The 70569-nt window shown below is 49.8% G+C and overlaps 2 protein-coding genes and 1 long non-coding RNA gene across 10 annotated transcripts in view; 1 reads left to right on the top strand and 2 right to left on the bottom strand.

Annotated features, from left to right (window-relative positions):
- LOC115082402 (potassium voltage-gated channel subfamily V member 2-like) overlaps positions 1-3758 on the top strand; it is an 8717-nt gene extending 4959 nt beyond the window's left edge. The window contains exon 2 of the mRNA XM_029586621.1: positions 3450-3758. Coding sequence (XP_029442481.1) covers positions 3450-3758 — 309 coding nt within the window. The remainder of the gene's footprint in view (positions 1-3449) is intronic.
- A 34019-nt stretch (positions 3759-37777) lies between these two features.
- Positions 37778-39326, bottom strand: LOC115082403. Its single transcript, XR_003854161.1, has 3 exons — positions 39247-39326; positions 38920-39058; positions 37778-37940 (listed from the first exon to the last, which is right to left on the bottom strand). It is a non-coding gene; the product is annotated as an uncharacterized LOC115082403 (long non-coding RNA).
- A 7136-nt stretch (positions 39327-46462) lies between these two features.
- On the bottom strand, positions 46463-69355 carry LOC115082405 (immunoglobulin kappa light chain-like). 8 transcript variants are annotated; one of them, XM_029586625.1, is made up of 5 exons: positions 69252-69355; positions 68854-69157; positions 65944-65965; positions 50899-50932; positions 46463-47022 (listed from the first exon to the last, which is right to left on the bottom strand). In XM_029586625.1, exons 1-5 carry the CDS (start codon positions 69298-69300, stop codon positions 46697-46699), a joined length of 735 nt encoding a protein of 244 aa, XP_029442485.1. In that variant the 5' UTR covers positions 69301-69355; the 3' UTR covers positions 46463-46696. The 8 variants fall into 8 exon arrangements, with proteins under 8 accessions (XP_029442485.1, XP_029442489.1, XP_029442482.1 ...); XM_029586629.1 differs by lacking the exon at positions 50899-50932 and adding an exon at positions 50495-50528; XM_029586622.1 differs by lacking the exon at positions 65944-65965 and having other exon boundaries at positions 68832-69157.
- Between the last annotated feature and the right edge of the window lie 1214 nt (positions 69356-70569).

Here is a 70569-nt window from a genome sequence, read left to right as displayed (position 1 = left end):
GGGGAGACTGTATGTGCATGTTCCTGTGTGTGTGTACCTCTGCCTGGGTATGTGTCTCTGCCTGAGCCTATGTATGTGCCTGTATGTGTGTGTGTGGGAGACTGTATGTGCATGTTCCTGTGTGTGTGTGTGTGTGGGGGGGGAGACTGTATGTGCATGTTCCTGTGTGTGTGTGTGTCCTTTTAAATTTATTTACTTATTTATTTTTAAATATCTTTATTAAATGTTTGATTATTACATAAATCAAAAATAAAGAAAAAAAGCTCCAATACAACCCCATAAATCCACAGCAATCAAACAAAAGGTAAATTATCTGTAATCCTTTTCAAGTCCACATGAAGGATTAGGAATGGCTGGGAAGGCAGGGACAGGAGGCCAAGTCCTTATTAAACTCGGTGATGCCAGAGGCCTTGACCACATCCTCCGGCTTGATTGTGCATGGAGTGAAAATATACTTTCTGCGGTTTGTTTTAAGTCTGCTACTTGTTAGTTTCACAGACTGTCCCACTACTCTTTGAAAGGGTAAATAACCATTCCTTATTCACCTGTTCCACCCCGCTGGTGATTTTATAAACCTCTATCCTAGCCATTGTCAGCCCTCTCTCTTGCAAGCTGAAGAGCCCTGACCTGTCAGCCTTTCTTCATAAGGGAGCTAATCCAGCCCCTTTATCATTTCCCTTGGCCTTCTCTGTAACTTTTATTAGTTCTGCATCTTTCTTGAGATGGGGGTGGCCTAGAATTGCACGCAGCGCTCACCGCGTGGCTGCACCAATGCATCTGTACAGAGCTAGAACGGAGTCACGGGGACGCCGATTTATAAAACGTCCAGGAGAGATTCAGCGAGGAGCAGGAGGTAGAAGCGAGGAGCAGGAGGAGAAAGTGAGCCCAGGGCTGACCTGGATGTACAGGAAGTGAGAGGGCTAGGGATGGGGTGCAGGACCCCACTCTGCCCCCTCCCCGCGAGGATGGCCCTGAGTGACATGCCAGGGGTAAGGGGCAGAATCGCTGGCAGAGTGGGATTAGAACTCGCGCAATAGGGGGGGGGGGGAGGAATGCTGCTCTTGTCATGAAAAGTTGGCAGTAACCCAACCTTTTCAGCAGATTGAAGGGTGGGTGGGCCGCTGTCTCAGAGGCGAGCTCCTGTCTCTTAGCAGCGGAGGAGGTTTCCTTTCTCTTGGAGGTTGGGTGCAAGCGTTCAGGGACGGAGCTTCCCTCTCAGAGGGGTGGGGCTGGCTCGCTGCCCTTCCAGAAGACACTGGGAGCTCATGGATGGGAACTGCGACCTGCAGAATGGGAGGGGCCAGCGCTGCTGTCCCTGGAGGACTTGGCAGAGTCTCTGTCCCGTGCTCGAGGCGAGCTACGACGGAGGATATGGTAGCTAGGTCTCTGCCCCAGAGGGTTTCCAGTCCCGGGGGGGTGAGCTTATAACTGCCTGCACTGGTGTAAAGCCCGCAGGTCATTTGTGCCCGCAGACTTTATGCTAATTTTCCAAGGTGAACTTATGGGGATAACCTGACTTTGAGAATTGCCTTGGGAAGAGCATGCGCCCGCGTCTGCACCCGCTCGCTGACGTGCAGGGTTTACCTGAAAGAAAAATGTATTTGAAATTGAAAAGTCCCGAGCTCCACCCCTGCAACCTCCTTTCCAGAATGCGAGGAGGGTGAGCAGTTTTGTACTCCATGGGCTATAGCAGTGGTTTAAAACTGCTCTGTAAGGTGGGACCTGAGGCAAGGGAGGCTGAAGCGAGAGTTGCGCAGGGTCACAAGGAGCAGGAGTGGGGGTTCGGACCCCCCATCCCCTCCAGCTGCTGGCACTGCTGCCTGGGGGCGAGGGGGGGGACGGGGACAGAGCGGGGCTGGGACCCCGAGACGGAAGGGCCGCTGCCTTGCAAAGGACGGGGCAGAGCTGCCTTTTTCCTGCCGTGGGAGCGGGAGCACCGTGCTGAGCGCTGGAGACTGTGAAGCAGTCCAAGGAAAGGCAGCCAGGATGGGGTGTGGCCTGCAGCACGAGCCATAGCAGGGGAGGCTGAAGGACCGAAAGAGGTGCCCCCTGGGGACACGCTACAGACATTTACTGTAGATACAGGATGCATGGAAAACCAAGCCTTTTCCATTGTAAGTAGGGGTCAGGACACGAAGCTCCAAGGAGGCAGACTCGGGAACACTGCCAGGAAAGATTTCTTATAAATAGACCAATACACAGAGGGGTAGGGTTTTAAAAAAAATGCATGCACGCTACCCAGCGCGTGCACACGGACGTGCACACACGTTATAAAATTAGTGGCGGTGACGGGCGCTGGGGGGGAGGGCGTCGATTTTGTCCATTTTCGCAAGGCGACACTTCAGGGCCTTCCCCAGTTCCCTCCCAGTCTGTTCCAATTAAGGAGCGGACTGGGAGGGAACTTCCCTCCCCCTCCCCCTATCCTACCCACCCCCTATCCCAGGGCCCCCCCCCATTTTGTTTGCTCCTGCAAAGGAGCTGTAGTAAGTTGCGCGCACCGGCACGCGATTTCCCGGCCCAGTGACGAATGGCTCTAGCCCCGCCCCTGCCTCGCCCCTGCCTCGCCCCCTCGCTCTAGCCCCGCCCCGCCCCCTCTGCCGAGGCCTGGCTCTTGTGCGCGTAACGGGGTCACGCGTGCGGCCAGGCCCCTTTTAAAATGTGCGGGGTGCGAGTAAGGCCCGGCCACGCATTAAATCGATGTTAAAAAAAAAAAAACCAAAAATGTTTTTTTTCCCCCAGTGATGGCAGCCAAATGGCTTTCTGCAGCGTTAGAAATTGTGGTTGTACGACATTCAGCCGGGTGCGCTGTCTGAGGTATTTCCCCCCCTTAATTTAACAGTTTAACAATTTCTGATTCACATCTCTCTCTTCTTGATAACGGCCTGCAGACGGGACCTCTGGCTCTGTAGATGTCAGTATGGTAAACAGAATTAAAACAATTTTTATTTGATGATCTAAAAAAAAATGCTAACAATTGATAAAAATCAGTGGATAGGTTTTTCTGCACGGACGGGTGAGGGGTGCGTGTTTTCTTCATATCAGAACTATTTCTTCACAGAGAGAGCAGCAGATGCAGGGAGCATTTCCCAGGTACAGGTGGTTGAAAACTGTAATGAAATTCATAAGAGCTTGGGATAAGCACGTAGGGTGGAAATGAAGAGTTAACCTGCACGGCGCCGCAGTTGCTACATTAACAGAATAAAGGAATAAATAAAGCTTGCTGGGCAGACTGGATGGGGCACTGGGGTGGTTTCTGTGTTACTCCCACCCAGTGAGTGTCAGTCCGCACGTTAGCACCCGGGACTGCAGAATCTTCACTTCTAACCACTTTGGGTCCTATTCTCAAATACATTCAATGCGGTACCTCCGCACAGACAGACAGACAGACAGATACTAGCATGCGATGCCGGGGAGCGAAGCTGTAAACTCCTCCCGTCTTCTGCTTGCAGGTGAGCATCTCCACCGTGGGTTACGGCGACAACGTGCCGGAGACCGTGCTGGGGCGGGTCGTGGCCTTCCTCTGCATCTCTTTCGGCATCATCCTGAACGGCATGCCCATTTCCATCCTCTACAACAGGTTCTCTGACTTCTACGCCAAGCTGAAGGCGCAGGAGGCCCCCGCGGCCCAGCAGCCCGGGGCGGGAATCCGGCTCCGGAAGCAGCTGCGGAGGAGGCTGGGAGAATGCTGGAGCGGAAGGGCCAGGGGCGCGAGGCCTGGGAAGCCCCAGGCAGGGGCGGCCTCACCAGCAGAGCCTTAAATAGGGCTGGGCGAGGGTGGCAGCTGAGGATTGGGGTTAATTACTGCCCCGTGTCGACTAGCAACTGGAATAAAAAGGCCCGGAGAGAAAAAAAAAACGTAATTGTCGGCCCAGAGACAGAACAACTGGGGCTGAGAACGGCATGAGAGTGAATTCCTGATAGGAAGGTGCCAAGAAAGCTACAAGAACAAAAGAAGTAGTGAGCAAGCATAATATGTGATGTCTGAGAGGCACATGAAGGAAAAGTGCCAGCCATCGTAGGGGATGAGACAGGGGGAGGGAGGAAGAATGTGCGAGCCACGTTTAACAGTGGATAAAAGACAAATGCAAATCTTAAAACGATGAGTAGACTGGCGCTGCCTGGTGCGCAGTTAATTCTGTGATACCTGGCACCGTTTACTCCCTTAAGGAAAACACAGTCTTGTTTCCTTCGGTTTCTGCCATCGAGTTTTGTATGTATGGAAAGCAAACAATGCCGGCGATGATAGATCTCTGAGCTGCTTAATAAATGTTGTGTTTTGAAACTGAAAGGCTGTTTCATCCCTGGCTTTGTGCCCTTACCAGGCGGGGTAAGTTTCAAAGTTTCGACACAGCGGCCCAGAACGTGTGGGGGATGGGGACGTGGGCAGACGCCGGGAAATGCGGTGGATAAAAAGCCAGGAAGGATGCAGCTCTCCTCTCTCTGTCTAGGTTGGAGAGGAAGAGAGGACGAGGGATCAGAGTGGAGGGAGAAAGGCAGGGCCGGTGCAGCATTTGGCCCCCTTAGGCGAACCTTCGGTCATGCAGACCCCTCCCCCTTTTGGTGGCAGCTCCAGCACGGCGCTCCCTTCTCTGGCAGCTTTGGGATTTTGCTGTCCCCAAAATGCTGGCGTTCTAGGTGACCGCCTGGTTTGCTTAATGGAAGCGCCGGCCCTGGAGGAGGGAGTGGAGAGGATCAGGGTAGAGGCGGCGTTTGTGTGTGAGGGAAGGCGGGAAGTGGGTGCCTCGGCCAATAAGTGTCCAGTTAGGGCTCTGATTACCATTCTGTAATTCCTCGCCACCTCTCCTCCCTCATGTCTCCCCACACTCTTCCTCATGAGGAGTGCCCTCCTCCTCCTCCTCTATCGCCCGCGCCAGGTTCTGGGCTTTCCACCTTCCTGCTCCTTACACCTGCTCCAGGTTTCATGAGTCCATGCATGTAAAGCTGCTTTTAACCTTTCTTCCCTGGTTCTTTTGACCATAGCCTTGTTGGTGATTTCCCTCTGTTTGGAGCTGTTTGTCTTGAATAAATTGTTTAGATCTGCAGAGAAGGGACTGGGGATAATTTTGAAAGCCATTCATGTCCATAAACCTGGTTTTGCCTGCGTAAAAAGCCGGTCTAAACCCGACGAGCTCAGCCTATGTGTGAAAGTTTGCGCTTCACTCAGTTTTGCACAATTCTCTGCTGCGCACTGAGGAGAGAGTTAAAAAACCCAAGAGATAATTATGGGGCAGATCACGCTCCATGAGGCCCAGTATCCTGCGTCTTACAGTGGCCAAAAAGTAGAATTATTTCTTGTTCCTCAACTCCCAACTTACCCAGTACAAGCTACGCCCTTTTTGGAGGAGGTGTAACTGTGCGCGAGGTAACTTGTGTGCGTTCTCGCCAGCCGCCCAAGGATTTTCAAAACTGACTTACCTTAAGTTCACTTTGAAAATCCTTGGTAAAGTCTGCATGCTCAGTGTACCACTGTGTGGGCTGTTACAAAAATGATCTTCTTTACATGTAATTGTACAGCACTGCATATGTATAGAAGCACTATAGAAGCGATAAGCAGTAGTAATAGCAGGGATCTCATTTGAGACGGTGGTGGGTGGGGCATTGCCGTGGGATCTCACGTTACTGAGACGGTGGCGGTTGGGGCATTGCCGTGGGATCTCACGATACTGAGACGGTGGTGAGTGGGGCATTGCCATGGGATCTCACGTTACTGAGACGGTGGCGGTTGGGGCATTGCCATGGGATCTCACGTTACTGAGTCGGTGGCGAGTAGGGCACTGCCGTGGGATCTCATGATACTGAGACGGTGGCGAGTGAGGCATTGCCATGGGATCTCACGATACTGAGACGGTGGCAAGTGGGGCATTGCCGTGGGATCTCACGTTACTGAGACGGCGAGTGGGGCATTGCCATGGGATCTCACGTTACTGAGACGGTGGCGGTTGGGGCATTGCCATGGGATCTCACGTTACTGAGTCGGTGGCGAGTAGGGCACTGCCGTGGGATCTCACGATACTGAGCCGGTGGTGAGTGGGGCATTGCCGTGGGATCTCATGATACTGAGACGGTGGCGAGTGGGGCACTGCCGAGGGATCTCACGATACTGAGACGGTGGCGAGTGGGACACTGCCGTGGGATCTCACATTACTGAGACGGTGGCGAGTGGGGCACTGCCGTGGGATCTCACGTTACTGAGACGGTGGCGAGTGGGGCATTGCCGTGGGATCTCAGAATACTGAGACGGCGAGTGGGGCATTGCCATGGGATCTCACAATACTGAGGCGGTGGCGAGTGGGGCATTGCCGTGAGATTTCACGTTACTGAGACGGTGGTGAGTGGGGCATTGCCGTGGGATTTCACGTTACTGAGACGGTGGCGAGTGGGGCATTGCCGTGGGATCTCACGTTACTGAGACGGCGAGTGGGGCATTGCCGTGGGATCTCACGTTACTGAGACGGTGGTGCGTGGGGCATTGCCGTGGGATCTCACGTTACTGAGTCGGTGGCGAGTAGGGCACTGCCGTGGGATCTCACGATACTGAGCCGGTGGTGAGTGGGGCATTGCCGTGGGATCTCATGATACTGAGATGGTGGCGAGTGGGGCACTGCCGAGGGATCTCACGATACTGAGACGGTGGCGAGTGGGGCACTGCCGTGGGATCTCACGTTACTGAGACGGTGGCGAGTGGGGCATTGCCGTGGGATTTCACGTTACTGAGACGGTGGCGAGTGGGGCATTGCCGTGGGATTTCACGTTACTGAGACGGTGGTGAGTGGGGGATTGCCGTGGGATCTCACGTTACTGAGATGGTGGCGAGTGGGGCACTGCCATGGGATCTCACGTTACTGAGACGATCGTGAGTGCGGCACTGCCGTGGGATCTCATGTTATTGAGACGGTGGCGAGTGGGACATTGCCGTGGGATCTCACGTTACTGAGACGGTGGTGAGTGGGGTTGAGACGGTGGTGAGTGGGGCATTGCCGAGGGATCTCACGTTACTGAGACGGTGGCGAGTGGGGCACTGCCGTGGGATCTCACGTTATTGAGATGGTGGTGAGTGGGGCTGAGACGGTGGCGAGTGTGGCATTGCCGTGGGATCTCATGTTACTGAGTTGGTGGCGAGTGTGGCATTGCCGTGGGATCTCATGTTACTGAGATGATCGTGAGTGCAGCATTACCATGAGATCTTACAAGACAGATGTAGCACTGTCACTGGATCTTATATCACTGCAGTCAAAGGCACCCCAGCAAACTTTTCTTGGTTTTACGACATTAATTTGTTTTTTCAGGTTTTCCCTCATTCATTTTTAATCTCAGTTTTGCTTGATTCATTTAATTTTTTTTTTTTTTAATGTCAGGTTCCTCCTCCTTCTTTGAGGTTTCCAACACAATCAGAACTAGCCCCTGCTAAGGCACCGTAAATCTTCATTCCCAGCTGCCTGGAGCTTTTCCCCATTCTTTCTGACGGTCTGTCCTGCTTCCACTAGAGGGCACTGCAGGATAATCTCCGTGTAATCCATGCACACAGGGTGATTTCTGCATCCTCAATGTCTGGATAGTGCTGTGGATGATGGGCAGATTAGCTGAGAGTAATTAACTAGTGGGTCCCGTGGCAGGATTGTGCCTGCGTTGTACAACACATGATTAGATGGCGAGAGCAGTGACATACAGGCAGCTCGTTCAGCTTCTGCCAAAATATTCATGTACATAAGTCATAAGAGAGACTTTCAGAGAGATGGCGGACAAAATGAGGCTCCACACGTACAAACCTGCTGGGAAAAGTTAATAACCCCGAGAATGAGGCAGAAAACAGTGCAGTTTCCTCCCGCTCCTTTGAGCTTGCAGCTCAGTCGGATCCAGGGGTTGAGAGCTGGTGCCATGAGCCCAGTAGTTGCAGTTGCAGTCTCTTAACTGGGGTGCATGCACCAGGCCTCCTTCCTGAGCTCTGAAACCCTGGGCTCTGAATGCAGCCACTAGGGGTCACCGTTGCACAATGATTGATTTTTATTTCTGCATTTAGATTAACTTTATAAGCTGCCTGAATCAAAGCAAGCTCTACGTAGTGTAAAAGAATGTACAGATTCAACATACAATAGTAAAAAAAACCAAAAAACCAAACTCAAAAATAAACCACAAAATGATGACAAAGAATCTAATAAAAAAACAAACGCAGATTAGCCAAATGATCCTACTTCAGGGCAAGAATCTGAAAAGAGTCATAAATAATACAAGAGCCCTATAACTCCCTCCCCATCTCTTCAGGGGCTGTGAACACTGCCTCCCCTGCGACCCCCAACTCTTCACATGGCACCACTGTCACTGGGGGGGTGGGGAGTGCAGGCTGAAGAACCAGAGGGGTCTTGATGATCTAGCGATAGACTGGGCAAACTGCTGGACTGGTTATTTCCTCCACGTGCACAGGTTCTAAAATGTGCTCACATGCGTGTGCAGAAGCCAACGAGTCCTAAGGAAAGAGACGCGAATAACATTTTCTCACCTAACCGTTTAAGATTAGGAGCACACGTGCCCGCGGCTTAGGTGTATTTTATATTATACGAACGCACACCCCCGGGGGAAATTCGGAGCTACTGCAGAACGCAGAATTTGGGCGGATGTCCCCTCTTGCACAGAATTTTCCATTTTCTGCGCAGAATTCGGAGCAGGCCTGGTGCGTCGCAAGCGGAACCCCCATCCCGCTCGCGGTGAAGATGGCGAAGGCCCCAGCGGTTGCAAGCAAAGCTCATTCTGTTTGTGGTGAAGTTGGTGCAGGCGCTGGTGAGAGTGGGTCTATATGTAGAGGTGTTGTGTATATGAGAGAGAGAGTGCGAGGCTGCGTGTAGGTGTGCGTGTATGTGTGTGTGTGTGAGAGAGAGCCTGTATGCTTCAACATTGCTCTCTGCTTCAACGGCAGGGGGAAATGTGGAAAAGAGGATTTACATTCAGACAACATCCAACAAGGCATGGATCTGTGCAGTCTGGGTAAATAAGCATCGGGGTAACTTGCTTGATGCGGCGGTTACTACCCTTAACCATTAAGCCTTGTGTTCATCTTTGATGCAACTCCAACATTACTCTCTGCATCAATGGCAGGGGGTGGCAGGAAATTTGAATCAAACAGTTACCAACAAGGGCCCTGAACTTGGTGGTCGGTGAAACAGATAAGTATGGGAAAATAAGTGTGGGAGCTTGCTGGGCAGACTGGATGGGCCGATTGGTCTTTTTCTGCTATCATTTCTATGTTTCTATGTATGTATGTGTGTGAGAGTGCCAGAGAGACTAGGAGCCTATGTGGGGAGATTGTGAGGGAGTATGTATATCTGCAAGAGACTGGGAGCTGGTGTGTGTCAAAAAGAGATTGTGTGTATGTAAGGGAGTGAGAGTGCTTGTTTGTGAGAGAGGGAGCCTGTGTGAGGGACTGTATGAGCAAGAGAAAGAGAGAGAGCCTGTCTGAGCATTTGTGCTCGTGAGTGAGAAAGAGGGAGCCTGTATGAGGGTGAGGGTGTATGTGTGTGTGTGAGAGAGAGGGGGAGCCTTTAGGAGGAGGTGTGTATGTGCATGAGAGAGAGAGCCTGTGTGAGGGTGAGGGTGTGTGTGTGTGAGAGAGGGGGAGCCTTTATGAGGAGGTGTGTATGTGCATGAGAGAGAGAGCCTGTGTGAGAGTGTGTGTGTGTGTGTGTGTGAGAGAGGGGGAGCCTTTATGAGGAGGTGTGTATGTGCATGAGAGAGAGAGCCTGTGTGAGAGTGTGTGTGTGTGTGTGTGTGTGTGAGAGAGGGGGAGCCTTTATAAGGAGGTGTGTATGTGCATGAGAGAGAGAGCCTGTGTGAGGGTGTGTGTGTGTGTGTGTGTGTGTGTGTGTGAGAGGGGGAGCCTTTATGAGGAGGTGTGTATGTGCATGAGAGAGAGAGCCTGTGTGAGGGTGTGTGTGTGTGTGTGTGAGAGGGGGAGCCTTTATGAGGAGGTGTGTATGTGCATGAGAGAGAGAGCCTGTGTGAGAGTGTGTGTGTGTGTGTGTGTGTGTGAGAGAGGGGGAGCCTTTATAAGGAGGTGTGTATGTGCATGAGAGAGAGAGCCTGTGTGAGGGTGTGTGTGTGTGTGTGTGAGAGGGGGAGCCTTTATGAGGAGGTGTGTATGTGCATGAGAGAGAGAGCCTGTGTGAGGGTGTGTGTGTGAGGTCAGTACTGAGAGAGGGGTCAATTTCTGGGAACGGCGATAGAGTGGTAGGGGTTGAGCCTAGAGGGGGAGGGGAGAGATAGTGGAGGGCGGAGGAGTTGGGGGGCCTGAGAGGGCAAAGTAAAAGGAGACTGGCCAAGGGGAGTGGGGAGAGTGAACTTCTAGGGAAATTCTGCACAAAGTATTTTAAACGCTGCATCTTTAAGTAATACATTTTTTCTGTATTATATTTTAAATCAATTACTTAAAGACTGTCATGGATATTGTGTTATTTTGAGCAATATAAAGTATTTATTTATTTATTTATTTATTTAACATTTCTTTTATACCGATATCCGTTTGCACATCGTATCGGTTCACAGTGAACAAAAAACCATTGGGCAGTGCCCGTACATATAACAGATAACATAATATAATATGATGAACTAGGCAACATATAAATAAATTTTTGGGAGGAGCCCTTACATATAAAGCACGCAGAACTTTACATTTTTGCGTGCAGAATTCCCCCAGGAGTAGCGCCTGCACGGAGGATTTAAAATTCCAGCGTAGGTGGGTGCCCGCACGCTCGTTTGAAAGTTAGCGTCTCCGTGAATTTTCGGAGGGGTTGGGAGGACTTGGGCGTTGCTGAAGCTGCAGAGAAACGTTACGTGTGCAGGCAAAGAGGAGGTTTTTGAAGTGGGTGCACATTCGTGAATTTTATAGCCGGACTCCCCTCGCGTGCGCACGTATTTTTTTACACCTTCTAAACGTGTCGCGGGATCCGTGCCTCCGTGCGTAAACAGAGGGTCATTAGGTGCACACGCTACAATTATTTAACGTGTAAAATGTCTGCACCTACTTATACAGAACAGGTGTGGAAACCACGCAGACCCCTGCATTAAAACGCGTGCATCCTAATTTCGGGGCGGTGATGCACGGTAAGATAACGCGCGAGCGCAACGGGGCCCGCCTCCTCAAGCGCGGCCATGCCGAGTTACGCACGCTCCTGCACGTGACCCCTCCCCCTGGATGGTGTGAATCCACTCAAATTCTAAGTGGCCACAACCAGGAGGCGACCCGAGTCTTCTCACCGACAGCCCGTTCTCCCTGGACGGTCTCGTGCATCCTGGGCTGCTTGGGTGTCCAGATTGCTCAGAGTCCAGCCGTCTCCCTGCCCGCGCTTCCTAATTCCGTACCAGCGGGAAGACGGATTTGCCGACATTTTGCAAGCAGAGGCTGCCACTGTTAAGCTAGGCAACTCCTACCACAATTTATTGCAATTCTCCCCCCAAAATAAGATTGGTAGAAATCCTTTTTGCCCAAAAGTCTGCTATTGTCCTGTAAAGCCAAAGATAAAGTGATCGTGTAAGTTGAATGTAACATGAGAAACCGAAATGCCTTTTGTCTGACAAATGTCTTGGTGTTGCTGTTTGTCTCTGCTTGGTTCTGATGTGCTGGCGAACGAGGAGATCAGTTCTGGCTCCCTGAATATTGCTTTTCCTCAATACGGGGCATTCCCAGGAGTCTGTTTAAGTCATAGGAGGAAAGGTCCACATGCAGATGACATTTTCTGATCTTCACATGGAGTTTTCCAGCAAAATGCAAACCAGCGAAAGGCACACTGCAGGCGAACACGCGTTCTTTGTACCTGTGGCGAATCTCAAAGGGGAAGGAGACGAGTGCCTTTGCTCTGACCCAACTGGTGCCAATGTACGGTTTGAAAATCACCTCCAGAGTTCCTTCTAATCCTTCCGGTTATTTCTAAAAGACTCCTGTAGCATCCTGAGGCTGCAAGTCTCCTTGTTAGGCCAATAGGAAGGGCCCCAGCAATGCCAATTCTAGTCTTAAGAAAACAGAGCTGGCTCGGCAGGGCAGGATTTTAAGCCTCACTTGTTTCTGGGGTTTGCCATCCGAGCCGGGCCAGCCCTGGGTTTGCCCCTGTTGCATCCAGGCATTTGTGGTTTCCCGCCTTTGCTAGAGAAACTCGAACTACAAGTCCCCGAATGGAGTGCAGGCGAAAGCAGGACTGGATCAGCCTCTGGGGGCTAGCCTGGCTCAGGAGATGGACCTTTCCTTACCTCACTGGGGCTGATTCTAGCTGTCAGATTCTGGGCTTCCTCGCTAATCCTGATCTGTGCTTAGCTGCAGTCGTTGTATGAGCGGCAGCCCGTGCAGGGTGCGATCCTCAGCCACTACCTGACTGCTGAGCTACCAGCAAGACTGGGGAGAGCGGACTCATTTTAGGAAGTGACAACTCAGCCACCTCATTCCACAGTGCTGTGGATGTAGTTGATGGTCACGTCCTTTGAAATAAAATTATGGGTGAGGTTGCATAAAGAAACCCCGCCATTTTTGCTCATTACATGAGCTAGAATTAAGAAATTAGAAAATTTGGGAAAATAGTCAAAAGTGGCATCATGGGCTGGAACAGAAGGCTCACAGTGCATCGTGGGAAATGTAGTTTTGAAAGCCCGTCCAGCGGGCCAGTACTCCAAACTACATCTCCCATGACATTCATGCTGCTGGCAAGCAAGAGAAGCCGATGCTGGCCACATCGTGACCGGAAAGAAACATAAGAGAGTCATGGGAGGCCTCAACTCCATGACTCTAATACACAAAACTGCTGCGGCTGGGCAGGTGGGAGCTGATACCCAGTCCTCAGCGAAGAGAAAATGGGTTTTAGAGGAGGGCGGGGGGAAGGGGACAGAAACCTGGGAGGGGGAAGGCGAAAGGAAGACAGGAGCTGAGAAAGGGAACAGAAGCCGAGAACTGAGAGGGGAGAGGAGCAGGCAAGGTGGGTGTTGTGGAAGGGGCGTGAGGATGTGCGATTCTGTGTCATGCAGGGCCATGTGTGAGCGGGACAGAATGAAGAGTCTATGTGTGCCAGACAGAGAAGGCAACGCGTGTGGGCTTGAGAGAATGAGGGGAGAGAGGAGCAGAGGCTGAGTACTGAGAGGGGAGAGGGGCAGGCAAGGTGGGTGCTGTGGAAGGGGCGTGAGGATGTGCGATTCTGTGTCATGCAGGGCCATGTGTGAGCGGGACAGAATGAAGAGTCTATGTGTGCCAGACAGAGAAGGCAATGCGTGTGGGCTTGAGAGAATGAGGGGAGAGAGGAGCAGAGGCTGAGTACTGAGAGGGGAGAGGAGCAGGCAAGGTGGGTGCTGTGGAAGGGGCGTGAGGATGTGCGATTCTGTGTCATGCAGGGCCACGTGTGAGCGGGACAGAATGAAGAGTCTATGTGTGCCAGACAGAGAAGGCAATGCGTGTGGGTTTGAGAGAACGAGGGGAGAGAGGAGCAGAGGCTGAGCACTGAGAGGGGAGAGGAGGAGGCAAGGTGGGTGCTGTGGAAGGGGTGTGAGGATGTGCGATTCTGTGTCATGCAGGGCCATGTGTGAGCGGGACAGAATGAAGAGTCTATGTGTGCCAGACAGAGAAGGCAACGCGTGTGGGCTTGAGAGAATGAGGGGAGAGAGGAGCAGAGGCTGAGTACTGAGAGGGGAGAGGGGCAGGCAAGGTGGGTGCTGTGGAAGGGGCGTGAGGATGTGCGATTCTGTGTCATGCAGGGCCATGTGTGAGCGGGACAGAATGAAGAGTCTATGTGTGCCAGACAGAGAAGGCAACGCGTGTGGGCTTGAGAGAACGAGGGGAGAGAGGAGCAGAGGCTGAGTACTGAGAGGGGAGAGGGGCAGGCAAGGTGGGTGCTGTGGAAGGGGCGTGAGGATGTGCGATTCTGTGTCATGCAGGGCCATGTGTGAGCGGGACAGAATGAAGAGTCTATGTGTGCCAGACAGAGAAGGCAACGCGTGTGGGCTTGAGAGAACGAGGGGAGAGAGGAGCAGAGGCTGAACTTGCGTGCAAAGGGGAAAGATGAGGATTATGCTAGCTGCCTCTGCATGTAACAGGCTGGGCATGACAATTTCCGCTTTCTCCTTTTGTACCGTAGTCAACGGATGCCGTAGCTCGAAAGCTGCACGCAGAGCTCGCGCACTGATCCGAGGTAGCGCTGCCTGCCTTAATAAACGACTTGCTAAATTCAGCCTTCCCGTGTATCCTAGCTGAGGGCACAGGCTGGGTCTGCTCCTCGTGGCGCGTCTCCTTCTGCCGCACGATCGCTCCCATTTCTGGACATCGGCAGTGTGTGCAGGCCTTGAGCTCCCGAATTCTGCCGCCTTGCACCTCCTTCTGCCTCTCCTCGCTCACTCCGCGCGATGGCCCGAGCTCCACCGCCGTACAGGCTGTGCTTACACGAGGGGGAGAGACTTTCTTTAACCGGTCTTTTACTGAAACAGAGCATGGGATCCCTTACATTGCCACAGGGCGAGACAGACTAGCGCGTCACCGGGTGCCTCGGGCAAGCATTTCTCAGCCCTTTGTGTGCCCTTTGCTACCTTCCTCGGATTAATTGCACCGGTTGCCGTGCTGACCAGGCGGTCTTTAAATCTCATGGGTTAAGCCTCGCAGCCGGTCTGTATCATTTTAAGAAATGTGCTCTTGTTGAAAAAAAAAAAAACCAACAAAAATAAAATCTCTCTCTTCCTCTTTCCTTCTTCAGCAAACAGCATTGTGCTCAGAGAAGGAGCCAGCCAGCCATCAGATGATCATAGGGGAAAAATTGTCTCCCCTGGCTCTTTCCCTCCCCTATCCAGTCAGCCAGGACTAGGTCATTACTTCTCCCCCCCCCCCCCCACTGCCCTTCCCCCTGCCCCATGGTACAGATCTTACTACTACTACTAGAGAGGCCCAGTGTGACTGAGGTCGAGTTGGGTGCGGAGGCCCCCGTCCCCTCCTGACGCCCGGGCAGCCTGAGAGCAGGACAGACCCCCGCCTTACCCTCCTGCCAGCTCATTAACCTTCAGAGACCAGGGCCTCAGCTGGGATAAAAAAAAAAAAAAAAATCGTCCGCAGGGCGAGGGGGCGAGGGTTAGGGACAGGTCCTCGCCGGCCGTGGCGCAGGGCGCAGAGCAGCGGGCCCAGCTTCCTCCTCATCCTCCCGCCATCGCCGTAGCTCCCCCCCCCCCGCACCGGCAGAAATGCCGCTGGCGACTGGGGCTTAGGCTGGGCACTGTGAAAGGAGACCTGACCTCCTTCAGCTTGGAATCGGTCTGCAGAACTGCCTTCTCTTTTTCCTCACGCCCTGAGCAGTGAATTCTGCTTTTTTTTTTTTCCCTTAGGCATTCCCTCTTGCCTGCTTTTCCACGTCTCACGGGAGTTTCCCCACCCACAGAAAGGAAAGCAGGAGATCCCCATGAGATGCTGGAGACTTGGCCAGTGTGTGTGTGTGTGTGTGTGTGAGTGAGTGTGTGTGTGTGTGTGAGTGTGTGTGTGTGAGTGTGTGTGTGTGAGTGTGAGTGAGTGTGTGTGTGTGTGTGGAGTGTGTGTGTGTGTGTGAGTGTGTGTGTGTGAGTGTGAGTGAGTGTTTGTGTGTGTGTGTGTGTGTGTGTGTGTGAGTGTGTGTGTGTGTGTGTGTGTGTGAGTGTGTGTGTGTGTGTGTGTGTGTGCACAGAGGGAGAGGAAGCGATCGCGCGCGCGCTGTCCGCACAGGTGCTTTCCTGTTTATTCACAGTTGTCCTATTTTTACAGTGTCCTGCTTCCACAGCAGCCTTTCTGTTTCGGTTGCTGTGCTGCCTGGGCGCAGGCTTCACACTTTGCATAGTTTCCGTGCTTGCTGTGGTATTGCCAGCTGGCGGTCAGCCTGCACCTTCACGAGTTCCGCTGCGTTCGGTACAACTGACTCAGAAGGGTTAACTGTGACTGAAAGCAGGGTTGCCTGGGGGTTTCCAGCCTGTGGTTCTCTCTCATCTCTGGTCAGTACTAGTCAGGCCCCTGTGAATCAGCATCTAACCCGGCCAACCCTGCACAATTATTTCCATTTTACCTGTCCATATTTCAGTGGCCCACTCTACACTGGTCACTGTTATCTTCAGTTCATGCACAATAGGACTGTTTGCTTTACTTGTTAATAAAGTTTTTGGATGAAGAAGTGGCCTCTATCTGGAAGTAAGGACTGGGTTAAGCTACCTATTAAACCTGTGCACAGGAAATGCAAAGCACAGACAGAATAGTGTGTAAGCGAAGGGGCATGTATGGAAGAGGAAGGAGAATATATATATATAATATATATTTTTTTTTTTTGAATTCTCTGTTTTATTTTCAAAAGAAAATTACAACAAAATTTACAATACAGTTGAAAATACAGTCCTATAAGTCAGAATATAAAGATCTTTACAAAAGCAATATATTATTTAAGGGAATATTTTCCTGACTTTATTATAAGACTTATATAAGGCAATAGAAGTGTCTTCTCTTTAATTGAACGGTCTTAAGGTAACAAAACAAAACATGAAATTTATGCATTCAATCCCTTAACATTTTTCTATTCCGGACATTGCATTGCCAGAAGATCCTTTAATCCTTCCGGATCGGTAAATGAATAGTTATTACCGTTCAGTTTAATGATACATCTGCATGGATATTTCAAATTGAAATATCCACCCTTCTCCAAGATTTTTCCCCTATACTGTAGAAAATTCTTTCTCCGGATCTGAGTTACCTTTATTAAATCTGGAAATATCCAAATTTTCTCTCCATAAAAGGTACTTAACCTATTTTGAAAGAAAGATCTCATTACAAGGTCTTTATCTGTGGAAAAAGCCAGTTGCACTAGTAGTACCCCTCTAGATTTTATTACTATCTCATCTTGAGATTTTTGTAATAGATCTGACAGATCTATAGTTACTAACTACTTCCTGTTCATTATCTACATCTCGTTTCTGATTCTGATCTAATTTTTTCATTTTATTCATTTTCCCTCCTAGATAATATGCCTTTATGATGACCGGGAGGCATTTCTCAGAAATTTTTAAGATCTGTATCAAGTAAGCCCTAAACAGTTCAATAGGATTCATCTTTCTAATTATAGGGAAGTTATTAACCCTTAAATTTAGCGATCTCACGGTATTTTCTAAAATCTCCAACCTTTTATTTACATCCTCTCCGGAAACAATCTGTTGGGTTTGGATCTTTTCTGTTTGCAATACTCTTTTTTCTAGTATATTTAAATCCTTTTTCTGTTTTTCCAGCTCAGCGGTATTAGATACCAGTGAAGTGGATGTCTGCATTACCACTTCTGTTAATCTATTGAATCTAATTTTACCATACAATTCCACAATGTTTCTAACGTAATGCATGTCGGTTTTTTAAAACTTTTTCAACATCAATGACTACCTTGATACTTTCTTTCTTATCTTTATCAAATTTACCATCTTTTGGTGTACTATACTCCTTTGGGGGGCTTTGCAAAAAACTAGCTTGAGGTCTCACTATATTTTCCAAATTTAACTCAGATATACCCTTTAACTGAACGGTTCCATTCTCCACCTCTGATATATTTAATATATCTCCTTGACAACCCCCTGTCTGCGTTGGGGTTATTCCACCCTCTCTAGCAGGGGGAGATGGTCATGCCGGAGCTCCCGGGCTTAAAGATGCCTCTATGGCCAGAGGATAAGCACCCCGTTCCAGTGACTCTCCTTCAGCGGCCAGCCCACATGGGAGATTTTGGGGATCTAACCATTCCAGTACTGTTTTCTGCCCACCCTCTATATTAACCACATCACTGGAAGGCCGTACCTTAGCCTTCCTTTTAGTGTGTGGCATATCAAGGGTAAGATAACACACACTTAGAGCAGAATAGGTACTGGAAGATGCATAAATATATAAACAAAAGAAATAAACACTTCTTGGAGATAAGAGAATATCTGCAAACTTCAGTACTTAACAAACCATAGGACAAGGTCCAGCATTCCAGCGAATCCGGCGAAGCCCGGCAAAGCCCTACTTCGCGCGCCCCTTAAGCGCGCGCGGCTTTAGCTGCGCGCCGGCTTTGCTGCGCGCCGCTGCTAAGTAGGAATTTATAGGTAAGAGTCCGGGTCCCGCCTCCTCCCGGAAGCAGGAAGCGCCCCTCGTCCAGCAAACAGCAAACAGCAAAGTTGTTAAAGTTCCGTTGGGGCAAGCCTCCGCTTACCCCCGGGCAAGCTGTAATCAGGCAATAAAAGTTGCTTTCGCCTCCTGCCTCGGTGGAGCTCAGCCGCAAACTTCAATTTATAGGTAAGAGTCCGGGTCCCGCCTCCTCCCGGAAGCAGGAAGCGCCCCTCGTCCAGCAAACAGCAAACAGCAAAGTTGTTAAAGTTCCGTTGGGGCAAGCCTCCGCTTACCCCCGGGCAAGCTGTACAGGCAATAAAAGTTGCTTTCGCCTCCTACCTTGCAGGAGAATATATCTATGTAGCAGGAGAGAGGGTATGTGGTAGTAGGTATATGAGTTTGGAAGTAGATGTGTGTGAGGCAGTTGGTATGTATACAGGGCAGATGGTACATGTGTGAAGCAGTTGGTATGTGTGTGGAGCAGTAGATGAATATGAGGCAGTTGATACATGTGCAGGGCAGATGGAACAAGTGTGAAGCAGTAAGTATGTGTTGGGGCAGTAGATGTATATGAGGCAGTTGGTATGTGTACAGGGCAGATGGTACATGTGTGAAGCAGTAGGAATGTGTATGGGACAGTAGATGTGTATGAGACAGTTGGTACATGTGCAGGGAAGATGTTACAAGTGAGAAGCAATAGGTATGTGTGTGGGGCAGTAGATGTGTGTGAAGCAGTTGGTACACATGTAGGGCAGATGGTACAAGTGTGAAGCAGTAGGTATGTGTGTCAGGCAGTAGATGTGTGTGAGGCAGTTGGTACATGTTCAGGACAGATGGTACAAGTATGAAGCAGTAGGTATGTGTGTGGGGCAGTAGATGTGTGTGAGGCAGTTGGTACATGTTCAGGGCAGTTGGTACATATATGCAGCAGTAGGTATATGTGTTGGGCAGAAGATGTATATGAGGCAGTTGGTATGTGTACAGGGCGGATGGTACATGTGTGAAGCAGTAGGAATGTGTATGGGACAGTAGATGTGTATGAGACAGTTGGTACATGTGCAGGGAAGATGTTACAAGTGAGAAGCAATAGGTATGTGTGTGGGGCAGTAGATGTGTGTGAAGCAGTTGGTACACATGTAGGGCAGATGGTACAAGTGTGAAGCAGTAGGTATGTGTGTGGGGCAGTAGATGTGTGTGAGGCAGTTGGTACATGTGCAGGGCAGATGGAACAAGTGTGAAGCAGTAGGTATGTGTATGGGGCAGTAGATGTATATGAGGCAGTTGGTACATGTGCAGGGCAGATGGAACAAGTGTGAAGCAGTAGGTATGTATGAAGGGCAGTAGATGTGTGTGAGGCAGTTGGTGCATGTGCAGGGAAGATGTTACAAGTGAGAAGCAGTAGGTATGTGTGGTGGGCAATAGATGTGTGTGAGGCAGTTGGTACACATGTAGGGCAGATAGTACAAGTGTGAAGCAGTGGGTATGTGTATGAGGCAGTTGGTACATATTCAGGACAGATGGTACAAGTAATAAGTAGTAGGGTATGTGTGTGGTGCAGTAGATGTGTGTGAGGCAGTTGGTACATGTGCAGGGCAGATGGTACATGTGTGAAGCAATTGGTATGTGTGTGGGGCAGTAGATATATATGATGCAGTTGGTGTGTGTACAGGGCAGATGGAACAAGTGTGAAGCAGTAGGTATGTGTGGGCAGTAGATGTATATGAGGCAGTTGGTATGTGTACAGGGCAGATGGTACATGTGTGAAGCAGTAGGAATGTGTATGGGACAGTAGATGTGTATGAGACAGCTGGTACATGTGTAGAGCAGATGGTACAAGTGTGAAGCAGTAGGTATGTATGAAGGGCAGCAGATGTGTGTGAGGCAGTTGGTACACATATAGGGCAGATGGTACAAGTGTGAAGCAGTGGGTATGTGTGTGTGGCAGTAGATGTGTGTGAGGCAGTTGGTACATGTGCAGGGAGGATGTGACAAGCAATGTGGGGCAGTAGATGTGTGTGAAGCAGTTGGTACACATGTAGGGCAGATGGTACAAGTGTGAAGCAGTGGGTATGTGTGTGGGGCAGTAGATGTGGGTGAGGCAGTTGGTACATGTGCAGGGCAGATGGTACATGTGTGAAGCAGTAGGAATGTGTGTGGGGCAGTAGATGTGTGTGAGGCATTTGGTACATGTGCAGAGCAGATGATACAAGTGTGAAGCAGTGGGTATGTGTGTCAGGCAGTAGATGTGTGTGAGAGTGTTGGTGCCTGTGCAGGGAAGATGTTACAAGTGAGAAGCAGTAGGTATGTGTGTGGGGCAGGAGATGTGTGTGAGGCAGTTGGTATATATGTAGGGCAGATGGTACAAGTGTGAAGCAGTGGGTATGTGTGTGGGGCAGTAGATGTGTGTGAGGCATTTGGTACATGTGCAGAGCAGATGGTACATGTGTGAAGCGGTAGGTATGTATGAAGGACAGTAGATGTGTGTGAGGCAGTTGGTGCTTGTGCAGGGCAGAAGGTACAAGTGTGATGGAGTGGGTATGTGTATGAGGCAGTTGATACATGTGCAGGGCAGATGGTATAAGTGTAAAGCAGTAGGTATGTGTGTTTGGCAGTAGATGTGTATCAGGCAGTTGGTACATGTGCAGAGCAGATGGTACATGTGTGAAGCGGTAGGTATGTATGAAGGACAGTAGATGTGTGTGAGGCAGTTGGTGCTTGTGCAGGGCAGAAGGTACAAGTGTGATGGAGTGGGTATGTGTATGAGGCAGTTGATACATGTGCAGGGCAGATGGTATAAGTGTAAAGCAGTAGGTATGTGTGTGGGGCAGTAGATGTGTATGAGGCAGTTGGTATATGTGTATTAGTCATTTGTGCTGGGCAGTTGGTATGTGTGTCGGTGTGTATGGTGAGTTTGTGTGTGTATGAGGCAGTTGGTATATGTGTATGAGTGGGTTGGTACATGGGCTGGGCAGTTGGGGGGTGTGTGTGTGTATGGTCAGTTTGTGTGTGTATGAGGGAGTTGGTATAAGTGTATGAGTGGATTGGTACATGGGCTGGGCAGTTGGTGTATGTGTGTGTATGTGTATGAGGCAGTTTGTGTGTGTATGAAGCAGTTGGTATATGTGTATGAGTGGGTTGGAACATGGGCTGGACAGTTGTTGTGTGTATGTGTGTGTGTGTGTATGGTGAGTTTGTGTGTGTATGAGGCAATTGGTATATGTGTATGAGTGGGTTGGTTCATGGGCTGGGCAGTTGGTGTGTGTGTGTGTATGATTGTTCAGTTTGTGTGTGTGTGTGTGTGTATGTTCAGTTTGTGTGTGTATGAGGCAGTTGGATTATGTGTATGAGTGGATTGGTACATGGGCTGGGCACTTGGTGTGTGTGTGTATGGTCAGTTGGTGTGTGTATTTGGGGCAGTTGGTATATGTGTACGAGTGGGTTGGTACATGGGCTGGGCACTAGGTGTGTGTGTGTATGATCAGTTGGTGTGTGTATTTGGGGCAGTTGGTATATGTGTATGAGTGGGTTGGTACATGGGCTAGGCATTTGGGGGGTGTGTGTGTGTGTGTGTATGGTCAGTTTGTGTGTGTATGGGGCAGTTGGTATATGTGTATGAGTGGGTTGGTACATGGGCTGGGCACTTGGTGTGTGTGTGTGTATGGTCAGTTGGTGTATGTATTTGGGGCAGTTGGTACATGTGTATGAGTGGGTTTGTACATGGGCTGGGCACTTGGTGTGTGTGTATGGTCAGTTGGCGTGTGTATTTGAGGCATTTGGTATATATGGATGAGTGGGTTGGTACATGGGCTGGGCACTTGGTGTGTGTGTATGGTCAGTTGATGTATGCATTTGGGGCAGTCGGTACATGTGTATGAGTGGGTTTGTACATGGGCTGGGCACTTGGTGTGTGTGTGTATGGTCAGTTGGTGTGTGTATTTGAGGCAGTTGGTATATGTGTATGAGTGGGTTGGTACATGGGCTGGGCACTTGGTGTGTGTGTGTATGGTCAGTTGGTGTGTATATTTGGGGCAGTTGGTACATGTGTATGAGTGGGTTTGTACATGGCCTGGGCACTTGGTGTATGTGTGTATGGTCAGTTGGTGTGTGTATTTGGGGCAGTTGGTATATGTGTACGAGTGGGTTGGTACATGGGCTGGGCATTTGGGGGGTGTGTGTGTGTGTGTATGGTCAGTTTGTGTGTGTATGGGGCAGTTGGTATATGTGTATGAGTGGGTTGGTACATGGGCTGGGCACTTGGTGTGTGTGTATGGTCAGTTGGCGTGTGTATTTGAGGCATTTGGTATATATGGATGAGTGGGTTGGTACATGGGCTGGGCACTTGGTGTGTGTGTATGGTCAGTTGGTGTATGCATTTGGGGCAGTCGGTACATGTGTATGAGTGGGTTGGTACATGGGCTGGGCACTTGGTGTGTGTGTATGGTCAGTTGGTGTATGCATTTGGGGCAGTCGGTACATGTGTATGAGTGGGTTTGTACATGGGCTGGGCACTTGGTGTGTGTGTGTATGGTCAGTTGGTGTGTGTATTTGAGGCAGTTGGTATATGTGTACGAGTGGGTTGGTACATGGGCTGGGCACTTGGTGTGTGTGTGTATGGTCAGTTGGTGTGTGTATTTGGGGCAGTTGGTACATGTGTATGAGTGGGTTTGTACATGGCCTGGGCACTTGGTGTATGTGTGTATGGTCAGTTGGTGTGTGTATTTGAGGCAGTTGGTATATGTGTACGAGTGGGTTGGTACATGGGCTGGGCACTTGGTGTGTGTGTGTATGGTCAGTTGGTGTATGCATTTGAGGCAGTTGGTACATGTGTATGAATGGGTTGGTACATGGGCTGGGCACTTGGTGTGTGTGTGTATGGTCAGTTGGTGTGTGTATTTGGGGCAGTTGGTATATGTGTACGAGTGGGTTGGTACATGGGCTGGGCACTAGGTGTGTGTGTGTATGGTCAGTTGGTGTGTGTATTTGGGGCAGTTGGTATATGTGTATGAGTGGGTTGGTACATGGGCTGGGCACTTGGTGTGTGTGTGTATGGTCAGTTGGTGTATGTATTTGGGGCAGTTGGTACATGTGTATGAGTGGGTTTGTACATGGGCTGGCCACTTGGTGTGTGTGTGTATGGTCAGTTGGTGTGTGTATTTGAGGCAGTTGGTATATGTGTACGAGTGGGTTGGTACATGGGCTGGGCACTTGGTGTGTGTGTGTATGGTCAGTTGGTGTGTGTATTTGGGGCAGTTGGTACATGTGTATGAGTGGGTTTGTACATGGGCTGGGCACTTGGTGTATGTGTGTATGGTCAGTTGGTGTGTGTATTTGGGGCAGTTGGTACATGTGTATGAATGGGTTGGTACATGGGCTGGGCACTTGGTGTGTGTGTGTATGGTCAGTTGGTGTGTGTATTTGGGGCAGTTGGTATATGTGTACGAGTTGGTTGGTAAATGGGCTGGGCACTAGGTGTGTGTGTGTATGGTCAGTTGGTGTGTATATTTGGGGCAGTTGGTATATGTGTATGAGTGGGTTGGTAAATGGGCTGGGCACTAGGTGTGTGTGTGTATGGTCAGTTGGTGTGTATATTTGGGGCAGTTGGTACATGTGTATGAATGGGTTGGTAAATGGGCTGGGCACTAGGTGTGTGTGTGTATGGTCAGTTGGTGTGTGTATTTGAGGCAGTTGGTATATGTGTACGAGTGGGTTGGTACATGGGCTGGCCACTTGGTGTGTGTGTGTATGGTCAGTTGGTGTGTATATTTGGGGCAGTTGGTACATGTGTATGAATGGGTTGGTAAATGGGCTGGGCACTTGGTGTATGTGTGTATGGTCAGTTGGTGTGTGTATTTGAGGCAGTTGGTATATGTGTACGAGTGGGTTGGTACATGGGCTGGGCACTTGGTGTGTGTGTGTATGGTCAGTTGGTGTATGCATTTGAGGCAGTTGGTACATGTGTATGAATGGGTTGGTACATGGGCTGGGCACTTGGTGTGTGTGTGTATGGTCAGTTGGTGTGTGTATTTGGGGCAGTTGGTATATGTGTACGAGTGGGTTGGTACATGGGCTGGGCACTAGGTGTGTGTGTGTATGGTCAGTTGGTGTGTGTATTTGGGGCAGTTGGTATATGTGTATGAGTGGGTTGGTACATGGGCTGGGCACTTGGTGTGTGTGTGTATGGTCAGTTGGTGTATGTATTTGGGGCAGTTGGTACATGTGTATGAGTGGGTTTGTACATGGGCTGGCCACTTGGTGTGTGTGTGTATGGTCAGTTGGTGTGTGTATTTGAGGCAGTTGGTATATGTGTACGAGTGGGTTGGTACATGGGCTGGGCACTTGGTGTGTGTGTGTATGGTCAGTTTGGTGTGTGTATTTGGGGCAGTTGGTACATGTGTATGAGTGGGTTTGTACATGGGCTGGGCACTTGGTGTGTGTGTGTATGGTCAGTTGGTGTGTGTATTTTGGGGCAGTTGGTACATGTGTATGAATGGGTTGGTACATGGGCTGGGCACTTGGTGTGTGTGTGTATGGTCAGTTGGTGTGTGTATTTGGGGCAGTTGGTATATGTGTACGAGTTGGTTGGTAAATGGGCTGGGCACTAGGTGTGTGTGTGTATGGTCAGTTGGTGTGTATATTTGGGGCAGTTGGTATATGTGTATGAGTGGGTTGGTAAATGGGCTGGGCACTAGGTGTGTGTGTGTATGGTCAGTTGGTGTGTATATTTGGGGCAGTTGGTATATGTGTATGAGTTGGTTGGTAAATGGGCTGGGCACTAGGTGTGTGTGTGTATGGTCAGTTGGTGTGTATATTTGGGGCAGTTGGTATATGTGTACGAGTTGGTTGGTAAATGGGCTGGGCACTAGGTGTGTGTGTGTATGGTCAGTTGGTGTGTATATTTGGGGCAGTTGGTACATGTGTATGAGTGGGTTGGTAAATGGGCTGGGCACTTGGTGTGTGTGTGTATGGTCAGTTGGTGTGTGTATTTGAGGCAGTTGGTACATGTGTATGAGTGGGTTGGTACATGGGCTGGGCACTTGGTGTGTGTGTGTATGGTCAGTTGGTGTATGTATTTGGGGCAGTTGGTACATGTGTATGAGTGGGTTTGTACATGGGCTGGCCACTTGGTGTGTGTGTATGGTCAGTTGGTGTGTGTATTTGAGGCAGTTGGTATATATGGATGAGTGGGTTGGTACATGGGCTGGGCACTTGGTGTGTGTGTATGGTCAGTTGGTGTATGCATTTGGGGCTGTCGGTACATGTGTATGAGTGGGTTGGTACATGGGCTGGGCACTTGGTGTGTGTGTGTATGGTCAGTTGGTGTGTGTATTTGAGGCAGTTGGTATATGTGTATGAGTGGGTTGGTACATGGGCTGGGCACTTGGTGTGTGTGTGTATGGTCAGTTGGTGTGTGTATTTGAGGCAGTTGGTACATGTGTATGAGTGGGTTGGTACATGGGCTGGGCACTTGCTGTGTGTGTGTGTATGGTCAGTTGGTGTGTGTATTTTGGGGCAGTTGGTACATGTGTATGAGTGGGTTGGTACATGGGCTGGGCACTTGGTGTGTGTGTGTATGGTCAGTTGGTGTGTGTATTTTGGGGCAGTTGGTATATGTGTATGAGTGGGTTGGTACATGGGCTGGGCACTTGGTGTGTGTGTGTATGGTCAGTTGGTGTGTGTATTTGAGGCAGTTGGTACATGTGTATGAGTGGGTTGGTACATGGGCTGGGCACTTGGTGTGTGTGTGTATGGTCAGTTGGTGTGTGTATTTTGGGGCAGTTGGTATATGTGTATGAGTGGGTTGGTACATGGGCTGGGCACTTGGTGTGTGTGTGTGTATGGTCAGTTGGTGTGTGTATTTGAGGCAGTTGGTACATGTGTATGAGTGGGTTGGTACATGGGCTGGGCACTTGGTGTGTGTGTGTATGGTCAGTTGGTGTGTGTATTTGAGGCAGTTGGTACATGTGTATGAGTGGGTTGGTACATGGGCTGGGCACTTGGTGTGTGTGTGTATGGTCAGTTGGTGTGTGTATTTGAGGCAGTTGGTACATGTGTATGAGTGGGTTGGTACATGGGCTGGGCACTTGCTGTGTGTGTGTGTATGGTCAGTTGGTGTGTGTATTTTGGGGGCAGTTGGTACATGTGTATGAGTGGGTTGGTACATGGGCTGGGCACTTGCTGTGTGTGTGTGTATGGTCAGTTGGTGTGTGTATTTGGGGCAGTTGGTACATGTGTATGAGTGGGTTGGTACATGGGCTGGGCACTTGCTGTGTGTGTGTGTATGGTCAGTTGGTGTGTGTATTTGAGGCAGTTGGTATATGTGTATGAGTGGGTTGGTACATGGGCTGGGCACTTGCTGTGTGTGTGTGTATGGTCAGTTGGTGTGTGTATTTTGGGGCAGTTGGTACATGTGTATGAGTGGGTTGGTACATGGGCTGGGCACTTGCTGTGTGTGTGTGTATGGTCAGTTGGTGTGTGTATTTTGGGGCAGTTGGTACATGTGTATGAGTGGGTTGGTACATGGGCTGGGCACTTGCTGTGTGTGTGTGTATGGTCAGTTGGTGTGTGTATTTTGGGGCAGTTGGTACATGTGTATGAGTGGGTTGGTACATGGGCTGGGCACTTGCTGTGTGTGTGTGTATGGTCAGTTGGTGTGTGTATTTTGGGGCAGTTGGTATACATAGGAAGAAGGACTCTTCTTAGTGTAGATTATACACGTTTGCATTGCTGAGCTGTTTTTTGTGCTTGAAGAGTTTCATGAACTTTAGCCGGAGCTTTCAGTGTCAGAAATACATGTGAAAGTAGCAGCTGGGGACTGGGAGTCTATTTTAAGGCGGGGGCCTCCCCAGCTCTGGCCACAGCTGGGCGCTGCCTGAACTCTCTGCTCATATTTGCATGATCAGGGTGCACCACGGAACAAACAGACATGCAGCCGCCACCTGTGTGTGTGTGTGTGTGTGTGTGTGTGTGCGTGTGCCTGTAAGTCCAGCCTCACCTGCTGCTGTGCTGTGCACCACAATCGGGAAAACACGTGGAAAACAAGGCCGGTTCATACAGATACCCTGAAAACACAGAGTCCACGTCAGCAAGAGTGACCAATACACCAATTGTGGCTCTACCGTACCCCCGAGCCTTACTGGGGAATAGTGGGGGCACCCAATGATCTGAGAGCGTTAACTCACTTCCGTCCAGTAACTACAGGGGACATTTTATAGCAAGATTTACATTGACTTTATTATGAGAAGTAGGCCTGTAGTAGAGTCTTTCAAGGGATGACCACAGATGTCCAGCTGCACAAAACTCCTGGGGGTCACATTTAAGCAGCCATTTGTGCAGACACATTTTGGAGAGCTGGTACTGAAGATCGTACTAGCCGGCTACATTTGAAAACCCCCAACCCAGCCCTTTTTAACTCTGGTGAAATCTGTGCGGGCAGCAATTTTGTGCTGACCAATTTTAGCCAGATAGGTGGTGAGGGTGTGAAGGGGTGGGGGGGGGGGGGGGGGGGGAATATGTGTGTGGGATTTTTAACTGGATAGACTTGTGCAGTTAAAAGCTGATTTTTAACCACATAAACCTTTTGGAAGGCCAATTCCAGTGGTAATCCCGGTCACCGCCAGAGACGGTGCAGCCACCGATCCAGGATGATGCTGCCAGAAAGACGGACAACCTACCCCTACGGAAATGCCCGCACGCCTCACGCATACTACGCACTTTAAAGGCAGGACCAGGGATTTAGGAATAGGTAACCCGGACAATTGCCTAGGATGCCAAACTCTGAAGGTGCCCAAATACTAGGGATGTGCATTCGTTTCATTCGTTTCATTTTACATGCTTGTATAGGAAACAAATGAAACGAATGCACATCCCTACCAAATACCCAGGCCAGAGAGGAGCCTGCTTCTGCTTGCTTTAGGACCATGCGCTGGCACAGTTTCAAAGGGGCGCTGTCATGGCACTCTGCCCATGGCACTCTTAAATCCGGCTCCCTGTACACATGCTGAACATTTTGCATGCTTCACAGGTCAAAGTCCAGGGAAGGGCCTACCAAAATGGTACGGGGCCTGCAGCACAAAAACCCTCCATACTTGAATGAAAACGATAGTGACTGGAGGAGAGAAGGGGGAAAAAGGAAGGGATGGGGTGAGTGGGCGCGGGAGGGATGGCAGAAGCTTTGAAATGTTTTTAACAGGAGGGACGTGTTTGGAACAGAACAAGAGGGTCTCGTTGAAGCAGGGAGGCTGGGATGGCATGTGAGGAAGTCAATCTTTACTGAGAGAGTGGCGGGTGGTCGGCCAAAAGCAAAAAAAAAAAAAAGAAGCCAAACTCCAACGATCACAGGCAACGCGGAAAAGAAACAGTCGATGTAACAAGCCTTGCATAGGTACGAACCTCCCTACTTAAAATATCAGTTTCTCCAACGAGATTATTACATGTAACAAATATTTAATATATCTAAGATCTGAGGCGTAAGAAAATGTTACAACAAATAAAGGCGAAGCAACCTCCTGATTGCAAATCACCGTTCCTTCTGGGGTTTTTTTTTATATGTTTATTTGTCAAGCCAGCATCGCAATGAACATTTTGCAGGAACGAAACTCAACCTTGAGAACAAGGCAACACGTGTATTTGCCCGACTGGGTTTCCGAAATTATACAATCCCCGCACATCCACGCCACGGTCGCACCTATTACATTCCCCGCGCTGTGCGGATCCCAAAACATTTCTTTCTAATTCCAGTCTGGCACCACAGAGCACTGACACCCAGCCCCCACTGGTAGTTTCCTAACTGCTCAGTGGATTTTTTTTAAGTCTGTCTGTCTGTCCTCGCTTCCTCCCTCATTCTTTTTTGTGTTCGGTGTCCTGTCCACACCAGATTTTCGGGACCTGTCAGGAGGGCAGCTGAGGATTCTGTCAGGGGTGTATCGGGTGTTTTTTTGTCGCTGTGCAGATCCTGGCTGCTTACGCTTGGCTGCACGGACACATCCCCCCATTATTTCTGGCGAGAACTTCTCGTTTCTGTCTTGAAATACGGAGGGATATGGACTGCTGCAGTCACAGATGTAAGCTCTGAGTTGGTTCAATAAAACAAAAAAAGGTCTCGCATACAACGTGTTGCTGACCCTTATTTCTGTGCATTCAAGGGCAGAAACATCTTTACCATAGCACTTTGCTCTGATACGTTTGGATAAATTGATACTTCTGATAGAGGTGGCTAAAGTTTGTTAAATTGCTAAACTTGTCATCTTTTCACATTATTAATAACTAAAACCATGAGAGAATTCAGACACACCTGGGACAGAATCAGAGGGAGGGAGATAACCAGAGCTCAAACAGTCTGTGCTGCCACAGTAGGTAGCGATTAGTGGAAAAACTGAGTGTGCTAAAAGTCTTTATTAGCTGACAACCTCTATGACAAGGGTCCCCAGACTATGGACTGATGCTTAGATGTGACCCTTGGCTGAATTTCATGTGGCCTCCAGCAGCCATGGCAGAAGGGCTTTGATCTGGCTTGCAGTGGCAATGACAGAAGGGCTTTGATCTGGCTTGCATTGTGGCAGTGACAGAAGGGCTTTGATCTGGCTTGCAGTGGCAATGACAGAAGGGCTTTGATCTGGCTTGCAGTGGCAGTGACAGAAGGGCTTTGATCTAGCTTGCAGTGGCAGTGACAGAAGGGCTTTGATCTGGCTTGCAGTGGCAGTGACAGAAAGGCTTTGATCTGGCTTGCAGTGGCAGTGACAGAAGGGCCTTGATCTGGCTTGCAGTGGCAGTGACAGAAGGGCTTCGATCTGGCTTGCAGTGGCAGTGACAGAAGGGCTTTGATCTGGCTTGCAGTGGCAATGACAGAAAGGCTTCGATCTGGCTTGCAGTGGCAGTGACAGAAGGGCTTCGATTTGGCTTGCAGTGGCAGTGACAGAAAGGCTTTGATCTGGCTTGCAGTGGCAGTGACAGAAGGGCTTTGATCTGGCTTGCAGTGGCAGTGACAGAAAGGCTTCGATCTGGCTTGTAGTGGCAATGACAGAAGGGCTTTGATCTGGCTTGCAGTGGCAGTGACAGAAGGGCTTTGATCTGGCTTGTAGTGGCAATGACAGAAGGGCTTTGATCTGGCTTGCAGTGGCAGTGACAGAAGGGCTTTGATCTGGCTTGCAGTGGCAGTGACAGAAAGGCTTTGATCTGGCTTGCAGTGGCAATGACAGAAGGGCTTTGATCTGGCTTGCAGTGGCAGTGACAGAAAGGCTTTGATCTGGCTTGCAGTGGCAGTGGACAGAAGGGCTTTGATCTGGCTTGCAGTGGCAATGACAGAAGGGCTTTGATCTGGCTTGCAGTGGCAGTGACAGAAGGGCTTTGATCTGGCTTGCAGTGGCAGTGACAGAAGGGCTTTGATCTGGCTTGCAGTGGCAATGACAGAAGGGCTTTGATCTGGCTTGCAGTGGCAGTGACAGAAGGGCTTTGATCTGGCTTGCAGTGGCAGTGACAGAAAGGCTTTGATCTGGCTTGCAGTGGCAATGACAGAAGGGCTTTGATCTGGCTTGCAGTGGCAGTGACAGAAGGGCTTTGATCTGGCTTGCAGTGGCAGTGACAGAAGGGCTTTGATCTGGCTGTTGCGTTGGAGGTGGACCCTTGGGCTGAGATGGGGTTGATGCAACCCGCAGGCAAGGACCTACGGGTCCTCACCATCAGCAGGTGGAGTGGGCTGAAGCTAGAGGCCGCTGGAGCTTCACCTATACCAGCCCTCATTCCCCTCGGGTTGAGCCTTTGGGTGCTGGGGCCGGCAGGACAGGTGGGCCTCGAGGTTAGCTAGAGGGGGGAGGTGATTCAGCCCAGAGACAGCAGCCGGTAGATGGCGTAGTCTTATCTTGGACAGGATTCGGTACTGGAACTCAGGTGCCAAAGGAACAATGAGTAACTGGAGGCCCTCAAGCAAAGGAAGGCCTAAGCCTTGTAAGAAGGGCAACCGAAATGATAAAGGGGATGGAACAGTTCCCCTATGAGGAAAGGCTGAAGAGGTTAGGGCTGTTCAGCTTGGAGAAGAGACGGCTGAGGGGGGATATGATAGAGGTGTTTAAAATCATGAGAGGTCTTGAACGAGTAGATGTGAATCGGTTATTTACACTTTCGAATAATAGAAGGACTAGGGGGGCACTCCATGAAGTTAGCAAGTAGCACATTTAAGACTAATCGGAAAAAATTCTTTTTCACTCAACGCACAATAAATCTCTGGAATTTGTTGCCAGAGGATGTGGTTAGTGCAGTTAGTGTAGCTGGGTTCAAAAAAGGTTTGGATAAGTTCTTGGAGGAGAAGTCCATTAATGGCTATTAATCAAGTTTACTTAGGGAATAGCCACTGCTATTAATTGCATCAGTAGCATGGGATCTTCTTAGTGTCTGGGGTAATTGCCAGGTTCTTGTGGCCTGGATTGGCCACTGTTGGAAACAGGATGCTGGGCTTGATGGACCCTTGGTCTGACCCAGCATGGCAATTTCTTATGTTCTTAAGTCCACATCCAGAGGATAGGTGAGAGGAGGCATCACTAACAGGCAAGGATCAGAGCCGGTGGCAAGTGGAAGCTGTGGCAAGCAACATGGAACTCTGGACACAGGACAGTCTGTAGCGTAGTCATTCAAAGCAATGGTCAGGGCACGGAGAAGGCAGGCGTGGTCAGGCATAGCAGAGGTCCGGGGCTGGAGAGAGGCTGAGGGTTATCAGTGGGCGGGGATTAGTCTGGAAGTGGGCGGGGCCACCTGTCAAAGCAGGGTGCGTACCCCTAAACCACTGAGGTACTTTAGATTTTATTCTTGTTGAGATGGAACTTATCCCAGTCACTGACAGTTCATATTTACAAGTTTTGATCCCAAAGATTACTGTGCTGTCTGCTGCCTAAAAGTCCCAAATGTGAGCGAAAGGCATTGAGATCACTCAGAACGTGCAGCATGAACTGAGGCTATGACCACATCATACACCCACAGCAAGGAAAGAACGAGACTGGTCCTAATCCAAGCAATCTCTGAGTGCGATTATTACTTTAATGCTCATAATCTCTTCTGGATGACAAAGGAGGCAGCAAGGGTCAATCAACAATTAACTTGGACAGGTCAACTCTGCACAAGAGGACCTGGCTGCTGAATGCTAGCCTGGCACAGCTGTCACCGACGGATGTGCTTCCATCTTAGTTTGGGGAAGGCTATGGTCTCCTCGGATTACCGGAACGCGCCACTTCCTGTTGGCAGACCCTGAGCTGAGTTTCTTTCTGAGTGAGGGTGTGCCAGAGGCAGACAGGCTATAGCACTAGGCAAGGCGTTGGAGAATTCAGAAGAAGGAAAAACCTATATCACTCACATCTCCTTGTGCCTGCCCATCATGGATTCTGCCCCTGTGCCCTCCCTCCCTCCCTCTCCGCTCTCCCCTCCCTCTATATCACTCACATCTCCTTGTGCCTGCCCATCATGGATTCTGCCCCCGTGCCTTCCCTCCCTCCCTCCCTCCCTCTCCGCACTCCCCTCCCTCTATATCACTCACATCTCCTTGTGCCTGCCCATCATGGATTCTGCCCCCGTGCCTTCCCTCCCTCCCTCCCTCTCCGCACTCCCCTCCCTCTATATCACTCACATCTCCTTGTGCCTGCCCATCATGGATTCTGCCGCCCCCGTGCCCTCTCCCTCCCTCCCTCTCCGCACTCCCCTCCCTCTATATCACTCACATCTCCTTGTGCATGCCCATCATGGATTACTGCCCCCGTGCCCTCCCTCCCTCCCTCCCTCTTCGCACTTCCCTCCCTCGTATATCACTCACATCTCCTTGTGCCTGCCCATCATGGATTCTGCCCCCCGTGCCCTCCCTCCCTCCCTCCCTCTCCGCACTTCCCTCCCTCTATATCACTCACATCTCCTTGTGCATGCCCATCATGAGGATTCATGCCCCCCGTGCCCTCCCTCCCTCCCTCTCTCCCTCTATATCACTCACATCTCCTTGTGCATGCCCATCATGGATTCTGCCCCTGTGCCCTCTCTTCCCTCCCTCATCTCCGCACGTCACCCTCCCTCTATATCACTCACATCTCCTTGTGCATGCCCATCATGGATTCTGCCCCTGTGCCCTCTCTCCCTCTCTCCCTCTCCGCACTCCCCTCCCTCTCCGCACTCCCCTCCCTCTATATCACTCACATCTCCTTGTGCCTGCCCATCATGGATTCTGCCCCTGTGCCCTCTCTCCCTCCCTCCCTCCTCCGCACTCCCCTCCCTCTATATCACTCACATCTCCTTGTGCATGCCCATCATGGATTCTGCCCCGTGCCCCTCCCTCCCTCCCTCCCCTCTCTCCCTCTATATCACTCACATCTCCTTGTGCATGCCCATCATGGATTCTGCCCCTGTGCCCTCTCTCCCTCCCTCCCTCCCCTCTCCGCACTCCCCTCCCTCTATATCACTCACATCTCCTTGTGCATGCCCATCATGGATTCTGCCCTGTGCCCTCTCTCCCTCTCTCCCTCTCCGCACTCCCCTCCCTCTATATCACTCACATCTCCTTGTGCCTGCCCATCATGGATTCTGCCCCTGTGCCCTCTCTCCCTCCCTCCCTCTCCGCACTCCCCTCCCTCTATATCACTCACATCTCCTTGTGCATGCCCATCATGGATTCTGCCCCTGTGCCCTCTCTCCCTCTCTCCCTCTCCGCACTCCCCTCCCTCTATATCACTCACATCTCCTTGTGCATGCCCATCATGGATTCTGCCCCCGTGCCCCTCCCCTCCCTCCCTCCCTCTCCGCACTCCCCTCCCTCTATATCACTCACATCTCCTTGTGCATGCCCATCATGGATTCTGCCCCCGTGCCCTCCCTCCCTCCCTCCCTCTCCGCACTTCCTCCCTCCTATATCACTCACATCTCCTTGTGCCTGCCCATCATGGATTCTGCCCCCCCGTGCCCTCCCTCCCTCCCTCCCTCTCCGCACTCCCCTCCCTCTATATCACTCACATCTCCTTTTGCCTGCCCATCATGGATTCTGCCCCCGTGCCCTCCCTCCCCTCCCTCTCCGCACTCCCCCTCCTCTATATCACTCACATCTCCTTGTGCATGCCCATCATGGATTCTGCCCCCGTGCCCTCCCTCCCTCCCTCCCTCTCTGCACTCCCCTCCCTCTATATCACTCACATCTCCTTGTGCATGCCCATCATGGATTCTGCCCCCCGTGCCCTCCCTCCCTCCCTCTCCGCACTCCCCTCCCTCTATATCACTCACATCTCCTTGTGCATGCCCATCATGGATTCTGCCCCTGTGCCCTCTCTCCCTCCCTCCCTCTCCGCACTCCCCTCCCTCTATATCACTCACATCTCCTTGTGCATGCCCATCATGGATTCTGCCCCCGTGCCCTCCCTCCCTCCCTCCCTCTCTGCACTCCCCTCCCTCTATATCACTCACATCTCCTTGTGCATGCCCATCATGGATTCTGCCCCCGTGCCCTCCCTCCCTCCCTGCACTCCCCTCCCTCTATATCACTCACATCTCCTTGTGCATGCCCATCATGGATTCTGCCCCCGTGCCCTCCCTCCCTCCCTCTCTGCACTCCCCTCCCTCTATATCACTCACATCTCCTTGTGCATGCCCATCATGGATTCTGCCCCCGTGCCCTCCCTCCCTCCCTCTCCGCACTCCCCTCCCTCTATATCACTCACATCTCCTTGTGCATGCCCATCATGGATTCTGCCCCCGTGCCCTCCCTCCCTCCCTCCCTCTCTGCACTCCCCTCCCTCTATATCACTCACATCTCCTTGTGCATGCCCCATCATGGATTCTGCCCCCGTGCCCTCCCTTCCCTCCCTCCCTCTCCGCACTCCCCTCCCTCTATATCACTCACATCTCCTTGTGCATGCCCATCATGGATTCTGCCCCCGTGCCCTCCCTCCCTCCCTCTCCGCACTCCCCCTCCCTCTATATCACTCACATCTCCTTGTGCCTGCCCATCATGGATTCTGCCCCCGTGCCCTCCCTCCCTCCCTCTCCGCACTCCCCTCCCTCTATATCACTCACATCTCCTTGTGCATGCCCATCATGGATTCTGCCCCCGTGCCCCCCCCCCCCTCCCTCCCTCTCTGCACTCCCCCTCCCTCTATATCACTCACATCTCCTTGTGCATGCCCATCATGGATTCTGCCCCCGTGCCCTCCCTCCCTCCCCTCCCTCCCTCTCCGCACTCCCCTCCCTCTATATCACTCACATCTCCTTGTGCCTGCCCATCATGGATTCTGCCCCCGTGCCCTCCCTCCCTCCCTCCCTCTCCGCACTCCCCTCCCTCTATATCACTCACATCTCCTTGTGCATGCCCATCATGGATTCTGCCCCCGTGCCCTCCCTCCCTCCCTCCCTCCCTCTCCGCACTCCCCTCCCTCTATATCACTCACATCTCCTTGTGCCTGCCCAACATGGATTCTGCCCCCGTGCCCTCCCTCCCTCCCTCCCTCTCCGCACTCCCCTCCCTCTATATCACTCACATCTCCTTGTGCATGCCCATCATGGATTCTGCCCCCGTGCCCTCCCTCCCTCCCTCCCTCTCCGCACTCCCCTCCCTCTATATCACTCACATCTCCTTGTGCATGCCCATCATGGATTCTGCCCCCGTGCCCTCCCTCCCTCCCTCCCTCTTTGCACTCCCCTCCCTCTATATCACTCACATCTCCTTGTGCCTGCCCATCATGGATTCTGCCCCCGTGCCCTCCCTCCCTCCCTCCCTCTTTGCACTCCCCTCCCTCTATATCACTCACATCTCCTTGTGCCTGCCCATCATGGATTCTGCCCCCGTGCCCTCCCTCCCTCCCTCCCTCTTTGCACTCCCCTCCCTCTATATCACTCACATCTCCTTGTGCCTGCCCATCATGGATTCTGCCCCTGTGCCCTCCCTCCCTCCCTCCCTCTCCGCACTCCCCTCCTTCTATATCACTCACATCTCCTTGTGCATGCCCATCATGGATTCTGCCCCTGTGCCCTCCCTCCCTCCCTCTCTGCACTCCCCTCCCTCTATATCACTCACATCTCCTTGTGCCTGCCCATCATGGATTCTGCCCCCGTGCCCTCCCTCCCTCCCTCCCTCTCTGCACTCCCCTCCCTCTGTATCACTCACATCTCCTTGTGCATGCCCATCATGGATTCTGCCCCCCGTGCCCTCCCTCCCTCCCTCCCTCTCTGCACTCCCCTCCCTCTGTATCACTCACATCTCCTTGTGCATGCCCATCATGGATTCTGCCCCCGTGCCCTCCCTCCCTCCCTCCCTCTCTGCACTCCCCTCCCTCTATATCACTCACATCTCCTTGTGCATGCCCATCATGGATTCTGCCCCCGTGCCCTCCCTCCCTCCCTCCCTCTCTGCACTCCCCTCCCTCTATATCACTCACATCTCCTTGTGCCTGCCCATCATGGATTCTGCCCCTGTGCCCTCCCTCTCCGCACTCCCCTCCCTCTATATCACTCACATCTCCTTGTGCCTGCCCATCATGGATTCTGCCCCCGTGCCCTCCCTCCCTCTCCGCACTCCCCTCCCTCTATATCACTCACATCTCCTTGTGCCTGCCCATCATGGATTCTGCCCCCGTGCCCTCCCCTCCCTCCCTCCCTCTCCGCACTCCCCTCCCTCTATATCACTCACATCTCCTTGTGCCTGCCCATCATGGATTCTGCCCCCGTGCCCTCCCTCCCTCCCTCCCTCTCCGCACTCCCCTCCCTCTATATCACTCACATCTCCTTGTGCATGCCCATCATGGATTCTGCCCCCGTGCCCTCCCTCCCTCCCTCTCCGCACTCCCCTCCCTCTATATCACTCACATCTCCTTGTGCCTGCCCATCATGGATTCTGCCCCCTGTGCCCTCCCTCCCTCTCCGCACTCCCCTCCCTCTATATCACTCACATCTCCTTGTGCCTGCCCATCATGGATTCTGCCCCTGTGCCCTCCCTCCCTCCCTCTCCGCACTCCCCTCCCTCTCTCCCTGTGCCTCCTGAAAGTAACTTAGCAAGCCCCCTCAATATCTTCTGTTCCCCGTCCCAGGAAATGAGTACGCCTTGTGCCAGCAGGGCCTAGACAGAAAAGTCCCTGGTAGCCAGCGGCGCAGGAGGAAGTAGCTTCATTTATAGATAAAAGACTGAGCTGAACCTGAGTCACCCCTAGCAATTCTCCCTCCCTCTCCAGGTAGCCACATCAGTTGGGACATCTACAGCTAAGATATTTCAAGTCCTCGATGCCTGTGTTGCAGAATGTAATGATTGATTTCTGATTTCAGAGAAGGAAGCAAGATTGTTTAAATTACTGCTGGGAACGGCTTAGGGTCCCACTCAGCTGTTTTCCTCACGTAAGGTTCTGCGGGGGGCTGCATGCTCTGCTCATTTAAAGTGACTCCCCTGCCCTCAGTACTGACAGGCTCGTTACATTTCACCTCCTCCGATGCCACCATCCCATCCTGTCGCCACTGTCTGTGACTCCACTCCACCTGCTCCTTCCCCATCCTTAAGCCATTGAAGCGTCAGCTCCGTGGCTCCTCTGCCACGCTCGGAGCTGCCCTGGAATGGGCTCAGGGATGAGGCATTCACCTTACGGTCCGGATCACAGGCACGCACACTGAGAAAACGAGAACACTCGGCTGCAGCTCATGGGGAAACCTTGAAAAGCCATATTTATTTCTGTACTATACATGCAGAAACCAAACGCTTATGAGAACGCTCGGCACAAATGACAAATAAACAGATTATAATATAGACCCGGAGACTCGGGGTCTGTGCTCTCGGTTCAGCTCTGGTCAGCAGTCTCGCCTCTCCCACCTTGAAATCGACTATTGTATCCTTAGCCGGCGCGTGCTCAGGACAAACTCCTTTGTTCTGACTCCTGAAGTTTTGCTAAAATAATTGATAAGGAAAACCTACTGCATATGTCTCAGGATTTCTTGTGCTTTGTACACTACCTGACATCGCCATTTTGTACAGGCCTTCTCTCTCATGGGTGAAACTACTTGCTCTTGCATTTTTCTCTGAACCTAACCGAAAATCTGCATATGTGTCTCAGTCATCACTGCTGTTGAATCTCCATAAAAAAAGGGGCCTGTTAATACTGTATTTCTATAATCTACTTCTTAACAGATTAGGTTTACCAAAAGCAATCTGGGTATGTGCCAGGTGTTTTCAGCTTCAACGTTTGCAAATCTGCTTATGCTGGCTTGACGGATGCAGCCAGTCCAAGTCAAGCTTTAACTCTTGATCTGCTAGCTGGCGTTAAGTCAGTGGTGTTCTTGTACATTGAATTAAGTCGTGTCGCCATTTTGTGTGCACGTGAGCTTGAAACTCGCAGGCTTCAAGTTAAGCGAAGGGAGGGCTAGCGGGGAGGGGGGAAAGAGAGTGGGGGGATATCCAACAGCCCACAAGCCTGTAATTTCTTCAAGCAATACTGTGGGTCTGTGTTATCTTTCCTAGCAAAGGCATTCAGTGCTTTCCAACGAGCTAGGTGCTGAGCTTATAGAGATAGCTGCATTTTCTCTCTCATATGGGACCTAAATTAACTCTTTGTGCTTCTTTTACTAACTAATCCATGCCCTGCGCAAACTCTTCTCACCGTGCAGTGCTCACATCTCTTCCACCCTGAACATTGTTGCTACACTTGCTCCATCCTTCTCTGTGCTTTCATGTTATTTCTGTTTTTGATGTTTCATGTTATTTCATGTTATTTCTGTTTTTGATGTATTTATTGCACCCCTGTTTATTTGTAAACCAGCAGGATGTGATCATTTCATGAATGCCAGTATATAAAAACCTTAAATAAAATAAATAAATAAATAAATGTTTTTCCTCACTGGCCACGTTCAAATCCTGCCTATAAACTCACCTCTGTGACACTGCTTTTCCTTCTCCTCATCACCGCCAGCAGCAGTTCGTGAGTCTCATTGCAGATGGGGAGCTTCACGATGGGACTAGTTGCCTTCCCTAACTGCAGCGGTTTCGTTCTATTTTCCTCTGTTTTTCCTCTAAAAAAAAAAAAAAAAAAAAGTTCCTATTACAGATTTTACTTCAGCTTTGATGCCCCTCTAAACTCTACACACATCCAAAACACTGCTAAAGCAGGCCGTTCCTTCCTGCACAACGTTGCTGAAGCCTGTCCCTCCCTCTCTACCGGTAAGCCTGCCACCAAAATGCCGATCCACTCTCTTCTCACCTCCTGCTTAGGCTGCTGCAACGCGCTCCGTATGGGTCTCCCACTCAGAGCCATCTTTCTCCAAAACTCGGCCTTATATGCCTTCAACATCGCTAGGAGCAGGTAACTCAGAATCAACATCTGGAAATATTTCTTCACAAAGAGGGTGCTGCATGGGATAAGCACTGTGGATCCCTAAAGGCTTGAGGATGGAAATGAGGAAAAGGGGGTAACCTGTGTTAACTCTCTGCATGGGGGTAACCTGCACGGAGTGGCCGTTACTACCATAAGCGGCTCATTGGGCCGTCATTGTTATGGTCCAAGTCATTACATTGGCCACCGCATCCGCTTCCTCATGCAGTTCAGGCTTCTTGTAAGGGAAGACGACCCTTGAGCCGCGACAAGGTTGGCACTTCCCTGCTGGTTCTTGTCGGCGGGAGGCAGAACTGGTGCGGAGGGGCCCCCACAGGAGCTTCACCTATACCAGTCCTCATTCCCCGCAGGCTGAGCCCTTGGGTACCGGGGCCGGCAGGAGTTAGGCCGGAGCCTGACACGCAGTGAGTCCTGAGGAAGAGGCAGAGGCGGGGGTCAGACTGGCTGGAGTCAAGGCGGGCGGAGAACCGGCGGAGTCAGGAACAGGCCAGAGGTTAAGACAGGCAGCAGGCCGGGTGCAGACGAAGAGACAAGCTGGAGGTCTGGGCAGGCGGAGGTCACTCAGAGTCGGATTACCAGGCGGAGGTCAGGCAGGCGGAGGTCACTCAGAGTCGGATTTCCAGGCAGAGGTCAGGAAGGTGGAGGTCACTCAGAGTCGGATTACCAGGCGGAGGTCAGGCAGGCGGAGGTCACTCAGAGTCGGATTTCCAGGCAGAGGTCAGGAAGGTGGAGGTCACTCAGAGTCGGATTACCAGGCGGAGGTCAGGAAGGTGGAGGTCACTCAGAGTCGGATTACCAGGCGGAGGTCAGGAAAGTGGAGGTCACTCAGAGTCGGATTACCAGGCGGAGGTCAGGCAGGTGGAGGTCACTCAGAGTCGGATTTCCAGGCGGAGATCAGGCAGGCGGAGGTCACTCAGAGTCGGATTACCAGGCGGAGGTCAGGGCAGGCGGAGGTCACTCAGAGTCGGATTACCAGGCGGAGGTCAGGGCAGGCGGAGGTCACTCAGAGTCGGAATTACCAGGCGGAGGTCAGGGCAGGCGGAGGTCACTCAGAGTCGGATTACCAGGCGGAGGTCAGGAAAGTGGAGGTCACTCAGAGTCGGATTACCAGGCGGAGGTCAGGCAGGCGGAGGGTCACTCAGAGTCGGATTACCAGGCGGAGGTCAGGCAGGCGGAGGTCACTCAGAGTCGGATTACCAGGCGGAGGTCAGGCAGGCGGGAGGTCACTCAGAGTCGGATTACCAGGCGGAGGTCAGGAAGGCGGAGGTCACTCAGAGTCGGATTACCAGGGCGGAGGTCAGGCAGGCGGAGGTCACTCAGAGTCGGATTACCAGGCGGAGGTCAGGAAGGTGGAGGTCACTCAGAGTCGGATTACCAGGCGGAGGTCAGGCAGGTGGAGGTCACTCAGAGTCGGATTACCAGGCGGAGGTCAGGAAGGTGGAGGTCACTCAGAGTCGGATTACCAGGCGGAGGTCAGGCAGGTGGAGGTCACTCAGAGTCGGATTTCCAGGCAGAGGTCAGGAAGGTGGAGGTCACTCAGAGTCGGATTACCAGGCGGAGGTCAGGCAGGTGGAGGTCACTCAGAGTCGGATTACCAGGCGGAGGTCAGGAAAGTGGAGGTCACTCAGAGTCGGATTACCAGGCGGAGGTCAGGCAGGTGGAGGTCACTCAGAGTCGGATTACCAGGCGGAGGTCAGGGCAGGTGGAGGTCACTCAGAGTCGGATTTCCAGGCGGAGGTCAGGCAGGCGGAGGTCACTCAGAGTCGGATTTCCAGGCGGAGATCAGGGCAGGCGGAGGTCACTCAGAGTCGGATTACCAGGCGGAGGTCAGGGCAGGCGGAGGTCACTCAGAGTCGGATTACCAGGCGGAGGTCAGGGCAGGCGGAGGTCACTCAGAGTCGGATTACCAGGCGGAGGTCAGGGCAGGCGGAGGTCACTCAGAGTCGGATTACCAGGCGGAGGTCAGGGCAGGCGGAGGTCACTCAGAGTCGGATTACCAGGCGGAGGTCAGGAAGGCGGAGGTCACTCAGAGTCGGATTACCAGGCGGAGGTCACTCAGAGTCGGATTACCAGGCGGAGGTCAGGCAGGCGGAGGTCACTCAGAGTCGGATTTCCAGGCGGAGGTCAGGAAGGTGGAGGTCACTCAGAGTCGGATTACCAGGCGGAGGTCAGGGCAGGCGGAGGTCACTCAGAGTCGGATTTCCAGGCGGAGGTCAGGCAGGCGGAGGTCACTCAGAGTCGGATTACCAGGCGGAGGTCAGGGCAGGCGGAGGTCACTCAGAGTCGGATTACCAGGCGGAGGTCAGGGCAGGCGGAGGTCACTCAGAGTCGGATTACCAGGCGGAGGTCAGGAAGGCGGAGATCACTCAGAGTCGGATTACCAGGCGGAGGTCACTCAGAGTCGGATTTACCAGGCGGAGGTCAGGCAGGTGGAGGTCACTCAGAGTCGGATTACCAGGCGGAGGTCAGGAAGGTGGAGGTCACTCAGAGTCGGATTACCAGGCGGAGGTCAGGCAGGCGGAGGTCACTCAGAGTCGGATTACCAGGCGGAGGTCAGGGCAGGTGGAGGTCACTCAGAGTCGGATTACCAGGCGGAGGTCAGGGCAGGCGGAGGTCACTCAGAGTCGGATTACCAGGCGGAGGTCAAGGCAGGTGGAGGTCACTCAGAGTCGGATTACCAGGCGGAGGTCAGGGCAGGCGGAGGTCACTCAGAGTCGGATTTCCAGGCGGAGGTCAGGGCAGGCGGAGGTCACTCAGAGTCGGATTACCAGGCGGAGGTCAGGAAGGCGGAGGTCACTCAGAGTCGGATTACCAGGCGGAGGTCAGGGCAGGCGGAGGTCACTCAGAGTCGGATTACCAGGCGGAGGTCAGGCAGGTGGAGGTCACTCAGAGTCGGATTACCAGGCGGAGGTCAGGAAAGTGGAGGTCACTCAGAGTCGGATTACCAGGCGGAGGTCAGGCAGGTGGAGGTCACTCAGAGTCGGATTACCAGGCGGAGGTCAGGCAGGTGGAGGTCACTCAGAGTCGGATTACCAGGCGGAGGTCAGGCAGGCGGAGGTCACTCAGAGTCGGATTACCAGGCGGAGGTCAGGCAGGCAGAAGACAGTCCGGCAGGGCAAGGAGCAGGCAGGGACGCTGGAGCAGGAATCACACTGGAACACACTCTCACGGAGCAGGACCCGCTGATGAGGGGCGGTAGACGAGGTAAGGCCGGGTTTAAGTACCCAAGGCGTCTGATGTCATCACCGCGCGCCACGGGGACTTTTCCCGCCGCTGGGCCTTTAAATCTGGTGGCGTGGCGCACGCGCACACCTAGGGAGTGGGGCCTGGAGCAGCACGTCAGCGGCGTTGGATCGCCTCGAGAGCAGGCCGCGTCCCCGGCCTCTGCCAGGGAGAGGCAGCAGAGGTTACTGCGGGTCTCCCGGGGGTGAGGGGACCCTAACACTTCTCTTCCTCGCCTACATATGCATTCACTCTGCAGCTCCTCATCCCCCGCCTTCTCTTCCCTCTGCCTCCATCCTTCTTCATGAACTCCCTTCATCGGGCAAGTCGCCCTCATCTGTGCCCTTCTCCTCCACTGCCGTGCTTTCCGCCTTGCTATGCTTGCAGTAGGCTTCCTGAGCCCGTGCGACATCCTCCTTCTCTGCTCTCATTCAAATCCAGGTTAAAAACTTAACTTTTAGAGTCTGCTTTTAAGTCCTAAACACTTCTCTACAACAAATGCACTTCCCATGCCTCGACCAGGTTGTACGCTGCCCGGAGCAGGGGCCGTCTCGCCCACGTTATCTGTCCAGCTCTGCACGCGTCCAGCAGCACGGCCAACCCGTCGATGGGCGACAGGGAAGAGGAACGGAGGAAATGCTGGCCTAACACCCTGGCAGCGCTTCGGGAGCCGCCTTCATCGGGTCCTCGTTATCCGCTTATCGACTAGAGAGTAACTCCCGCCAGCGCTGCGCACACTGTGTAGAAGGATACGGATATTTATGGGAGAGGAGGAAGCTTCCCCCCTGTGCTCCTTCTCCCCACTTTCAATATTTAAACTCTGGCCTGCCCTTTGCAACTCTGCTGCTGCGGCATAGTGAGGCCCATTCAGCTGTGCAAGAACTGGAGACACAGAACCAGGACCATTTCGTCCGCCCAGCCTGCCCATTTATCCCTGCCGAAGCCTTTTCCCTCCCTCCTCCTGCCACTAAGGTGCCTTTATCTGCCCCGTGTGCAGTTAAATTCCCACACTGCTTTGCCTCTGATAAATCTAATTTGCTCCAGGTGTTCACCGCCCTCTCCCTCTCCCTTATCCTTCGGCTTTTCATTCTGTGGAAAATGCTTCCTTCCGGCACTTTCTTGCGTGTTTGTATCTTATCTCCCCTTTCACTTCTTCGCTCTGGAAGACGGTGCGGCTGGAGCGCCTTCTCTCCGTGCGTGACTTACAGCGCAGGCCTTGCGTCGTTTTGGTGGCCCTTCAGGAACTGCATTCACCTTCTCAATAGAATGTGCGGCCCAACATTTCTGGTTCCGTTTGTGTTTTCGTTTTGGGCTTTTTCATGTTTATTCAGCTGGCTTAATAATTTTTGTTGTTTGGTTTGCTTGCCAATCTGAAAAAAACCCCCAAAACATTAAACAAGAAAACTCTCCCTCCCTTCCCAGAAAGAAAAGACAAAAAAAAAAAAATATTTAGGCCTCCCTCAGTCCTGGCTGACTCTTCCCAGGCCGAAAAACTGCCCGAGCAGAGCATCTAGGCCCAGTGCTGAGACATAGGCCCAAGCCAAGCTGCCCGGGTCAGGAAGCTCCCAAACTGGCTCCCAGGTATCCCCTTCTGAGATCCTGCTTGTGAAAGGGCAGGGGCTATGCTGAGTCACTCCTAATTGGGTCCCTGCGCTTTAAAAATGGCACCATCTGCTTGTGATGGCAGCAAAGGGACATCACTTTTTTTTGTGTCTTCCTCTGGTGGTGCAGGCGCCATTTTGATGAAATGAATGGCCACACAACAAAATGGCGCTGGCCCTAGCAATGAAAAGTGCCAAAGTGATATTACGTCAGGGCTGTCCTCCGGTTTGACGGCTCCATTTTTAAAGTGCCAGGACCCGGGCAGGGGCAATCTGGTCTTGGCACAATGCCCTGCTTGAGCCCTGGCCTTGACGCTGGTCGTAGGCCATGGTGCTGGGCTCAGGAAGTATTACAAAATAAAAAGGTTATAGGGACATTACTATTTTCCATAATAAGTGAAACTCCCTAAGTGAATTTGTCCTGTCTGGAAAAGATTGTAAGCTCTATGGGGAAGGGACTGACTGTTATATGTATTTGTACAGTGCTGTGTATGGCTTGTAGTGCTTTAGAAATGATAAGGAGCAGCAGCTGCAGCATTAAAGAAGAAAAGAGAGGCTTAATAGGAGACGCACTATCATTACACATTTTCATTTCTAATGACTGTGGCTGGCAGAAGGAAGAAACAGAACAGACTTCATGAATTAGCAGTTATAACCTCTCCTCACACTTCCTTTCTCAGGAGAAACTTAATCCCACGCCCCCTCGCCTTACCACCACCTCCTCCCGCCCCATCCCTAATAGCACAGAACTGAAGGTGAACAACTCAGGCTCCTGTTAGAGTCGTAGACACAGAGCAAGTCAAAGACCTTCAAAAAGATGAAAACATACAAATAAAGCAGTGAAGTGTAGAAATGTTAATATGGCTTTCTCCTCATGAGACGGTGCTCTCTGGCCACATTAAGTTATGAAGGCAAGGTTTGCTCTTTGCCTTTCATTTGGTGCAATCCTGCTGTATTGAAAGGGCTGGTTGTCCAGTGTAAAAAGCAAAATAAAATAATGTCTTTGTTTCTGGAGTCGACGTTTTGTCTTCCTGACCTGGCTGTGCTAGCAGGAGCAGGGCCTTCTGGGAGCTCCCAGGCCTAACCACGCGGGGTGACGCGCTACACTCTGCGTTCCAGGCACACAGGAAGGCAGGGCCCCTCGGAAACTGGGACCGGTATTTCAACTAGAAAATGGCCTGTTTTGCTGGAGGTGAGATTTGTCTGCTGCTGAGAGAAGATGGGAGGGGGTCTCTGTAGCTGACACCCCTCAGTATTAAACACTTTGCAGCAGCATCTCATGAAGATCTTTAGACCTCGTATGCTTGCAGGGCCAATCAGAGGGACGGGGGGGGAATGGGGGGGGGGGGCAGGAAGGTCATTTGGCCTGGGTTTCAAGTTCAAAGTGGGACCTCAAATTTAGATACTTGTTAGATTTTTGGCATTTTATAAGTTTCTCGATTTGTTTTTATGTGCTTCCCTATTGGACCAAAATGTGATAGACCATCTCAGCTTACAGCTGCAAATTGAAGCAAATAAGAGAGAGATGATTTGGTAAAAGACATAATTATGTCTAGGGTCCTCAAAAGCTGGAGGTGTCCCAGTCCTCTCTTTTCCTCTGAGAACGTCTGAATGCGTACGTGGTGTATTCTGTCACTGAACCAGGAGATCGATTCACTGACCTCAGGCCTACACCCTTGCACTGAGGATAGCTTTCTGTAATGACAATGGCTTTCTGGTTTTTCCTTTATTTGAGCTTATATACCACTCATTGCATCAGAGGCTATGCTCCAAGCAGAGTACAGTGCAGAGAGCTAAGTGACAGCAGTAGCAAATGGCATTTTATAGGGAAATAAATAATTCCTAGGTAATGTGTTGACAACCCTGCCATTATTGCAAGGATTCATGAAAATCAAACCAACTGCAGCACAAAGAGCGAGAATAAATGAAAACCTGCTGAAAGTGAGCTCTTTTATTGAAGCTGAGTTAGCGGGCTTTTCAGCCCTCGTTTCATGATTTTAAGAGACCGTCTTCTTTCTCACCTATGACCTTACGCATACTTTATATGTCGCTTCTTGGGTTACCTGTGGTGAAGGATTACATTTAATGAGATCGACCTGCCTCTCATTTGAGTTTCGGATGTTTTGGGATTGCCAAGTGTGGATCTGGAAGGCGAGGCATTTCGCAGTCAGAGGGAAGAAGAGCTGAGTGAGGCTTCTGGTGTGGGAGGCAGGGGAAAGAAGAGCAGGGTTTGCACAGAGGATCTCGAGAAACCAGTGGAGTCGTGTTCATGACAGACAAATCCTTTAATGTATGGATGCAAACACTGGCACAAAGTACAAGGCATAAAGGAACACTCTGGAAAGGATTTTTGGCTGACAAGCTGTTGCATGAACTCAAGAAGAAGCAAACAAGACAAGAACAAAATAAGGATCTTGCTCAAAAGGGAAGGAGGATACAGAGAACCAAGGCAAGGCGAGGGGAGGAGGCCCCTGCTTTAGAAATAATTTTTTTTGTCACTGAGCACACTCAGACAGCCTTAGGCCTTCGGAGGTGATGGTCACCGAGCCCTCCTGTTGGATCGAGCAGGCATAGACCTTGTTGGGGCTCATGGAGCTGGCCGGCACCGTCAGGTAGCTGCTGAGGCTGAAGGAGCTGTCCGAGTCCCGGGAGGGGAGGCCGGTCTGGACGCCGGTGTCCGTGGAAGTGCCGTCCACCGTCCAGCGCACTTTGGCAAGGCTCACCGACAGCTTACTCATGTGGCAGGTGAAGGTCTTGTCGGCTGCCAGCTCCTGGGACGGCGGTGGGAAGAGGAGCACGGAGGGCTTAGGAAAGCTGTCCACTGGTTAACAAGGGAGGAAGAGAGCAGAGCGAGAAATTATTAAAGCATCTATGGCAGTTCTGTGCATACAATATCTGAAGAGAGAGCTGGAAAGAGACCGCCAGACTGGGGAAAGGCAGATGCTACAGATGTGGCACTGAAGAAAAAAGTGAGGGAATCTTTCTCAGTTAAAATGTTTTTTTAATTATGACAGGAGTGATATCAGAGTGCAATATGTGCCAAATATTAAACCTTCTGTCTTGTGTTTGCAATGGGCTTTAGAGAGGCCATGTGTCAGCTTTTAAACTAAATTAATATTTACTGCTCCAATAGCTGTATCTGACTTAGAGGCTGAATTACTAAGGCGTCCTCCAATTCTGTGTCTTAGAGAAAAATCCTTAACTTGATATGAAAAGAAGCCATATTATTTATTTATTTAGACATTTTTTTTTATATACCTTCCTTCCATATTAGATCAAAACGGCTCAGAAATTAAAACCTACACAGTATGGGCATCTAAATAACATAAAACCTGAATCAGCATAAAAAAAACCCAAAGGAAAAATACAAGAGGAACATACTAGGTCATTAAATGCAGTCGTACAAATCCTGGTTTTCACTCCCTTTCTGAGTGCCTGGGACTCTGTCTAAGGTCTTATAGATGCGGGCGCTGGTTCCATGTACAGAAGATAAGTATTTGGGGGCTTTTTCACTTGTCTGTCACTTTCTGTATTGCTAATATGGAGTTTTTAAATATCGAATGAAAGGGGCTCATTTAATACAGGTTTTCTCTGGGGGGAATCCCCTGCTGAATCAGATACTAAGTTGGATACGGATATGGCAGAGAGAAATTAATTATTCGATTCCTAAGGCTGACCTGTGAGTCTGTCTAAAGCCCACTGCGGGCACACGGCGATAGATTTAATTTTCTGCACATACTGCATTCTGATCGCACTCCTTTGATAATGTAAAACATTTCAGAACCATCTATTTCCATTGAGAAAGCTTCCCTTCCTGTTTTCTTCTGTGCCCCTTACCATGAGGGCTGCTGCTTGCATACTGCAGATATCACAGACGCACATGTATTCAGGCGCAGGGCGCAGAGATGCGGCTAGAACGGTTCTTACTGCAGATAATTAATGCAGAAATCAATTGCAAACAGCAGAGAGAGGAAGTTTGCAGAGAAAGGGGGGAGGATATGGCACGGGTAGGCACAAAGGTGGGAGAGATGGAGGGCAATTTTGTTAAGAATTCTGCCAAGAAATGCTCAGCTCTGAAAGGTTAAAATCCCCCCGGGGTTCTGCAAAGGATTCTCTGCCTTCCAGGCAGGAGAAAGTGGATTAAAGGAGTCGCAGGCAACAGTAGGGGCGGGGAGCAGGAACTGGGGATTCAATTGCAATATTCAGAGCTTCCTGAAATAGCTCCAGGCTGTGAGGGCTGCCACCCAGCTGTTCCTGGTTTGGGCCTATTCTGTTCTAGCGTCTTTGTGCAGAGAGATGCCAAGGTCGCCCGAGGGCGTTTAGGAGTGACCCGGCCCTAGGCATGCAGGGAGAATTAAAAGGGAAAACCAAATCCTTCTCCTTTTCAGTTTTTTTTAAATGAGTGCTTGTTGTGAGCAGGGCCCCTTGTTTTAAACCCTGAAAGCTAAGCCAATAAAGCTACAGCTTAGGGGCTTTAGGGGAGAGGTTACTGCTGGACAAAAGCAAGGGAAGCCCCTTTCAGCCCTGTGCTCACCCAGAGAAGGGCTCGGTCAGGACATCCCCTGCAGTTACTCGGCAGCTTGGGATATTTGGGGACCCTTAGCGCAGTTTAGCATTTAAGGTAATATTAATGGGGTCCATCTTGGTACAAGCGTCAGGCCTGTGATGCTATCAGGAGGGACATTTGCACATTGCTCACAGGTAGCTGTAATATCTACGAGAAATGGCACCAGTCAGCAATGCCCCGAACTCAGTCCCAAAGGAAATCCCAGCTACAAGAAGGACTTATTTGTAAGTCTATTACAATGAATGCATTATGAACCATCTTTAACTCCCCAGTGAAAAAGGAAAAGAGGAGCTCTGAGAGGTGCGGGCAATGTGCAAACCTCTACCCAACGCTGCTTGTAGGACCCAAGAGTGCAGCTCAGTGCTAGGCAGAGCTCCTGACCCCCTCCCCCCCCCCCAGCACTCAGTGGCAGGAGGCCCTCGAATCTGTGATGTAAGACAGGACATCTGCTCTCTCTGCTGCTCGCTCTGTCAGATATCCTAAGAAAACAGGGCCAGGAGGGCTTCGCTTCTGTGCTCACGAACCACCTGTACATTTTACTCTCTGGGGCTGGGGGTGAGGGGATGGGAGAACTGAAGATGAGAGGAGAGGAGTTAGCAAGCTTAACGCCTACAGAGAGGGGATGGGGGAGCTCTGCTCGGGCAACTCTGCTCAGGGCTGCCCTGCTCCAACACAAACCTACCTTGCCCTCACTTGTGTTTCTAAAGGGGACCTGTTTTTTTTTGTTATGGTGCAGAGGTGCAGGAGCCCTAACTGCTGTGGGGAAAACTCAGCAGGCTGTGATAGCTATTTTTGGCCAAACATAAGAGTTCAGAAGAGAGAAGAAAACCTTCCAGAGCAGGTGGGTTCCTTCTTTGGAGGGCTCCTGAAGCAGGGATTTCATGTGCTCTGCAGAGCTCCTGTCCTGCTGTAGGGGAACTCTCCTTTCTTAAAGGATCACCCTAAAGATGATCCCTTCCACCAATACTTATCTTACAGCAAAGGAAGCAGCTGTGCTGAGACAAAGTGACTTATTAGTGCCTCATCTTTGGCTAATTCTTATCTAATTGTCACAGCCTGCAGAGAATGCGGACTGATGGGGACTTTTCTAAAGCTTTCAGCATCTCTGAGGCACACAGCGGTCAGGCTGCCTGGGATTCTGCCCTGCTGGCTCTTAGTTGACCTTTTATCCCATCAGTGAGAGGATTCCTGCCTTTCACACACTCAGAAGCCGCTCTCCCTTTCTCTGGCAGCCACTGAGACTGCAGGAAAAACCTCTAAATGGCAATGGTAGGAAACATTTTAGCTTCAAACCCTCACACACAATCTGGAATATAATAATGACTATTTCAATCAAGCACAGATTAAGAAGACTGAAAGGGAGAAATCATGAAGAAAGAAGGAAACTTAAAGCAAGGCTTTGCTTCTCATTGGTAAGTCAAGAAGTTTATTGTAATGTTAAGATATGAGTTCTAATCCCCGGCTCTGTGCAGGGCGAGCAGTTTGCCCATGGAAGGTAATTTCTCCTGTGGGGCAATTGGAAAAGGATTATGGGGTGGAAGCAGCAGCTCTAGTGACAACTCGCACCCCAGGAAACCCTACGAGTTGGGGTTAATTTAACGTCACTTTACTCAAAATGTAAAACTGAAAAAAAGGACCTCTCCCCACCAATCTCTTAAAAATGTTCTTTGCTGTATGGTGAAAGGAAAAGCCAATCAATAATTACTTTCGCTAGACTCGTTCTTACCTGTGACGATCAGTTTACTGCTTTGGCTGAACACCCACACAGCCAGACATCCTGGTCAGCCCCCAGGACAAGAAACCTAAGCTGCTCAGCCAGGAGTCTGACCCTGCACCCTGCAGGGGGACCCCTCCAGTTTAAGGGGACACTCCTGGGAGTTTACATGCAATAAGAGTTTGATGGAGATGGTAAGGGAGAGCGTTGTCTCTCACCAGAGACGGCACCGGTGCTGCCATAGGTACCCGCATGGCAAAGACTCCTGGCCAATCATTATTCACCCTAAAGCACACAAGAGCCCTGACTGCTGCCAGGAAAGACATAAGAGTTGTAAAAGAGGTTAGAAGAGGAAATGTTAGATTCTCCTGCCAGGAATTAGACGCATTCTCAGAGAGAGCTCTGCTGGTTCTTACCTGTGACAATCAGTTTGCTGCTCTGGCTGAACACAAACACAGCCAGACATCTCAGCTGTCGTCCTGCACAAAAAACAAGTTTTAGGGCCCTGCCTACAGCATGAATTAAACACTCAGCACATGATCACATCCCTCTGCCCTGTCCTCTCCTTCTCAGCTTCTCATTGGCCTCCTTCTCTCTGCCCTATCTCTAACCAAACCTGGAAACCTGTGATTTCCAGTCACCCTGAGATTACTGTGGAGGAACTGAAAGGGGTTGGGGAAGGCGGGATTGCAGGTACAACTGATGCGCAAAAACTTACTCTCATGCGCAAACACACACTAACACACTCACATAGTCACACTCACTTTCACACACACACACACATGCTCATTCTCTCACACATTCTCAGATGCTCACTTACAGCTTTACTCCTCTCATTCTCCTCCATAGGCATTCTCTCACAGGCATCCTCACTCACTCACTCACTCATCTCCCTTCTCCACACACACGTGCCCACTAACTCTTGCATCCGTGCTCACTCACACTCTCACTTCTCTTCCTCTTCCACAAACACACACACTCTCGGAGAGAAGCTCACTCATTCTCTTCCCCCTCACTCACTCATCACCCTCCTCCATACACATGCGCACTAACTCTCACATCTCTGCTCACTCACACTCTCAATTCTCTTCCTCTTACACATACACACACACTCTCGGAGAGAAGCTCACTCATTATTTTCCCCTTCACTCACTCACTCATCTTCCTCCTCCACACACACATGCGCACTAACTCTCGCATCTGTGCTCACTCACACTCTCACTTCTCTTCCTCTTCCACAAACACACACACTCTCAGAGAGAAGCTCACTCATTCTCTTCCCCCTCACTCACTCACTCATCACCCTCCTCCATACACATGCGCACTAACTCTCACATCTGTGCTCACTCACACTCTCACTTCTCTTCCTCTTCCACAAACACACACACTCTCAGAGAGAAGCTCACTCATTCTCTTCCCCCTCACTCACTCACTCATCACCCTCCTCCATACACATGCGCACTAACTCTCACATCTGTGCTCACTCACACTCTCAGTTCTCTTCCTCTTACACATACACACACATTCTCAAAGAGAAGCTCGCTCATTCTTTTCCCCTTTACTCACTCACTCATCTCCCTCCTCCATACACACCTGCCCACTAACTCTTGCGTCCGTGCTCTCTCACACTCTCACATCTCTGCCTCTTACACAAACACACACTCTCACAAAGAGAGAAGCTCACTCATTCTCTTTCCCCTCACTCACTCGCTCATCTCTCTCCTCCACACACACATGCCCACTAACTCTCGCGTCCGTGCTCACTCAGACTCTCACATCTCTGCCTCTTACACAAACACACACACTCTCAGAGAGAAGCTCACTCATTCTCTTCCCCTTCCCTTGGAATCCACCAGGAATAGCAACCTCTGACGTGGGCCCTTGGATCAGCAGCCTCTTTCTTTATTGTCCATTTCTTTTTCTGGAACTCCAATGGTCCACTGGCCACATGGGCCCGACGCTGCCCTTCTTCCTCCCACCCATTCAACTCTGTATTCCTCCTTCAACTGCATAGGCCCAACCCTGCATTACTTATCTGCAGCCCATGCAGCTCAACGCCCCTCCTTCAACCGTGCATTCTCGACGCTATGCCTCTTCTTTCCACACCATGCAGCTTGATGACCCTCCTTCAACTGCGCAGTCTCGATGCTGCTGCTTCTTCCTGGGCTCCCGTGGGGGCCTTTTTCTGTCACAGCATCCAGAGTTTTATGGTCTTGGCCTGGAGATCTGGTGTTTCTTTTAGAATTCTGGAGTCTCCAGGCCAAATCTGGAGAGTTCCCAGGTATGTCTATGACAGCCATCTCTGATCCAGTCCTGGTTTTGCCCCCAATTCATGCACGAGGATGTAACCCTGCTTGTCCTTGGGAAGTCAGAATTAGAATTCCATGCATGCAAAAGGCCAAAAGCATGACTGGATCAGCTTGTTGGTCTGACCTGGGTAAGGGGGAAGCAGAGATCAAATGGGGGTCTACGGCCCTCAGGGCTGGTTATTCCATTAGAGAAACTAGACAGTCACTTATGACATCAAATCTTTTGAGATGGCATAAACCTCCACATGTCACCTACTTGTTTTTAAGGCTTAGTACCTCAAGAGAGAAGGTAATGGATGCTGGATGGGTGGTGGAGTCAAAACGGACACTGGGTGGATGGGGGAGTTGTAGAGCGAGGGTATTGGGCTTATGGCGAGAAAGAGAGTGCTGAGCAGGTGAGGGTGGGGGTGAAGAGAGAGAGAAAGGATTCTGGTCAGGTAAGGAGGTGGAGAGAGAGGATTCTGGGCACTGCATGAAGGGGACATAGAGATTTGGGTGATGCTACTGTGCTGAGCAAAACGAGGAGGATGCAGGACTTGGCAGAGGGTGAAAGCAGGGTGAGAGGTGGATGCTGTGCCAGAGCTGCCCTCACTCGGCAGGTGTGTACAGATGGAAAGTCTGTCTATTAGGGGAGGGTACCTGACACCCTTGCGCCAGCCGTGATGTAATTGCACCAGGAAATAAATTGTGCAGATTTATGTCCCATCATATTCTATTGTGCCTTCCCTCATTGAGTGGGGGCTGGGGGCAGGGAGGAATCCACTTCTGGGATTGCTGAAGCCTAATGTACACAATATGTCCAAGGGTTTTCTTCCAAACAGGAAGCTTGACTTCAGGACCCTTAGGCGATGGGGCAGTCAGTGTTCCAGCAAACAGACAGGTGGAAGGATTCCATTTATAAATCTGTTCTCAAGAGATGAGTCCATGTTCTCAAACTGCAATTCCACAAGCACACTGTTTCGGGACCTCCGGGCTTTTCTGGTGACTGGCTTTGAGTTTCTTGTATTCCTTGGATGATTCCTGGTACCCGTTCTCCAGTGTTCTGTGTCACTCTGACCTTCCTCTCCACGTGACCTCTTTGCACTTCTTTTCGACAGTAACAGATGGGTAAGCATTCCTGTCCCTCCTTCTGCCGAGTTGTCTTGTGGCTGCACTGCATGTACCAACCCAGGGTGCAAACCAACAGCTCCAAGTCTTCTTGGTGTTTGGGTACTTGCCAGGTTCTTATGGCCTGGATTGGCCACTGTTGGAAACAGGATGCTGGGCTTGATGGACCCTTGGTCTGACCCAGTATGGCAGGTTCTTATGTTCTTACTGATAAAGCCCCTAGAAGCACATAAACTCCAAGCCTTCAAAAATAGAAGAGGACTCTTTCTAGTAAGGGACAGACCTAAGGATAAAGGCTATCTTCCAATATCTGAGAAACCTTTACTGAGTCCTACCTCGTAGGATTGTAGCTCCAGTTCAGGGGTGGACAAAGTTGCCAGTTTTCTCCCTAGAGAGGTAGTCAGGGGCCTAACTCCAGAGCCCTTTTCTTTGGGCTAGTAGTCTGTCCCTTCAGGGTCAACCCTTGGACCCAACACTGAGGGGCAGTCCCTCCTGCAAAACCTTTACAGAGGAGAGGGGAAAATACTTCCTCTCCTTATCATTCTTTTACTACTTCTGTCTTGCTCCCCTTCTGGAAAGTTCTAGGGGGTTACTATATTATCGACTGGAATGATCCATTGTAGTACCTCCCATAGAGGTGTTTATGCAAATGGATCAGTCCGTCTAGTTAAACTGTCTCATCAAACCTACTATGGACACCTTGCTCTGGTAAGGATTCAATGGGTCCTTGTACCAGGTGTAGCTCCCCCTTGACCGCTTACCTCATGGGGCATTCCTAGTCTGGGACTGATCTGGCGGGAGCCCCCCCTAGGGCAGACTCCATCGATCCTCACGTTCTTGGCGCCTGGTGCCTCCATCTGGGGAAGAAGGTATTAGTGAGTGGGATTTCTGTCCTTTCACCCCAGGAAACAAACGGGAGTATGAACAAGGCTAGCAGTATGTACAAATGTATACAGGTTTATTAGACTATATAAGAATATATATTTCTGCATGACTATGTACAAATGTATACAGGTTTATTAGATTATACACGTATATACATTTCTGCATGACTATGTACATCACTAATAGGATGTCAAACAGCATACTTATCTGCTCGTGGTTAATAGTGTCAGGCCACACAACTATATACATTTCTACAAGGTAGTAAGGACACTTAATATTTGGCAATTTGAGGTTGTTGGCCCCCACAGTATACCACCATATAGAAGAGAAGGGACCTCTTGTGTTCCTGCTTACTAAAACATTATTATTATCCTCTCCTGTTTTATCCCAAGTCTCACCCATGTGAACAGATGCAACTGTGCTGGTGGGCAGTGTTGGCCTTGGGGGGAGGGGAGGGGGTGTTGCCATTGTATCTAAACTGCCTCCTTCTGTTCTGCTGAGAGATCTGACTCTTCCTCCTGGTCTGTCGCCGGGGCCCACACCCTCCTGGGGGACCCAACTCTGCCTCCCGGACTGCCACTGGGGTTCACACCCTCCTGGGGAAGCCAGTTCGGCCTTCCAGACTGCTACTGGGGTTCCCTTGCTCAAGTGGGACATCTTGCTCTCCAGATCTGCCACTGGGGTCCCCTCACTCGGGGGGGTGGGGGGGGGGGGGCTGACTCCACCTCCAGGCCTGCTGCTGTCCTTCAGTTCTCCTCCCTTGGTAGGAAGGTTTACAGCTCCACTAGGCTCATGGCTGTTTTAGTGTTCAGTGGCTCTGCCCCTCCACAGTCTCAGCTTTCAGTAACTTTATATCTACTAAGCTCATGGCCAGTCACCTTCTCTGAGCCTGACTTTTGCTTTCTCTGTTGGCTGACCCTAAATGGGTCACCTCTCAGCCAAAAGGCCAAGACAAAGGCAAGACCACAGATAAAGACCATGTGCACACTCCTCTATCCTGCCTGCCATCTCCTCTATTGTCTGGGAACTTGGTACCCTCCTGTCTGAATACCCTTTGTAGTCAGGATGAAAATCTGTTTGCTTCCTAGGACTGTTATCCAGTATATTTATCTCATAAATCCCTTTTCCAGGCATAGTTCTGTAATTTAGGAGTTTGAATTCTCTGATTTTTAGGGATATTTCATTGCAAAATTACCAAAGGTAGTCAGCCCCTACCTGAAAATCTGACTTTTCTATTCAATGGTCATTTAAGTGCCCTTACAGTAAGGATCTGATGATCTTTTCAGTTTCATTCTGTGTTTCCTGGGCTGGCGGCTCATGTTACACAGCTGCATGGTCCTCCTTTTTTTTTTTTTTTCTCTGCTGCAGTTCACTTTAATGGTAGTGCGCTCAGACCTCTGTCTCTTGTGAGGGGGGTTTCACATGTTTCTATGTAGGCGGCCATCCTAGCCATTCCCCAACCTACTTTTCTTTTCCCTTCCCCTTCCCCTATTCCCCTTCTTCATTGCCTTTCTCTGTTTCATCATCATCCTTATCACATTTTTATATATTCCTCGTCTTCCTGTACAAATCACCCAAGGCGAGTTACGTCACCAGTTGCATATTACAATAAATGTTTCTTTCCCAATGCTCCCAGTCATTCTATTTCTCTCATCTCTTTATGGTCGCCCTCACATACAGTTTTAGCCGGTTATTTTATAGCTCCAGGTCTAAAGGGAAGAGCCCGAGCCAGTCCTGGTTTTCCACCCACTGCATTCATGGACCTGTAGTTCCCACTTTTTAAAAGATGTTGGAATTAGAAGCACTGACAGGCAAACCAGGAGTGATTTAGCCACTGCCAACAGACATGGATCCATAGGATAACCCTACACATACTATCTCACTCCCCGAGAAGCAGAGAAATGTTAAGCTTGACAAGGAGAGCTATAGCCAACAGAAAAAAATCATGTGGCAATACCTCTGTCTTATATTGTGGTGTATGGTTTGTATTTGGGTTTATTTATTATATATATTTTTTTGTTTGCATTTTGTCTTTCTTGTCATTCTTTACTGTGTTGATGATGTATTTATCCATCTTATGTACATTGCTTTGGTTAAATGTGATGAGTTATGAAGGTGGCTTATAAATAGAACATATTAAAATTAAATGAAGTTATTGCTGAGACCTCATCTTGGACTATTGTGTCTATTTCGGGAGACTGCATATCCAAAGTAGCGACAATCTAGAGAAGAACTACCAAAATTGTGCATAAGCAGCCATTGAGGACCCAAATTTGCAGACTCTGCAGAAGGGGACGGATACACTAGAGGTGGTTAAATACCTCAAAGGGAAAAATAATGCACAAGCGACAAGAATTTTTCAGTAGAAAAGAAGTTCCAGAATAAGGCTGTAAAGAGGGCAGTGTCGGGAGTAACATTAGGAAATATATTGATACTGAAAGGGGAGTGATACATAGGAGGGCCTCTCAGGGAAGGTGGTCCAGGCCAAAGCAGTATTGGAAATTCAACATTGTAGGATAAGCACAGAGGGCATCTTCAGTGGTGGGGAAACAAAGGTAAAACCTGGAGATGAAATCTGTGGTACTGCAATAGGAAGAGAAAATGGGCAGAGTCTGGATGGGTCTTCAGGATCTGCCATCTTGTTCTACACATAGTAAGATGGTAAATGTCGGCAGAAAAAGACTAGACATATTACCTTAAGAGATTGGGCCCTCTCTACAGCAGGTCCACCTTTATGGAACTCCATCCCCCCCGATCTTAGACAGGAACCCTGCCTCCCAATTTTCAGGAAAAGACTTAACATTTGGCTGTTTAAACAAGCATTCCCGAACTCCAATTAATTTAATTTCTCACCATCAAAATTATAAAACACAGCCATTTCAATTTCAACTATCTGTAATTATCGTTAGCCAACGTTAACCTTTCCTTTCCTTTTATTTCTCTCTTCGCCCAGTTCAATCATCCTTGTTATTTGTAACTGCTTTTTACCGCACTATAGTTCCAGTTTGAAGCTTATTATGCACCCCTGTTTTATTGTGAACCAGCATGATGTGATTGTTTTCATGAATGCCGGTATATAAAAAACCTAAATAAATAAAATAAAAATAAATATCCTGTTGTACCTAGACAGACAAGCATTGTCTTGGGCCTCTTCGCTGTGGTAGCACGAGGACCTGATTCTTCATGACCTGAAAGGATTCCTCAAACTGTTTAAGTCAGTCTTCGATGACCCTGCTCGGTATAACACTGCAGGATCTTCTTTGGTTCACCTTAAGCAAGGTAATAAACCATTAGCTGACTTTGCTATCGAATTCAAGACACTGGTGTGAATTAGTCTGGGACCCGAAATGCATGAAGATCCTCTACTTCGAAGGACTGAACTCTCGTCTGAAGGATGAGTTCGCCGCTCATGAGATGCCTAAGACCTTGGCTGAACTAGTGAAGTTGGCAACAAGCCTTGATCGCTGACTTCGTGACAGGTTTCATGAGACCAAGACTCCCAGAAAACCCTTTCAGGGTGAAGCACGAGCTAAGTCCATACCCAGGCCTGTTCCCTCTGTTCCAGTTGTTGGCGAAGAAGAACCTATGCAATTAGGCCACAGCCATCTGACATCCAAAGAGAGAAGAACACGGAAGAAACTAGGGCTGTGCATGTATTGTGGACAAGCTGGCCATACTGTTCAAACATGCCCCATATGTCCGGGATCTGGCAGACCTAAGTCCTGCGGGAGGACTCTTCTTAGGTCTTACTGTTCCTTCTCCTCCACTCTCTCTTGCTGTATCTTTGATCTGTGGACCATTAGAGTACCAGACTCTTGCCCTAGTGGACCCAGGGGCAGGAGCAATTTCATTCTACAAACGTTTAGTGGAGCACTTTGAAGTCTCCACTCCTTCTGTCATCCATTCATGGAGAGCCCTTACCGGGTGAAGTAATCCAACTCACCGAACCAGTATGTCTATGGACCGGTGCTCTTCATTCTGAAACTATCTCCTTCTTTGTTTTAGAGAAGGCCATGCACCCTACAGTACTGGGACTACCATGGCTGCAGCAGCATATGCCTCAATTCAATTGGGCTACACTGGAACTTTCACGTTGGGGTCCAGACTGCCATGGTAAATGCCTGAAGGAGGTCGCTCATATAAGCTGCATGCCAACCACCCCAGTAATGCTGGGGTTGCCGCCTCATAATGCATCTTTCCTAGATGTCTTTTCAAAAGAAGCTGTAGATGTACTACCACCTCATAGACCCTATGACTGCGCTATTAATCTGAAGCCTAACACTGAACCACCCAAGGGATGGGTGTACCCTCTCTCCGTGACAGAGAATAAAGCCAAGTCCGAATATATTAAGGAAAACCTCCAAAAAGGCTTCATAAGACCCTCCAAGTCTCCTGCTGTGCAGGTTTCTTCTTTGTGGGGAAGAAGGCAGGAACTTTGAGTCCATGTATAGATTACAGGGGTCTCAACGAGATAACAGTGAATGATCATTACCCCCTGCCTCTGATCTCAGAGCTATTTGACAAACTACAGGGAGCCAAGATCTTCTCCAAGCTTGATCTGAAAGGAGCCTACAACTTACTTCGCATATGAGCTGGCGATGAGTGGACGATGGCCTTCAACACCCGGGATGGTCACTTTGAATATTTAGTGATGCCTTTCAGTCTGTGCAATGCCTCGGCTGTCTTTCAAAATTTAATGAACGACATTTTCCAGGATCTCCTCTATAAGTGTGTCGTATATCTAGACGACATCTTGATATTCTCTCAAGACATGACCACTCATCTGGAGGATGTTTAAAGAGTACTACAAAGGCTCCGTGAAAACCATCTCTATGCCAAGCTATCCAAATGTGAATTCCATAAGGAATCAGTGCCCTTCTTGGGCTACATCGTTTCTAACCAAGGTTTTCAGTGGATCCACAAAAGCTAGAGAGCATCAAGAAATGGGCACAACCCACCAGTCTAAAGGTTCTCAGACGTTTCTTAGGTTTCACCAACTATTACAGGACTTTCATCAAGAACCACTCCTCACTTACAGTTCCGCTTACAGCTTTGACGAAGAAAGGTGCCAATGTTGCAAAGTGGTCTGCGGAGGCAATAGCTGCTTTCTAGAAATTAAAAGATGCCTTTTCGGGTAAGCCGTGTCTCCGACATACGGATCCCATCAGCCCTTCATCGTAGAGGTCGATACCTCAGACGTTGGCGTAGGGGCCGTACTAAGTCAGGCCGGTGATTCGAGGGTTCCACAACCTTGCTCATTCTTCGCCTGCCACTTCTCCTCAGTGGAGAAAAATTATGGTATAGGAGATAAGGAGCTCCTGGCTATAAAGATGGCATTCGAATAAAAGCGCCCTTGGCTCGAAGGAGCGCAACATCAAGTTACTGTCTTTACAGACCATAAGAATCTGGAGTACGTCTGCCACGCTCAGCGCCTAAATCATAGACAAGCGAGATGGTCTCTGTTTTTCAACAGATTTAACTTTGTGCTAAAATACCGCCCTGGAGATAAGAATATCAGATCAGATGCCCTGTCTCGCTCATTCCTCTGAGGACATTCCAGAGGAACCGCAACACATCACTGACCCAGAAAGGGTTATTTTGGCAGCTACTCACTCAGTACCTGTGGGAAAAACTATCTTACCCAAGAACCTCAGAAAGAAGTTATTAGCATGGGCTCACGACTCTAAACTGGCAGGACACCCTGGCCAACACAGAACTCTGTCTAAGCTACAAAACTTTTATTGGTGGCCCACCATGAAGGAAGACACATTCGCTTAAGTTGCTTCCTGTGCAAATTGCGCCAGACAGAAGATGCCACCCGGTCGTCCTTGGGGTTTGCTCCAACCCTTGCCAGTCCCAGATGAACCATGGACACACATCGCCACAGACTTCGTGGTAGACTTACCACTTTCAGGAGGAAACAACACGATTTGGATAACTGTAGATCGGTTCTCAAAGATGGCTCATTTTGTGGCTCTCCCTGGCTTATCCACTGCCATGGAGCTCGTCAAGCTCTTCATTACGCACATCTTCTGTCTCCACGGCAGTCCTAAGCACATAGTGTCCGACCAAGGAGCCCAATTCACAGCTAAGTTCTGGAAGGCACTATGTAAGAAGTTTGAAATTTTTCTCGACTTCACCTCAGCATACCATCCACAATCTAACAGGCAAACAGAGAGAATGAACAGGACACTCAAGCAGTTCATTCGTGCCTATGTGAACAGTCACCAGAATGATTGGAGTGAACTGTTGCCATGGGTGGAATTCATCATCATTTATTTATTTAAAATCTTTTCTATACTGTCGTTCAGTATACTACCGTCACAACGGTTTACATAGAGGCACATATAGTAAATTGTACATCAATTCTCATTGTTATGATATTGAAGTGTTTGGTGGATTCTCAGGGACTACAGCGATGCTATTCTCTCACAGGGAGGAGCCCCATAGAGAACTGTAGTACTGGGCTAGACTCAGATGCCCAAACACAGAGAATAGATCTTTTATTATACAGCTAGTGAGGTCCACCAGAGGTGGCGTAGAGAGTAGATTAGTCGGCAGTAGTCTGTGATCCTTGGCGTAGGAGACCCGTCCCACAATGGTGGTGTAAGGCCCTGATGCAGACGTCCAGTAAGGCACTGTAGGAGAGATAGACTGGCAGATGTTATAGTACACTCCCTGGTAGCTGAGTAGATAGAGTTCCCAATGAGCAGTAGAGAGAGGATAGGTAATAACAGTCTGTGGTCCTCGGCAGAGGAGACCCGTTCCACAATGGTGTGTAGGGCCCAATGCAGATGAGCAGCGAGGAGCTGTAGATAGACAGACTGGGAGAAGTTGTACTCACTCTCTGTAGCTGATGGGTAGTGTTCCAGCAGGTTGAAGAATAGGTAGAAGGCACCAGGGGAGACACAAAGGCCCTCGAGGAGCGAGTACCCAGGTTAGTAGACCCCGAAGGGTGAAGGTAGCTTCCAGCAGGCAGTAGAAGTGGCAGAGCAGCTTCAGACCGGAACAAATCCAATCTGTTGCTAACTCGGCGAGAGTCAGCAAATGCGCAACCTTTTGAATACGGAAGCAATGACATCACTCGAGGGGGACACCCCCGAGGTTGCGCCAACACTGCTACAAGACTTGAAGCGTGCGTGCGTGCACACCCTAGGAGTTCTCAGGTCAACATGGCAGGACGCCATGCCAGAGCTGCTCCGGGGAAGCCGGATGGTGCGGCAAGGAGATGCCACGGATGCCATTCTCCCGAGGCTGGTGGAGTAGGCTGAAATAGAGGTGAGGAATGTCCGGCGAAGCTGTCTGACATCGGACGCAACACTCATCCAGCAACATCCACTGGATCAACACCATTCGAAGTGGTTTATGGACGACTACCACTGCCACCACTGCCACTTCCATTATCAGTGTCGTCTAGGGATGTGGATCGGGTGCCCGATTGTTCCCGCTTTTGGGTTCGTCTGGCCACAGGAACATCTCATTTTCCCGCGGATCCCCGTTTTTTTTTTGTGAAAAATCGTTTTTCGGGTTAGTGCACGCTAACTCATGTTAGCGCGCACTAACAAAAATAGCAAAAAGTAACAAAAAATAACAAAAATAAACGTTTTTTTGTTACCGCGCACTAACCCGAAAAATGATTTTTACAAAAATTCGGGGGGGAAAGTGATCGTTTCTGTTTTTACCCGATATATTAACTAATTTAGAAATATCCTACGATATTTTAATTCGTTAGAAAAACGATTCACATCCATAGTGTTGTCCCCAGCAGCTCAATCAACTGCCAAAGACATTCAACAACTTTGGACGCAGACAAAAGACATGTGTCTTAAAGTAGGAATTCGAGCTAAAAAGGGATATGATGCTCATCACTGTAAGGCTCCAGAGTTCCAGCCTGGTGACAAAGTCTGGCTATCAACTAAGCACTTGAGACTTAAACTACCCTCAGCTTGCTTCGCTCCTCGCTTCATTGGACCATTTCCTATTCTCTGACAATTAGGCAATCTCACCTATAGTCTGAAGCTACCATCCACATTGAAGATCCACAATGCATTCCACATATCACTATTGAAGCCTTTGATCCTTAGTGAGTTCTCCAACAAGTCACCAGAAGCTACACCAGTAGAAGCAGAAGAAGCATCCAATACAAAGTAGACGCTATTCTCGATGTGAGAAAGAGAGGCAGAGTATGGGAATATCTCCTATCTTGGGAGGGCTATGGACCTGAAGAAAACTCTTGGACTACATTGGCTAAATGTCCTTGCTGTATCGGAACGGAGACTACACGTCACTATATCAACATTAAAATTACCAGACTATTAAGATATTTGGTGCTTTAACCCTAAGACAGTTTTCTGATATATATAAAGAGACCAACTTCACACAGCCCCTGAGGCAGCCCCAAACGGGGCGAAACTTGGCCTGAGTCGGGCATTTATATGAATTTGTGTCTCCATTCAAATAAAGCTTACACTTGGACTATTTTGGCATCTAATCTGCATTACTGCCCAAACGGCTTTCTTAGATCGCCTACCCTCTTGCTTTATCAATCCTACATTGGCTAATATACTGGATAAAGAGATGCTACTAGACTTTCATAGATTGCATCCTCAGAAACCAAGACCTGGTAGGAAACAGCATGGACGCCCTTTCAAGGGGGGTACTGTTGTGTCCGTCGGTGATAGACGGCTTTGCCCTGTTTGCCTCACCTTATTCACAGCTCCTCCCACTTACCTAGGAAAGATGGCTACCGCTATGTCTACAAGCCGACCTCTCTGGAGTCCCTGGAATGGCTATGGTGCAGCCTCCTGCCATGATCCTCCCACGTACCTACTAGGGTGCGCTACCCACGTCTTTATTCCAACATTGGTGCAAACCTCGGGGCATTCCCCGATGCTGACGTCACACCATCAGGGTATATAACCTATTCTAATTTGCTAGCTCGTTGAGTTATCAAGGACTCAAATCCTTTCCTGTTTATGCTACTCTGCTGCTTCTGTGCTGCCGCTGGAAGCTCTCTCTCTGCCGTTCGGGGTAACTACTAACCTGGGTACCCGCACCTCAGGGGCCCTTTCCTTTATTTCAGGTGCCTCACAGGGAACATGTACTCGCTCCTCGAGGGCCTGTTCTCCCTGCCTCGGTGCCTGCACTTACTTCTACAAACCTGTGGAATCGCATATCTACAGCAAACACCTAGTGAGTACTCTACTCTCAGTCTATCTCATCCACAGTACTTCCTTGCTGGGAAACCTGCTTCGGATCCTTCCGATATCAACAGGGTGAGAAGGGCTCCCTCTGCTGAGGTCTCTGAGACGGCAACTACCAGACTGCCTCACTACTGCCACTTCTGGTGGTACTCTTCAAGCTGTATAATAAAGAACTAACTGTGTTTGTGTGTTCTGAGTCTAGCCCAGTACTATGGCTCCTCACGGGGCTCCTCCCTGTGGGCGCGGTCATGTGCCCCAATACCCAAGGATCCACCCAAACACTGCTCAACCATAACAAAACCTTGCACAAGCCCTGTTTCAGACACTTACTCTCTCCCCCAGCCCATCTTCCCATTTCAGCCTCTAGATCACAATTCAGTCCCTCCAACCCCATCTTCCTTCTTAGAGCTGCCTGACCCTCAGGCTCCATCACAAAGCAAAGGTCTCTGGTGTAGCCAAGTAGCAGAAAGCAATAGCATCTCTGCAATGAAGCTTAGAAGATGGGAGGAAGGGCATCGCAGGGCAGGGAGCATGAGAATGAGACACAGATCGGGCTCAGAGCTGCTTCTTCAGGATAAACACTGTGCAGGGTAACTCTGCTTATCCGTCCCTGGTACCCTCAGCATACTCATTATGCAATGTTACTCTGCTTATCAGTCTCTGGTACCCTCAGCATACTCATTATGGGTTACTCTGCTTATCCGTCCCTGGTACCCTCAGCATACTCATTATGCAATGTTACTCTGCTTATCCGTCCCTGGTACCCTCAGCTTACTCATTATGCAGTGTTACTCTGCTTATCCCTCCCTGGTACCCTCAGCATACTCATTATGCAGTGTTACTCTGCTTATCCCTCCCTGGTACCCTCAGCATACTCATTATGCAGTGTTACTCTGCTTATCCCTCCCTGGTACCCTCGGCTTACTCATTATGCAGTGTTACTCTGCTTATCCATCCCTGGTACCCTCAGCATACTCATTATGCAGTGTTACTCTGCTTATCCATCCCTGGTACCCTCAGCATACTCATTATGCAGTGTTACTCTGCTTATCCGTCCCTGGTACCCTCAGCATACTCATTATGCAGTCTTACTCTGCTTATCCGTCCCTGGTACCCTCAGCATACTCATTATGCAGTCTTACTCTGCTTATCCGTCCCTGGTACCCTCAGCATACTCATTATGCAGTCTTACTCTGCTTATCCGTCCCTGGTACCCTCAGCATACTCATTATGCAGTCTTACTCTGCTTATCCCTCCCTGGTACCCTCAGCATACTCATTATGCAGTGTTACTCTGCTTATCCCTCCCTGGTACCCTCAGCATACTCATTATGCAGTGTTACTCTGCTTATTCGTCCCTGGTACCCTCAGCATACTCATTATGCAGTGTTACTCTGCTTATCCCTCCCTGGTACCCTCAGCATACTCATTATGCAGTGTTACTCTGCTTATCCGTCCCTGGTACCCTCAGCATACTCATTATGCAGTGTTACTCTGCTTATCCCTCCCTGGTACCCTCAGCATACTCATTATGCAGTGTTACTCTGCTTATCCCTCCCTGGTACCCTCAGCATACTCATTATGCAGTGTTACTCTGCTTATCCCTCCCTGGTACCCTCAGCATACTCATTATGCAGTGTTACTCTGCTTATCCCTCCCTGGTACCCTCAGCATACTCATTATGCAGTGTTACTCTGCTTATCCCTCCCTGGTACCCTCAGCATACTCATTATGCAGTGTTCCTCAGGCAATGTGCCCCGCATCATTCAGGATTCTCATTGTAAATTCCTGTGGCACCCACCACAAGATAATCCTTGATAAGGTGTAGACCCACATGAAGTCTCCCTCCATCACTCAGTGCTTTCAGCTCATCATGTCTAACACCTGCTCTGTGCTCTTCCTCTTTGTGTGACAGTGACAGATCAGTCTGGGTTTTTGTCAGGCGATTTATCACAGTGGTACACTGAGATAGGTGGATACCATTTCTGACAGTAATAGAGAGCGGTGTCTGTAACTTCTGCATTCTTTATGAGGAGCTGATACTCCGTCCCAGCACTGTTCACATTGGAAGTGAAATTGGCTGATGATATTCCCGGCCCATACTTTGGAGCTGAGTAGGAGTGATGGTGATACAGGAGGAACATTGGTGCCTCTCCTGGGATGTGGCTCAGAAAAGCTGTAGCATAGTCATCCTTTACTCCAACATCACAGGTAAAAGTTGCATTTTGCCCACGACTCACAGAGAGAACAGGAGGCGTCAGCACAGGAGTCTGAGACTGAACATCTGGAAAACAGAACAGAAAGAATTATTAAATTGATATTTGCACCATTATTATTATGGGTAATTCAGTTTATAAATATCCAGTGCCTTACATACCTGCAATCCAGAGCAGGACAGAGAATAACAAGGTCTGTGGCAGCCTCATTGTGAGGGTGAAGTTCTCCTGCTCCCAGCTCTGATCTGTGCTGTAAATTGGCGGGAGCATAAATACCAGCAGCAGGGAGACCCCCGGGGAGTGCACATGCAAATATGCAAATCATTATAGGTAATTATTACCATTCCTCTGTTACATATGAAATCGGTGTTACTAAAATCCATCTTCTACCATAGGCAGAGCTCTGCTGCCTCATTCTGTAGAGATTTTGTCCCTGAATTTTACTCCTGGGGGTTTGGGGTTCCATGTTCATTCTGTAGAGATTTTGTCTCTGAATTTTACTCCTGGGGGTTTGGGTTTCCATGTTCATTCTGTAGAGATTTTGTCCTTGAATTTTACTCCTGGGGGTTTGGGTTTCCATGTTCATTCTGTAGTGATTTTGTCTCTGAATTTTACTCCTGGGGGTTTGGGTTTCCATGTTCAATCTGTAGTGATTTTGTCTCTGAATTTTACTCCTGGGGGTTTGGGTTTCCATGTTCAATCTGTAGTGATTTTGTCTCTGAATTTTACTCCTGGGGGTTTGGGTTTCCATGTTCATTCTGTAGAGATTTTGTCTCTGAATTTTACTCCCGGGGGTTTGGGTTTCCATGTTCATTCTGTAGAGATTTTGTCCCTGAATTTTACTCCTGGGGGTTTGGGTTTCCATGTTCATTCTGTAGAGATTTTGTCTCTGAATTTTACTCCTGGGGGTTTGGGTTTCCATGTTCATTCTGTAGAGATTTTGTCCCTGAATTTTACTCTTGGTTATTTGGGTTTCCATGTTCATACTGTACAGTTTTTGTCCCTGAATTTTACTCCTGGGGGTTTGGGTTTCCAGGTTCATTCTGTAGAGATTTTGTTCCTGAATTTTACCTCTGGGGGTTTGGGTTTCCATGTTCATTCTGTAGAGGTTTTGTCTCTGAATTTTACTCCTGGGGAGTTGGGTTTCCATGTTCATTCTGTAGAGATTTTGTCTCTGAATTTTACTCCTGGGGGTTTGGGTTTCCATGTTCATTCTGTAGAGATTTTGTCTCTGAATTTTACTCCTGGGGGTTTGGGTTTCCATGTTCATTCTGTGAGGATTTTGTCTCTGAATTTTACTCCTGGGGGTTTGGGTTTCCATGTTCATTCTGTAGAGATTTTGTCTCTGAATTTTACTCCCGGGGGTTTGGGTTTCCATGTTCATTCTGTAGAGATTTTGTCTCTGAATTTTACTCCCGGGGGTTTGGGTTTCCATGTTCATTCTGTAGAGATTTTGTCTCTGAATTTTACTCCCGGGGGTTTGGGTTTCCATGTTCATTCTGTAGAGATTTTGTCTCTGAATTTTACTCCCGGGGGTTTGGGTTTCCATGTTCATTCTGTAGAGATTTTGTCTCTGAATTTTACTCCCGGGGGTTTGGGTTTCCATGTTCATTCTTTAGAGATTTTGTCTCTGAATTTTACTCCTGGGGGTTTGGGTTTCCATGTTCATTCTTTAGAGATTTTGTCTCTGAATTTTACTCCCGGGGGTTTGGGTTTCCATGTTCATTCTGTAGAGATTTTGTCTCTGAATTTTACTCCTGGGCATTTGGGTTTCCATGTTCATTCTGTAGAGATTTTGTCCCTGAATTTTACTCCTGGGGGTTTGGGTTTCCATGTTCATTCTGTAGAGATTTTGTCTCTGAATTTTACTCCTGGAGGTTTCGGTTTCCATGTTCATTCTGTAGAGATTTTGTCCCTGAATTTTACTCCTGGGGGTTTGGGTTTCCATGTTCATTCTGTAGAGATTTTGTCTCTGAATTTTACTCCTGGGGGTTTGGGTTTCCCTGTTCATTCTGTAGAGATTTTGTCCCTGAATTTTACTCCTGGGGGTTTGGGTTTCCAGGTTCATTCTGTAGAGATTTTGTCCCTGAATTTTACTCCCGGGGGTTTGGGTTTCCCTGTTCATTCTGTAGTGATTTTTGTCCCTGAATTTTACTCCTGGGGGTTTGGGTTTCCATGTTCATTCTGTAGAGATTTTGTCCCTGAATTTTACTCCTGGGGGATTGGGTTTCCATGTTCATTCTGTAGAGATTTTGTCCCTGAATTTTACTCCTGGGGGTTTGGGTTTCCATGTTCATTCTGTAGAGATTTTGTCCCTGAATTTTACTCCTGGGGGTTTGGGTTTCCATGTTCATTCTGCAGTGTTACTCTGCTTATCTTTCCCTGGTACCCTGAACATACTCATTATGCAGTGTTCCTCAGGCAATGTGCCCCGCATCATTCAGGATTTTCATTGTAAATTCCTGTGACACCCACCATAAGATAATCTGATAAGGTTTAGACCCACATGAAGTCTCCCTCCATCACTCAGTGCTTTCAGCTCATCATGTCTAACACCTGCTCTGTGCTCTTCCTCTTTGTGTGACACTGACAGATCAGTCTGGGTTTTTGTCAGCCAATTTATCACAGTGGTATCCTGGGGGACTGTTATACCATTTCAGACAGTAATAGAGAGCGGTGTCTGTGACTTCTGCATTCTTTATGAGGAACTGATACTCTGTTCCAGCGCTGTTCACAGAGGCTGAGAAATGGGCTGATGATATTCCTGGCCCATACTTTGGTGCTGAGTAGGAGTGATGGTGATACAGCAGGAGCTTCGGTGCCTCTCCTGGGATCTGACTCAGGAAGAAAGTAGCATCTCCATCCTTTACTCCAACATTACAGGAAAAAGTTGCACTTTGCCCACGACTCACAGAGAGAACAGCAGGTGACAGCACAACTGTCTGAGACTGAACAGCTGGAAAACCAGAACAGAAAGAATTGTTAAATTAATATTTGCACCATTATTATTATGGGTAATTCAGTTTATAAATATCTCATGCCCCGCATACCTGCAATCCAGAGCAGGACAGAGAATAACAAGGTCTGTGGCAGCCTCATTGTGAGGGTGAAGTTCTCCTGCTCCCAGCTCTGATCTGTGCTGTAAATTGGCGGGAGCATAAATAGCAGCAGCAGGGAGACCCCCGGGGAGTGCACATGCACATAAGCAAATCATTATAGGTAATCATTACCATTCCTCTGTTACATATGAAATCAGAGTTAGTAAGATCCATGTCCCACCCTAGGCAGAGCTCTGCTGCCTCATTCTGTAGAGATTTTGTCTCTGAATTTTACTCCTGGGGGTTTGGGTTTCCATGTTCATTCTGTAGAGATTTTGTCCCTGAATTTTACTCCTGGGGGTTTGGGTTTCCATGTTCATTCTGTAGAGATTTTGTCCCTGAATTTTACTCCTGGAGGTTTGGGTTTCCATGTTCATTCTGTAGAGATTTTGTCCCTGAATTTTACTCCTGGGGGTTTGGGTTTCCATGTTCATTCTGTAGAGATTTTGTCCCTGAATTTTACTCCCTGGGGTTTGGGTTTCCCTGTTCATTCTGTAGAGATTTTGTCTCTGAATTTTACACCTGGGGGTTTGGGTTTCCATGTTCATTCTGTAGAGATTTTGTCTCTGAATTTTACTCCTGGGGGTTTGGGTTTCCATGTTCATTCTGTAGAGATTTTGTCTCTGAATTTTACTCCTGGGCGTTTGGGTTTCCAGGTTCATTCTGTAGAGATTTTGTCCCTGAATTTTACTCCTGGGGGTTTGGGTTTCCATGTTCATTCTGTAGAGATTTTGTCTCTGAATTTTACTCCCGGGGGTTTGGGTTTCCACGTTCATTCTGTAGAGATTTTGTCCCTGTATTTTACTCCTGGGGTTTGGGTTTCCACGTTCATTCTGTAGAGATTTTGTCCCTGAATTTTACTCCTGGGCGTTTGGATTTCCATGTTCATTCTGTAGAGATTTTGTCCCTGAATTTTACTCCTGGGGGTTTGGGTTTCCATGTTCATTCTGTAGAGATTTTGTCTCTGAATTTTACTCCTGGGGTTTGGGTTTCCAGGTTCATTCTGTAGAGATTTTGTCCCTGAATTTTACTCCTGGGGGTTTGGGTTTCCAGGTTCATTCTGTAGAGATTTTGTCTCTGAATTTTACTCCTGGGGGTTTGGGTTTCCATGTTCATTCTGTAGAGATTTTGTCCCTGAATTTTACTCCTGGGGGTTTGGGTTTCCATGTTCATTCTGTAGAGATTTTGTCTCTGAATTTTACTCCTGGGGGTTGGGTTTCCATGTTCATTCTGTAGAGATTTTGTACCTGAATTTTACCTCTGGGGGTTT

This window comes from Rhinatrema bivittatum, unplaced genomic scaffold (genome assembly GCF_901001135.1).
Source record: "Rhinatrema bivittatum unplaced genomic scaffold, aRhiBiv1.1, whole genome shotgun sequence".
NCBI classification, from domain to species: domain Eukaryota; kingdom Metazoa; phylum Chordata; class Amphibia; order Gymnophiona; family Rhinatrematidae; genus Rhinatrema; species Rhinatrema bivittatum.
The sequence above is the reverse complement of the archived record's forward strand: the minus strand, read 5'-3'. Positions and strand labels throughout refer to the sequence as shown.

Excerpts from the sequence above, each read along its gene's own strand:
- LOC115082405 (XM_029586622.1), bottom strand. The coding sequence starts at position 69,300 with ATGAGGCTGCCACAGACCTTGTTATTCTCTGTCCTGCTCTGGATTGCA. Across the intron at positions 69,158-69,251 it reads TGTCCTGCTCTGGATTGCAG|CTGTTCAGTCTCAGACAGTT; the intron begins GTATGCGGGGCA and ends CTGGTTTTCCAG. Across the intron at positions 50,933-68,831 it reads ATAACAGTCCCCCAGGATAC|GTGTTCAGCCAGAGCAGCAA; the intron begins CACTGTGATAAA and ends CTGGCTGTGTTT.